The sequence below is a fragment of the Centroberyx affinis genome, unplaced genomic scaffold (genome assembly GCF_046629955.1).
Source record: "Centroberyx affinis isolate AG114_WGS23_722 - 3 ecotype Tasmania unplaced genomic scaffold, CSIRO-AGI_Caff_v1 ptg004390l_1, whole genome shotgun sequence".
In the NCBI taxonomy this organism is placed as follows: domain Eukaryota; kingdom Metazoa; phylum Chordata; class Actinopteri; order Beryciformes; family Berycidae; genus Centroberyx; species Centroberyx affinis.
In genome coordinates, this window is record NW_027282080.1 from 1 (window position 1) to 64,661 (window position 64,661).

General features: G+C 41.8%; 1 pseudogene; it reads left to right on the forward strand.

The window, feature by feature from the left end:
- Nucleotides 1-5,702: 5,702 nt before the first annotated feature.
- On the forward strand, nucleotides 5,703-45,710 carry LOC139664887 (Krueppel-like factor 5; annotated as a pseudogene).
- Nucleotides 45,711-64,661: the final 18,951 nt, after the last annotated feature.

Below are 64,661 nucleotides of genomic sequence, written 5' to 3' on the forward strand. Positions count from 1 at the left end.
CACATTAATGCATCAATAATTATAATTCAATAATATAATATATACTGTATTATTCTGAAATGGGTCCATTCTGCATAATGAGTACTTTTACTTTAGTTGTACATTTTGATGCTAATACTGTTGTACTTTTGTTTAAGTAACATTCTGAATGCAGGACTTTTACTTGTAACAGAGTATTTTTATACTGTGGTATTTCTACTTTTTATTTTTTTACTTAATTAAAAGATCTGAGTATTTCTTCAACCACTGTCCACAGCACAGAGAGACCATAATACGTATATCATATCAGCAGGGGGTTGATAGGGCTGTTGATCAATACCGATGACTCATTGATTACTCTGCCAGGTGTTTTCAGAGGTTTCTGTCTGGATCTGTAGGAAGTTCATGCAGAAACACAGCAGTGAGCGCTGAGCAACAAAGATGCTGCAATAAAGAACAAAGATCTCGCAGAACACCAGCTGATATGCAATGGTGGAAAGAGTACCAGAGTGTCCTACTCAAGTATAAGGACTCTTACTTTGCTGAATAATTTACTGAAGCAGAAGTAAAAGTACTGGTGTGAAAATCTACTGCAGTAAAAGAGTAAAAGTTCCTGAGTTCCTCTTTAGAACAGAGAACGTTGTCAGCTGTGATCTTTTCCATGTGATTCTAACAGGAGAGAAGACAGAGTTCAGACTGGATTCTTTTTCACTGGAAACATTAGAAACGACAATAGAAAGTGCAGAAACAAAGTAGAGTCAGATTCCTCTTCTCACTGTGAATGGATCCACAGTTTGTCAGTTTACAGTTGATCCAGTTTCTGCTGCTGATGGAGAGACACACACTCTGTTCTGTGATGGATGGGATTTAAAATGGACTGAAGGACAATATTTCACACAAAAGCTACTCAATTACAGTAACAAGAGTAAATGTAGTTACTTCCACCCTTGGCAATATGAAGATCGTTGTTCTACATTCCTGTGATCTGGGTTAATGTGAGGATACGGCGCTGTAACTGCTTTTAATGCCTAAAATGATCGGGTGGTGATTTATGAGTTAAGAACCCAGGTGATATGACGGCTGTGGAAGCTGCCTGGAGAACAAACAGGTGTCGTCATGACAGCTTTATGGATTATTTGTCCTAGTTGCCGCATTCATGACAACTGTCATCATCACTAGTAAAAACATTTACAGCTTGGGGTAACCTGTGTGTGTGTGTGTGCGTATATACTGTATGTGTGTGTGTGTGAGAGAGATTTCAGTCATGTAGTTCTTCTCCTAGCAGCAGCCTGTAATGTTTCAGTCACAGTTACACTCCTCTATCCTGCATACTGCCACTGCCTGATATCAGATGTCATTTGTCAACTCGTTCCACTCCATTTCCATCTTCAGTCTGACATTGCCTCCACTCTAACCGATTTCCGTGGGGGAGGGGGATTCGATTTTCCCTAACCAATCGCTAGAGACCGACAGAATCTAGCCTGAATCTATGACGTCATTTTAAGTCGACACTGATGCGTAGCCATGACAACACCAGAGACGGTTCAGAAAGTATAGAGCATCTTTGACAACACGGAGCCAAGTAAAAACAAAGTACGACGACTTTTAATCGATTTAGAACAACCTGGATAGCAGCGTCTATCTCGTGGTCGCCATTGTTGTTCTTACTCCTCCTTGGTTCCAGCGCACAGCTTGACAACAGCTTGACAACGGCGTTAGTCCCGCCCGTGGCGCTGATTGGCTAATCGTTAGTCCCCCCCCCGGCGCTCATTGGACCGATCATTTTTCAACCGAGAAACCGCTGTTTCATGTCACAATGCCAGACCAGAATCAGTCAACTCAGTGGAGTGGGCGGAGTCAAAGGTCTGGACCCAGGTAAGTATACTGTGCCTCACAGCTGAAACCAAACATTACAACCCGTCTCGCCCTGCAGCGGCTGTTCTCTCTCACAAAGGTTATGAGGTCAAGTTTTATTTAAATAAGTGCTGCATTTACTGCCAAATTTACCAGTGGCTCCTAAGGATTCGGAAAAGATCTTAAGTCGTGTTCTTGGAGGCATGAAATTAAATGAATGGACTTGATCGATGATTGATGCTAACCGGCTAACGGTAATTTCTGGGCTGTTAGCATGTTGTGACCCTCGATCAAATCACTTTTTTTATAGTCTTGCAGTCGTGTGACAACAGAAACAGAAAGATATATCAGCGACAACACCCTCTACGAACCAGTAATCCCTTAAAATAACCTTACATTTTCATAAACTCACCCCTTAATTCATGCAAATCCTCATCAAACCCACCTTAAACAGTCCCTTAATTTTTGACTTCTTACCTTCTACTTTCTAATTTAATGTAAAATCCAGGGAGACAGGAATTTTCCATTGATAACTCATTAATAACCCTGCAAACCTGCACAAAAGGCATGAAAAAAACCTTAATTACGAGTGTCGTCACTAGTCAACCCATGAATAAATCCCTTAAAAACCAATGATACTAACTTTACTTTTTTAAAGCTATGTTTTTTTAATGGATAATTCATGTTTATGTAATGAGAAATTACGGCCATTTCAGGGATAAAATTAAGGGGTTTGGTTTCTTAGTGTAGAATCGATCCAAGCCCTGCAGAAATACATAATTTCATGTTTGTAAAAAAAAAAAAATGTCTGTTAGGCTCAAGATGTCGCCAGAAGGCTCAGCAGGAAAGAATAAAGTTCTGGCATCCCATAACCTCCACACCCGCTCTGAACACTGATCAGACCCAGAGACAGTCGGCTAATGGGAAGCCTGACTCCGCCCCCCTGAAAAGGCCCGATCAGCGGCTCAGAAACCAAACTGGACCAACCATCACTGGCAAAGTGAAAGCTGATCCTGTTGGCTCATGCTTTATTTTTAATATCTGCCCTCCTTTGTACCGTGTACAAAATGTTCGGTGCATGGTGCCAGCTCTTTTATCACAGCTCGCTACGTTGTGGTATAATTATGCTCTGCAAATATGCCGGAAAACCAGTGTGACAAACTAGACCAGGACAGAAAAGTGCCTGTCATTATATTCAATATAAACAAAATCCACATCAGTATTTTCCCACGGGCAGAATCACACTGCAGCTGCACATTCATGTGTTGCTAGGTGAAAAGTCAGGTGTAATAAGGTGTAATAATGTCTGACCACTCCTCTAATGTAGCCTCTGTGCAGCATAAAGGCCTCAGTTCATTATGTAGACTACACTGTATGTTTCTGTATGTAACTGCATTCTGTCTAGTGCAGTGGTTCTCACTGTGGGGTCCTGGGACCACCAGGGGTCCTTGAGGGGGTTCCAGGGGGTCCCCAGCAAAATGATGAATTTACAAGAAGTTAACACAGTTAGAGAATGTAGAAGAATGACTGTTTTGGTCATAGTTTCTCTGTTATCTCTCTACCTACAATACAGATAGACAAAATCATATCTGACAATAAAAATATTCTCAGATTTGGGTCCAAGAGACAAAATCTCATCAAATGGGGGTCCGTGGCCCTAATGTGGACTAACTTAGGGGTCCTTGATATGAGAATCACTGGTCTAGTGAACAGTGTCCTGACTGTTCTTTGGTTTGTTTATAGAGGGATTTCAGCTGATGTAACTCACCTGTGGCGGCCATGTTGGAGGTCCTCAGCTTTGTGAACAGCTGATTCCTTTTCCAAAAGTACAACTTCGGTTGAGTACTCCGTCTCAACAGAATTAAACAGACATTCATTTCTGTGCTGTTTTTGACTAGGAACTTATCTTATTTAGATATTTGGGTTAGGGTTAGCTAGTTAGCTAGCTAGCAAAGCCAATAAACAAATGTTGTTTTTTCAGGTTAACTGAGCTCACTCTTCTCAAGCTACAACTTGTAGTGCTTTGTTAGAACCTAGGGACAAAGACAATCAATCTAAATTTAGAAACAAAGATCTACCTTTTCACTTTTACTCACAACAACATTACTGAATGGATCTGCAGCCACACCACGACTATCTTTTTTAGGTATCTCTCTTTTTTATTACCGTATATTTAGCCATTATTTGTGTACAGATAATTCTCCACTGGACTTCCATGATGGCACCAGGCGTGGCTTTGTAGGAGATTTGAAATGCAACTGCATCAAATATTTCTAGCATTTTAAGAGATGAGTTTTAGATGGGATGAGCGACTGCTGTGCACAAACTCCCAATGTTTAAACAAACAGCAATAAAATGTCTATTAAATAAATTAAATCAATGACAGTCTCCCTGCTTTGACTCATGCTATAATCCCTTGGAAAACCCCTTGTCTTTTTAGGTGTCCCTCCATTGCTCTCTCCTCTTCAGTCCACCGACTCATGGATTACGGATGGACACCGACTCGTTCAAACGTTCATTCATCTCCTCACAGCCTTTTTCTGCCCTCAACAGGTGTTTGTTGTTTGTTGGGCTGTTGATGCGACCTGTGCAATAAACAACGAGTATGAGTTTCCAAGCATGACTCTTTCTGTATCTCAAGTGTCTGTTATAGGATCATTGTCTTTAAATATGTCTGTATATGCTTCTGTAACACTTTTATACCGTTTCTATACCTGTGCACCAAAGTTAGTTATAACCATTAACATTTGCAACAGATGCCAATAAGGTTTTTCTTTTCTATTCTATTCTATTCTATTCCATTCCATTCTATTCTATTCTATTCTATTCTATTCTATTCTATTCTATTCTATTCTTTTGCTGTTACTCATCATGACTAAAGCTTCGTTTGCTGACTCTGCTGTAACATGCAAAAAAGCGCAATCATGGGTTTTTCCTGTGTGTGTGTGTGTGTGTGTGTGTGTGTGTGCACATGTTAGTGTACTTTGAGGAATATAAGTCCATGTAAATTCCCATTTTATCCACTTGGGAATGTATATTTTGCTTATATTTTGTTATAAATCGGGTGTGATTTCACTACAAAACTAGAGACGTCCAAGGACTGAACACCTGATCCTGGTTGACTGTTTTTTAAATCAATAAAGAAAAAAGAAGTGGACAGCCACCTGTCACAGTGTCTGCTGCTGATCCCAAAATTCACCTTCCAATTCCTCTGTTTCACCAGCCAACTAGATTTTTTTTTTTTATACAATATGGCTTAATATTTGGGTAAGTGTCAAAGTGGCTGATACACACAACCAAATGATACCAGCATTTATCATTTCTCTTTGGGAGAAAGCATCTTTGTTGCTCACTTATTAATAAGAAACTTTTTGCCAGCAAAAAAGTCTTTATTTGTTTGTTAGTTAATGACAGAAAAAATAAAAACCAATATGTTTTAGTTTGCTGGCCAGAGTGTGAGGAAGATCAGTTGCTGTGACTTAGCTGTGTTTTTTTTTTTTTTTTTTTAAATCAGATGATGAAATCAGTGTTATCTTGAAAGTGAGGCTTGGGTTTATTCATGTGTGTGTGTGTGTGTGTGTGTGTGTGTGTGTGTGTGTGTGTGTGTGTGTGTGTGCGCGTGTGTGTGTGCGCGCGCGTGCTGTGTCTCGACCCACATTTGAAGAGACAATGCTTTGCCCGATGCCCTCCAGTTGTTTTCCTCCTCCAGTCCCTGGTGTCGCTTCAGGTGAGTCCCGCCCCCCACACAGGTAATTGGACCATCCTCTGTTTTGATTGGCTGTGGTGTGTGTCAGTCATCGCCTCCAGGTAGCAGGTCCGTACTTGAGTTCAGGTAAAATCTACCTGGGAGCCAGAAGAGAGGGGAGGGCTTTGGACGTACACTGTACCGCGCACCTGGCTCCAAAAAGGCGCAGTTATTATAATCTCTATGTGCTTTACATAACCAAGACTTGCAAGAAGACATATTTGTTTAAATCAACACTTTTTTAATGGCAGCGAGTATAGGACTGGCCATGAATCCGCCGCACATTACAGAAGAGAGGGCGGTTTTCACGCAGCTGAAGCCGGTGAGGATGTCGGGAGCGGACGGCGCCGAGGACGCGTCCGTGTTCGAGGAAGTCAAACCCGGGGTGAGAGTCTCTGCCGACCCGCTGCGGACGGCCGGGCTCCGGGGAACCGGGGGTCCGGCCTCCCGGGGTTTATTACAACACTTTAATGTATTTGGATTCTCACTTTCAGTCTTAGCAGAAAGCGTGGCTCTACCTGCTGCTTAGGTCTGAATACAACGTCTGAGGATAAACAACGCTGCTATTAACCGTTTAATTACCGTGTAATTGCGTGCTGTGCTGTTGTTTTTATGGAGCGCTGTGGGGTCCGGCAGCGGCTCGGCTGCAGGCGGGCGGGTTAAAGTCCTGTAAAGACACCTGGCGTGTTAACTCACAGGTTAACTGCACCTCCAGGCTGGAGGCTGGAGGCCTGCTGGGGCTCTACTTCTAATTCTTCTAATTATTTGCACTGCGCATTTCACACACAAGGTGTGCTTTTAGTAGTAGGCCTAGTATGAAGTCTGTAAAAAAAAAAAACAGGCTATGTAGTTATAACATGTTATTAATATGATTGTTGTCTTTTGCACTTGTTCTGTCTGCGGTTGCTCGCAGTCATGGCATTCACAGACACAAACCTGTTTTGCACTTGCATTAACTGTAATTCATTTTAAATAAGCCGTGGGATTACTTGCTGTAAAGTTATTGATTTGGGTGCAGAAAGGCTGTGCAGTCAGTAACTGTAGACTTCTTTATGTGAAAGCAAAAAGTTACTTGTTGTAGTACAGGTAGGATATGTTGTTGTTGTTTCTTTGCACACAAATGAGCTTTGTAGGTACTGTGTTACTGATATGAACACACTCTGTAGCCTACTTAAATACAGCTGATGGCCTGGTTTTGATCATTACTCAGCCTTGCTTCAGACTCTTACAGCTTGATTTGAGAAGAGGCGAGAGCAGCTTCCTTCTTTCCTCAAATTATGACATCCGTCCTCGACTTAAGAAACCGTGAAGTCATATGATCAAATAATGGAATAGGAGCTTTAATAGACAAAATAAGAGCTTTAATAAACAAATCTGCAAAATGTTTTTCTCCCACATCATCTCCCCCGATTCGTAGATCCGTGTCTGTCAGAGAAAAGCAGTCCATGCTTGTGAACGTCGCTCTGGTGCCAGAAAAGTGCCTGGACTTTTCAGGAAGTGACTCATCCTGTGTGTTTAACAACCAGAGCTGACAGTCCTACACATTATAACACACATTGAGCCAAATTAACTGCAGAAAGTAGGTAAAACAAGGTGGGAAAAACAACATTATTTCTTCTCACCTCCCCACCGCTGCCCTTTGTTAAACATGAACAACTGGTCACAGCCAAGACATGACAGCCACATTAAAGTTAAATGGCTGTGAATTGTACGATGGCGCTGCGTGACCACAACAGAAACCGGACTCCCTCAGATCGCGCTGCGAGTCTGGCTCTCTGCCAGGTGTTTGGTAAACAGGGACGGGGGGGGGGGAAACCAGTAAACACAACCGGTAAACCCGGCCTGCAGACCCTGAGACCCCGGGCTAAAACTGCTTGGCTCACGTGAGGACACACAGCAGGAAAAAGTAAAGAGAAAAAAACGGGCCATGACTCAGTTTGATGTCCTGATTTTATGTAAACTCTGATCACAAGCGACCACAAATGAAAACAAGTCAGTCACACTTTCAGAAAGGCATTACTGTATTGTGTTTTTTTCTTGAAAGGCTCTATCCTCATATACCTCAGTTTGATGCTATTTACTAAGAAGTATACTTTAAATTTCGGTCCTACATTTTCAGGCTAAATCAGGTGTGGGAACAGCATGTAGGTGGGTTTACCCTCTGCCTCGTCCATGCTGGTGACCCATCGTTTAGGAAAGAGGAATAATTGAAGCAGGATTGTGCGTCTTTCCTTAACTATCGGTCACTCTAGATGGGACACTATTTGCTCAGCGCTCACCGCTTGGCACAATGCAACTCTTGACTCGATGCCTAGGGTAGCGCCAAAAATAGGGTTTTGAGTTTTGGAGAAGCAGAGAGAACAGCCATAACTCGTTACCTCGCTACACGTAGAATATGCAACTGAAAATATCACATCCAATGGTCACAGATGGCTAATCTCCACTGCAGGTCCACCCACTTTGCTTAGAAATCTGCTTCCAGGCTTTTCTTTCTTTCTAACTTCAGATACTGCTTTAGAATTTACTTCATTTTCTTTCTCTCCCCGGCCCGGGTACTTGTCGTTTTGTCCTTTGTCGTTTCTGTCCGGGTTTCGTCGTTTGGTTAAACTTGGGTTAGCAGACTCACCCAGCTGGCCGGAGAACAGCGAGAAGGAATTCTACGAAAATGTTTTAAAGGTTTAAATCATTTGTTAGACTTTCTTTTACAAGTTTACTGAAGCAATCTGAATGATCAAAGACCAAAAAGTCTTAACCTTGCTGATAAATCCCACAGTTACCCATGATGCACTGGTTCCTGCGTCATCTCTTGTGGTAACGAGGGAGCTAGTTGGCAATCTGTCTTGTTTTAATCTTTTAAACTATTTATGTACGCATACTGCCTTGAGGAAAGCTTTCTGGACGGTGGTAAAGCGTTGGTAACCGTTGCACAGAAGCAGGTCGCGACTTGTAGCTAGCTGCATCGTCATCGTACTCATGACCGCCGTAAAGACCGCCGTCACTGCTGTTTTATTGCTGTCTTGTAGGTATAGCAACCGATTTTAAATCATTTCTGATCGTGAACTCATTATGAACAAAGTTGGAGGTTGTTTTACAGCAGTGGGAGACGGCGTGTCCGCGCTCTGCCCGGCTCACTGCTGTAAAACTGAGAACTCAGTGATCGTCATAAACTGTAACCCTGGAGAAGAAGTATTTTACAGCCTAAATGACTCAAGGACTAGATTGTGTGCCCGTGGGACAGCGTGAATCATATCAGCCACGGTGAAACCTCGCTGGACGCCTTGCACAAGCACAGCGGCCGTACGAATTTAAGCCTTGAATCATTCTTTCCAGGATTTAACCCCTTAAACACAGGGTTTCCCCTTAAATCTGCTCTTAAGTGGCTTCAAAGTTAGATTGATTTTTTTTCCATACTGAAAGACAGTGATTCTCAACCTTTTTCATATCAAGGACTCCTCATTTAGTCCACATTAGAGCCACGGACCCCCATTTGATGAGATTTTGTGTCTCAGACCAAAATCTGAGAATATTTTTATTGTTAAATATGATTTTGTCCAGAATTCCATGATTATCTGTATTGTAGGCAGAGAGATAACAGTGAAACTATGATCAAAACAGTCATTTCTACATCTCTTTTCTTGTGAATTTCCCCCTGGAACCCCCTCAAGGACCCCTGGTGGTCCCCGGACCCCACGTTGAGAACCACTGCTGTACGACAACGGGCACAAACATATTCTGTATCTGCTCGCTCCAACGCTTCACTGAAGCTGTATCACACTTACACTTACGGCTGCTCCGTTACATCAAATGGAAAAAAAACCTAGATGTGTTGTGCTTCTTTTCTACACATTTCCCTGTAATTCAGCAGGGCATGTGTGGTATCTTTGGAAACCTTGGGATCTTGACTAGAATTTAAAATAAAGCTCAGTGGATTTGATTGGCTTGACCGGCGGGTAAAAGTGGTTCCAAACCCCTCGGCGTTGGTGTCAGGATCCTCCTGAATGTGAACATTTCTGTTTCCCATGAAGCACCTGAACAATTCATCACACAGTGCCGGGACGTCCTGGTGGTTTAGTGGTTTAAAGCGTGTACGATATAACCGGTTCAAATCCGGCCCAGGACCTTTGTCACATGTCGTCCTCACCTCTCTCCCTGTCTCTCTCAACTTTGAACAGTCTAATAAAGTCTAAAATGCAAAAAAAAAAAAAAAGAATTAATTATGCTTGCAAGCATGTTTTACCATACAAATGATGTGATACTAACCCTTTGCTGTTCCCTCTGGGGTTTTGATTGAGAGATTAGTTTTTTTTTTTTTTTTTGTTGTAACATGCAGCACTTGGTGTTATGCAAACGATGACTTTGGAAAGAACAAAGCAGTCATGTTAAGTGGAATGGCTGAACGCCATCGGCAGGTTAATGAGGAGCAGCATGAGAAGGTTACAGAGCGATGTGGATCCAACATGAAGCTGCATGCAGACGCTGCATCAAACACATTCCACACCGATCAGACAGCTCGCTCTCTATCTATCTATCTATCTATCTATCTATCTACCTATCCATCTATCTATCTACCTATCCATCTATCTATCTGTCTGTCTATCTGTCTATCTATCTATCTATCTATATATCCGTCTATCTATCTACCTATCCATCTATCTATCTATCTATCTATCTACCTACCTATCCATCTATCTATCTGTCTATCTGTCTATCTATCTATCTATCTATCTATCTATCCATCTATCTATCTACCTATCCATCTATCTATCTATCTATCTATCTATCTATCTATCTATCTATCTATCTATCTATCTACCTACCTATCTATCTGTCTATCTGTCTATCTGTCTATCTATCTATCTATCTATCCAACTATATCTATCTATCTATCCAAATATCCATCTATATATCTATCTATCTATCTTAAAACCAGGCTCAAAACTTTTTTTGTTCTGCACTGCCCTTTATTCTCTTTTTATGCATTTTAATTCTTTATTTATTCTCCCTTCTTATGCACTAAATTATCTCTTTTTATTTGTTTTTTTTTTTATTTATCTTACCCTGTGTTTCTTATCTAATGTCTTATATACCTTGTGTAAAGCACTTTGAATTGCCTTTGTGTAGGAAATGTGCTGTATAGATAAACTTGCCTTGCCTTTATCTATCTATCTATCGATCTATCTATCTGTCTATGTCCACTACTGGCTTTCTTTCTTTCTTTTTTTCTTTGTTTCTCTCTGTCTTTCCCTGCCACTATATTCCTGTCTCCTTCTTCCTCTTTCTTCTTCTCTCTCCGTTCTCTCTCTCATAACCTAAACAGTTTTTTGCCGATTCGGACGAAGCAGAACAGAAGTGTCCGGGTCTTTTTCCCCCGTCTCCCCCACTGAGCTCCGTGTCTCTGTGCCGTGGTCGTCGTTGGTGATGTGGTGTTTTTCAAAGCCGGCTGCAGCGAGGCCGTGTCGTGACAGCAGTATGTGGCCCGACCTGTCTGAGCAGGGCCGCGGCGCTTATCCCTGATCTCCACAGGCCGCCCCGGGGCGGGAGGGGGGGGAGGATATCGCCCCGCCGCGAGAAAGTCACCGCCGCCCCGAGGGCAGCAGGCGGTGAAAGGCCAGAAAGTTCAACCCCCCAGTCACATGGGCTACGGTTAGGTTAGGGTTAGTTTTAGGGTTAGGGTTATGTTAGGCTTAGGTTTAGAGCTGCAACGATTAATCGATTAATCGATTAGTTGTCAACTCTTAAATTAATCGCCAACTATTTTGATAATCGATTAATCGGTTTGAGTCATTTTTTAAGAAAAATAAGTCAAAATTCTCTGATTCCAGCTTCTTAAATGTGAATATTTTCTGGTTTCTTTACTCCTCTATGACAGTAAACTGAATATCTTTGGGTTGTGGACAAAACAAGACATTTGAGGACGTCATCTTGGGCTTTGGGAAACACTGATCCACATTTTTCACCATTTTCTGACATTTTATGGACCAAACAACTAATCGATTAATCAAGAAAATAATCGACAGATTAATCGACAATGAAAATAATCGTTAGTTGCAGCCCTACTTAGGTTTAAAGTTAGTCAAACTTCATTCATAAAGCACATTTCATGCACAAGCAGTTCATTGTGCTTCACAGAAAAGTCATTTTCAATTTTTCAGTAACATTTTAGAAGAACAAGAGAAAGTAATAAAATAGCATTAGAAGAAATAAACGAGTTAAATGCAACTAAAAATGACAAAAAAAAAATATCAATAAGATCAGTAAAATATGACATATGAATAAAAACAATGATAAAATAACAGATGGATGTAACATTTGTAACAATAATACAAGTGTGCGATATACAGGCTCTGATCAAAGGCTCTGGAGAACAGGAAGGTTTTTAGGTGATTTTCAAAAGAAGATGAAGCTTGTCGCACCTCAGATCAGATCATCGTTCTTGTATTGCTGTTGTCGGTGTGTGTGTGTGTGTGTGTGTGTGTGTGTGTGTGTGTGTCGAAGCGTTTGTCCCTCTGCCGGTACATATTTGTGGAGAAGCTGTCGGTAAAAGATTGACTGAAAGCTGATGTTTTCAAAGAGTTGGATTTTCCCGACACCGACAGTATATGGATTTTATTTTCTTTACTGCAGGTTTTGACTGAGTTTCAGATGCCTCAGAGGGAAATCTATGGCTATGAGAATGGACTGGGTGAATCTTCAGTTTGATGAAATGAAAATCACCAAAATTGAGGTTTTCCACAAGAGAGAAGTGATATTTTTTTAAGCAGGAGTCATGATAACCACACAGTGTGTTACAACTTAAAGGATTTTGTGAACGAGCCCGGCAGGTCAGTTTTAAGTTCCTTTTGTCACTTTCAAACTCCAGCTATCAGGATAATTTTGTACTAGCCGTGTTAGAAAGTTACTGGCCACAGGCTATTGATCTAGAAAAATATCTATCGCCAGTGGTACTATAATGGGTTTCTAGGATTCTTAGATTATTGTCTAGCAAAGAAAAGCCAGTGAGTATTTAAAGTGGTAATCATTGAGGTCCTTGTTTTGTTTTATTCAGTCTCCATCTTTGTCCCTCAGCCTCACTGTGGTGTTTCTGCACTGCACTGCACAGATCATCTGTCAATCAAACAGTGTGGGCGGAGCTTGGATTTTCTGTTGCTGCAGTTTGAGTTTCTCTTTTCTCTGTCCGTTCAGTCATGGTGGCTATCGCTGCTGATGCTAACTACCCAGTTCTTCTTCTTCTGTTTATTACAAACAAACCGGAAATGTGAAACACATCACTTTCTGTGTTTTCCCCAGGAAAGAGCTACCAGACACCTGGCTGTTTAGAACAGACAATGGAAACGCTTTCATCAACTGGATATAGGCTGATTTACTACTGTGATAGATCAATTAGCGATAGAAGCAAAACTGACAGTTATTTATATGAAAATGTTGCAGATCAATACTTTAAGGAATACTTCAGATTCTGGCCCCCATGGTTTCAATGAGGAATGCCATGTAACATGTTATGACATTTTTATGTTTGAGGAAACGAAAGGAAAAATGTGATGAGTGTCTGGTAGAAAAATAATCAAGATGTAAAAGATTAATCCTGTAAGTTATAACTAACACTGAGCCTTTCTCTAGAATCTTCCATTGGATTCCACTTGACTGTGGGTCATAGTTTTCCACCGCACAACAATACAGCAGTGAGTTGTTCTTAGCAGGCAATTTTGAGACTTTAATTGAGTTAAACTAGATGGCAACAACTAGATGCTGCAAAATAGCTGTAGATGGGAAGCGAAGACAAAGGACAGGATTTACCGACATGGGACAGTTGAAGAGTTTATCTGAAGTTCATCATTCAAAAATTCAAAAATATGAAGGATCCAGTCTGCACAAGTTTTTACAATTTGTTTTTAGCGTTATCTTCAAAATGTAGCAGAGGCTGAATTTGTTTTAGTTTTGTTCTTTCAATCATTTGGAAGAGTAGACGTCACTTTTTTTTTCTTTTTTTTTTCAAACAGTGGATATTGTATTTTGTCCATGTTCCTGCACAGTAATGACAGAATAAGTAACTGATATGAAACCTATTTGCAGATTCTTGTGTCATTATATCATGGGTGGGCTTCCTGTAAGACTGAGCAGAGACGACAGAGAAAGTTACAGAGTAACTTCATGGCATGAAGACCAGGAGCGAGCCGCCGGTCACGCCTAATGAGTCCTGAAGATCGATACTCAGATATGGTTTAAAGTTGTTTTACATCCTGAGGTTGTCCCTGGAGGCTCAAGTGTGTCTCATACTAGTGATGTCATGGTTTTGATCCAGGTTTTAGACTGACTCATGTTCAGATCGTCTTCTGAACAGATCTTGTCACGTTTCTCTACTCAGCAGCAACATGATCGGCATCACAGAAAATCCTGAAAGTGCCAGTCTTCCATTAGTAATGAGCTGAACTGAACTGGACTGTCCCTCCTCCTCTGTCGGTCTTCGTTGCAGAGGGACGTTGTTCCTGCAGCCCTAGGCCTGAAATGGTTTTAGTTTAGTTTGACTAATGATTTGACTTCCATGACAACACTCAGCTGATTTGCATCTTCTCAAGTATTGACTCACAGCCAGCGCTCAGCTGGAAGGAAGCCCACAGTGATTGGGAACGGGAAGTGAGTTTCTTTGAATGTCTCTCCTTCATTCCTAGATACAGTCAAATATCTTGACACAGTGAGCTAAATTAGACTCTCTTTTTATGATTTTACTGTTTACTCATCGTGAGATTAGTATGGATTTGATCTGAAAAGAAGAGTCTGAACCAAAAGCAGAGTGTCACCATTTCATTCGGTGTCTTTATTGGCCTCCATGGTTAAGTATGTTAAAAAAAATGATACCAGCAAGAACCTCCAACCCTGACTCACTGTCCTGATACTTTGATACTTTGGCCCTTTTGATTTCTGTGATAAATGTATTCTAGGGCTGCAACTAATGATTATTTTCATTGTCGATTAATCTGTCGATTATTTTCTCGATTAATCGATTAGTTGATGTTGCTATAAAATGTCAGAAAATGGTGAAAAATGTTGATCAGAGTTTCCCAAAGCCCAAGATGACGTCCTCAAATGTCTTGTTTTGTCCACAACCCAAAGATATTCAGTTTACTGTCATAGAGGAGGAAAGAAACCAGAAAGTATTCACATTTAAGAAGCTGGAATTAGAGAATTTTGACTTAAAAAATTACTCAAGCCGATTAATCGATGATCAAAATAGTTGGCGATTAATTTAATAGTTGACAACTAATCGATTAATCGATTAATCGTTGCAGCTCTAATGTATTCTGTGTGTGTTGTTGTCAAGTCAATGCTGGGTTTGTCTTTGTGTCGACTCCCAGACTGGCTGTTCCTTTTGTATTGCGTGTATTTTGATAATGGATACATTACTGATACATTACTGCCTTTAAATGAAGAATTAAACCATTATTGAAAAAATGTAACGAATGCATAAAATATGCACATAAAATAAAATCTAACTACAGATTTTACAGGCAGGTTTTATTCAGCTGAGGTCAGGGAGGAAACTCCACATGACCGGTTGATGTCTGATATTTAATAAAAGCCCAGTATCGGCCTGATATATCAGTCTAAAACGAGTGGAGACTGCCGGTGTCGTGAGCAGAGCGAGACTTAAGATTCATCCTTTGACTCACGCTGCTGTTCTCTGCTCAGGCTGTTTGGTCTTTGTCTGCTGAGCTCACACATCGTGCCGACACATGCCACCCACCGCCAGTCACATCAGACTGACTCTGCTAATGTCTGTGGTCTGCAGCCTCGACTGCTGAAGCCTGTTTTAATCTTTTTAATGATTATCACTGTTTACCCTTCGTTCAGCCGCAGTGCTGCAGAGACGATAACGATTCATCATCCTGGGCTTTCTCACCTGAAGCAAACAAGTACAAGTTCATTTTGCAGAAAAAAAAACCCAACATTACCTTAAGTATCTCTAAAAATATATCTCTAAACATATCCACGATGTGAAAGTGTTATCACTTTGTTATTCTTTACAAAAAAAGTGCCATAATTTGTTGTCATTTTGCACTCTCTTGGAAGTGTCACCTTTTTCAGACGGTGGATGATTGTTTTCTCAGAGGTAGTTAAGTCATTTGTTCACAAGATGACAGCAGCTGTACACACCGGTTCCTCTACACTTTAAAGATATTGAATGATGAACTTCCATTTGATGTTTTTTTTCCCCCCCAAATGAACCTTGTTTTGTAGTGTTTTGGAAATAGATATCACAGTATCCAAACATGAGCCATATGAAACCACAACAGCTACTGATCCAGGGAAACAGTCTGGGAGCAAACTCCGCTTCATGAGTCTTTCAGTATTTTTTTCCAGCAGGATTCCTGTAAAAAGGAATCAGGTCCTGACAGGCAGCCGGGAAAACCTAGTGGTTAGTGTCAAGCTCCTACCGACCCCTGACCTCTGACCTCTTTGGATTCCCCCCTGCAGGGATCAATACAGTCTCACATTCATTCTTTATCAAAATGACTTCACAGTTTCTAATGGAAACACTGATTGTTTTCCTTTTTCTGCTGTCAGGCAGCACACAGAGGGAGAGGAGAGGAGAGGTGGGATGCTCAACACCGCTCATAAGCCAGGCTTCAACCTGCAGCATTGCAAGCTCATGGTGTAAACTAGTGGTTCTCAACCTGGGGGTCGGGACCCCACAGAGGGTCACAAGATAATTTTCTGGGGTCGTGAGGTGATTTATGGGAAAGTAAAAAAAAACATTTCTACTATATAAATGTATTATCACGTCTATTTTTTTCTCAAATATTACTTTTTGTGAAATACATAATAGCCCACCACACTGGCTGCTTACTTTTTGCGACGATAACATTTGAATGCCTCAGTTATATAGTCTTTGGCCTGTTTTCAAACTTTGTCCCTGCTGGCCACCGTACACTCTGTCTGACCGCGGGCCAATCAAATCAAAAGCAAAACTCCGTGCCAAACAGGCTCCTGATTGGCTGCTTGTTACTTTGCTCTACACGAGGTGGTAGCATCTAAACTTTTGTTTCTCTGCTGCCTGGAAGTAGCCTAAGATTTACTGAACTTTGACATTTTGAGTCACTTCATGATGAACTACAAACTTGATCCAAATAAGTGAGCAAGTTTTAAATTAAAACTCGAAATCTGGTCTGATTCTGTAGGAGAAACGGCATTGAAACGCTGGGTCCACTAAAAAATCATATGCACTGATGTGACTGTAAGGTGTTTTGGATAAAAACGTCCACCACTGACCCCCCACACACCCCTCCCCCACCTGACCCCCCCACCTCACACCCCCCCATCCTCCTTGTCTTCTCCACTAGTCACTGTCCTAGGAAGCCAAAACAAGCATTCCTATCTCTCCATCAGTGGCCATAAAACATCATCATGGTCTCAAAGGTTTTGTTTTGCTCCACCAGCGCTGACCCTGTGAGGACTTGTGCTCCGTTGATGCACATCGGGCAGACGGGGGTGGTTGGGGGGGTGAGGGGTAAGGGGGGGGGGGGGGGGGGTCTATCACTATCAGTCATTTTTTTTTATGGAGATCTGAGGGCGAATGGCCACCGTCTCTGCATTCCTGAGAGCCATAAAGGGGAATTAGTCCGCAGAAGCAGCCATTTGTTTTGCAATTAGCAGGAGAAGAGGCCAGAGGAGATGACTGACCTTTTTAGCTTGGAGGCTTTTGGGATGAAGGGAGGAAGGCTGAGGAAGAGGAGGGAGATGAGATGAGGAAGAGGGGGGGGGGCGCAGGGCCAGACGGCTGCTCTGACTTACTTTGTGGAGACAGCAGGAAGGTAGAGGAGACAGAGGAGAGAGGATTGCAGCAGGATTTGATCTGAGGCCAGTGGTGGTGGATGTGTTTTACCACCAGTCCATGGTCCAGAGTCTCATCAGTGTTTCTGAAGCCTGGTGCCGCTACAGAAGTGCAATAATGTTTTTTTTATAGCTGAGATCTTAACTGAAAACAGGATTTTGCTTCATCCCCTGTCAGTGAAAGTGTCTTAATATACAGTAGGTGAAATTTTGAGCCATAATCACAATTATTGAGCAGGAATACAGGATGTCATATTGGATATGTTTTGTTATCTGTGGCATTTGGAAGGTTCAATGCCTTTTTGTGAGGAAATTATATTGCAGCATATTGAAGGGACCTTGGTTTGACAGACTAGCATGCCATTTTACCACTCATTGAAGTAAAAAAAGAAGAAAAATAATCACCTGAGCACACTGGTATCCTTTCTACTTCACTTTTAAGAGTAGAAAATTTCAGTCAACAGACCTTCAGGAGGGTATCATCAGTTAATAATCATAATAAACTATGATTTGAGAATGTAAAAAGGCCGGAAGTGTGGAAACCCCCGCTCTCCCCCATAACCCAGAGCCACAGCTGATAAGAGACGGCTTCTTATCAGCAGTAAGGATTCATAGCAGAGCAGTTGTACACGTTCTCCAATTATTAACTGGCTCAGTCTCGGCCCGGGGTTGTTCTCCTCGCTCTGCTCTCCGATAATCTGAGATCTGTGGGCCGACTCTACCTCTTAAAGAGACACCTTGATGTTTTGAGTGGTAGTTTCCGGCTCGCTGTGCCTCTTGCTTAAAATGATGAAGAAAGTAAACAGCGCTAACAAGACGCTTTTAGAGAAACTGCCCAAAATCACAAGGTATCCCTTTAGGTATTTAAATTACAACTGAACTTAAGTTTCCCATTAAGGTTAAAAGGTTGTAATATACAGTAGGGCTGGACGATATGGTTGAACTTAATACCACGATAATCATAAGGAATTTTTTCGATATCGATATATAAGACGATATGGCTCAAATATGCGAAATCACGTTAAATAATCAAATTAATGTTCATCATATTGAACCGAATGGTAATGTTTGGTGTGATGTCAAACTAAACTGAAATTTTCACATAATATTCCTACCATACTTCATTTTGTCTCAGTTTCTAAATAGAATCTGCTTGTTCTCATCAGTTCAGACAGCAGAACTGTGCGTCTCGATATCCCAAAATCAATCATCATATCATCACAATATAATCCCACTGAAAGACGATAAACGATAGTATTGAATTATCGTCCAGCCCTAATACACAGTAATATAAGTCATATACTGTTCACAAAGGCTGTTTGACCTGACCAGTGATTGTGATTTCTCTGATGGAAAGGGAATTTTAAACAATTGAAATTTACATTTTTTAAACCTTTTTTCACCCTGGTAAGGATCATGCATGCAGCTTCTCAGCCCAGTTCAACCACCAAGTCTTTTACTGCCAGCCAGTAGCAGCTTCACAGCAGTTGGGGGTTCGCTGCCTTGCTCAAGGGCGCCTCGATAGGAACTGCTGAGTGAGGGAAGAGCGTTACTTAAACAATTTTTCAGATGGTGTCAGGACTGCCGACTTTCTGGTCCCAAAGCTTCCTCCATGAAAATGACCAAGAAAAAAATTACAAAATAACACAATCTCATTACTTCAACTTCCTGGAGAATAGAAAATATTTAGTGGTGACATCATCGTGCACCAGGAAGCAACATAAAAACTCCAACCAATAAAACATCACAGAAACATCCTGTTTCAACATGACATACATCACAATAAGGAAGCAAGATGCTCTCATTTGTTTCATTGTGACTTTAATAAGATCAGAATACAAAACTGTGCACAGCTGCCTGTTGCAGCTTCACACACTCAGCGCTACACAGGGAACTTTTTTCTGTGCGAGGCAGAGAGAGAGAGAAAGACAGAAATGCCGGTAGAGAGAAAGACAGAAGAAGACAGACAGGAAGCAGAGGTTCAGGACGTCCCGGCCAGCGGGGGGACGAGGCCAAGGGCACCCAAGGGTTACAGCTGCCAGCACCCCGGCAACACAGGGCCTGTTTGTCCCGTCCTGAAAGGCGGCGGTCCTGGCAGACAGGAGCGCTCAATGGGAACCAAAGAGAAAAGCTGTTTTTGTTTTTTTTTTCCTCAGTAAATACCCGAGTCTTCCATTTCACCCGCCGCTCAGATTGCACTGATGGCAAGGCAGCGATGAACGCTACATTTATCAGCCTGCGTGCACGTGTGAACACACACACACACACACACACACACACACACACACACACACATAAATCTTTATTTATTAGTAAGTAAGTAAGTAAGTAAGCATAGACACACACAGACATGCACAGACATGTACAGATGTACATAAACACACACATGCAAATGTACACAAATGCACATAAGCTTGCATATGCAAATGTGCACAAATACTCACTCTCTCTCTGTCTCTCTCACTCGCTCTCTCACACACTCACACATACACACACGCTCACACACACACATAAACAAATACAACCATATACAAGGAACCAAAGTTATTACCATAAACCAAAACTAGGACAAAAACTAGGTGTTAAAAACATGACTGTAAACTGAAATAAAAATAAATGCGAAACTTTGTGAAAAAAACTAAAACTGAACTAAGACTGTCTTGTCTACTTGTAAAACTAAGGTGAAAAAAATGTTTTTCATTTTCATTTGAATTTTTCTGGCAGATAATTTTTGGCTATTTTTACTGAACACCAAGTGAAAAAAAATCATGTAAATGGATTTTAAAAGAATTTATGCTTTATTGTTTGTATTACACAATACCTGTATCAAGCATAAACAAAATACCTGTTCTGAACTTCTATCATGATCATCACCTTTAAAAACCACTGCTACCAAAAATACTAAACTCTGACGAAAACTTAACATTTGAAAAAAAATATGACAAAAAAAAACTAAACTAAAACCATAATTATCCTGCAAAGAACAGAAATGCACACATACGCCTAAATACACACACATACGTAAATGCACACACACACACACTGACTCACACCCACTCACACACTCATTCTCTCTTTCTCTTGCACGCACACACACACACACACACACACACACACACACAAAGAACTGACCTCACAGGTTTAAGTGGCGATAAAGCGATAGCCCTCCAAGGCCTGAGTATGAAAACATATCAGCGGGTTGCTAAAGGGGGTGCTGTGTGTGTGTGTGTGTGTGTGTGTGTGTGTGAGTGTGTGTGTGTGGTGGGGGGGTGGGGGGGTGGGGGGGGGTGGTTGAGAGATTTGGAAGCGTTACAGTCCCTCCACTGTGTTGACACTGCTGGAACTTGACGCGGCGCTGCAGCGGAGCGGTGCTGAAACGGCCCGTCGGCGCTCCTTTGTCCCGCCCGTCCAGCCGGACATTCTGAGCCGCGGGACGGACCTCGAACGCATCAGCACCTCGTTGGATCATTTGTCCAGAATCAGTCGACCCGGGGAACACTCAGGGTTTTGATTGTTGTTTCTTTTTTGGCACATAGAGCTCCCACTGATCTGTAACGGAGATGACTCGTGTTTTTCTGGTGCGGCGGTGCAGAGGTTATTCCTCCGATTTCATAGCAGTTTCTCCACACAGCTTCCCGGGTCCCCTCTGTTGCAGTGGTCTTTAAAATCACAATTCCTTAAAAGTCCTTAAAACGAAGCAATGCCCCTGCCGCCCCATCACAGGCTGCTTAAGCAAAGAAACACCTCAACCACAGAATGATTGGTTGACAGGTTGTTTCATTTGATCATCTGAGAGGCTGAAAACGTAGAGAAATAGTAGAAATATATGTTTTTTTCCTATCCCATAAATCATCTTGTGACCCCCCTGAACTGTCTTGCGACCCCATGGGGGGTCCTGACCCCCAGGTTGAGAACCGCTGCTCTGTTGAACCAGGGACAGGCAGCCGTGAGCCATGGAGCCGACAGTCTGCAGGTTTTCATTGCATTCAGCCTTATAAACAGCACATATACTGTATATCAGTCTCACCTTCTCTTCTCAAGTGGTTTTCAGCAGCTTGTTGGTCGTTAGTCCACCAGTCGGTCACGGTCTCGGTCTCGGTCTCGGTCTCAGTCTCGGTCTCAGTGTGGGTGGAGACTTTCCAAAGGCTTCATGCTTTCCAGACATTTATTTGTTTACATTTCAGACATTTGGCTGAGGATCTTTTCCAGAGAGACTTATGGTGGCGTGTTCTTTCTTTGTGGCAGCCAGCTGGGTTTAAACGTAGGGATGCACTGATATATATCAGCTTCAAAAAGCTGATATTGATATTGTTTTTACTGCTGATATTTGGCCGATTGTGTAATTTTTGTGACCTTTTCTTCTAGGAGTATGTTACTTAACACGGCGGTTCTCAACATGGGGTCCAGGGACCATCAGGGGTCCTTGAGGGGGGGGTTCCAGAGGGTCCACAGCAAATTGATGAATTGTTAAACTTCACCTTCATTTAAGTTAACACAATTAGAGAATGTAGAAGAATGACTGTTCTGATCATAGTTTCTCTGTTATCTCTCTACCTACAATACAGACAGTCATGGAATTCTGGACAAAATCATATCTGACAATAAAAATATTCTCAGATCCTCATCAAAATTAGGGGTCCTTGATATAAAAAAAAGGTTGAGAATGACTGACTTAATACAACTGTCAAATTAGCAACAGAATAAAACTAAAATGGTCTTTTATAAAAAAAAAAACACACAAGAAGAATCACTTTGGACTCTGTGCTTTGGACTCTGGTAACTTGTGATGGGCATTTGTCATTATTTTACACATTCTGTAGACTAAGTCAAACCTCCTACAGTAGTCAGTCATGTGACCTGTAAGCTGTCATTGTGTCTTCATATTGAACATTGCGTTTGTGTGAATTCTGGCTCGGCGGATTTATTACAGTTATTATTTTACAGTTCAGGTTTCTCAGAAAGCTCCAGAGAGTTTCTGTGCAGCTTCCTGCTCAGCAGTCAGTTGGAGTCGGTTATGAAAACGTCAGCGGCAGGTCAGCAGCCTCATTTCCACATCGCTATCAGTTTCATAATGAGCCTCTCGCTTTCTCTCTCTCCCTCTCTTTCTGTTTTTTCTTCTTCCCCATTTTTGTCTCTCTCTGCTACTGTATTTCTCTGTCATTTCTTTCTCTTCTTCTCTCCTTCCATTCATCAGGTTTCGGCCTCAAAAAAAACACATCAGGGCATCCCTAGTTAGACCGATCTATTGGTTTGACCATATATCGAGCCGATATTGTCTCTTTCTTTCTCTATTTTCTTCCTCATTTCTTTCTCTCTCCCTCCCTTCTCCGTCTCTTTCTTTTGTTTCTTTCTCTCTTATTTCTCTGCAATTTCTCCCCCTCCTCCCCCCCTCCCTCCCTCTATCCATTCATCAGTGATGTGATCTGTGGTAGCTGTTGGCTTTGTGCGGATCAGATTTGTCTCTCAGGTCTATTTTTACCTGACAGTGTTTAGGTTTCGCTCCGTCTTTCTCATGGCTTCCCCTTTGTTTTGGTTCAGCTGTGTTTTTTTCTTTTTTTTCTTCTTCTTCTCCATGCATCACCTCTTCCACATCCATCTGCCACACCCATGGAGGGAACTCTCTTCACCTGCAGCATGTTTGTGTATGTTTGTGTGTGTGTGTGTGTGTGTGTGAGTGTGTGCATACCTGAGTGTGTGTTTGTGTGTGTGCATACATTTGCTTGTTTGCACGTATTCATTTCTGTGGTGCATGCGTACATGCATTGATTTTTTTGTTTGCTTGTGCATTTGTTTGTACGTATATATCTGTGTGTGTGTGTGTGTGTGTGTGTGTGTAAGGCTTCTGCAAGACAGATCCTGCACTTAACGCCATGTGCACCTCTAAAGGAGGGACTGTCTGCTAGACTTTGAATGATAACACACACACACACACCCACACACATACACATACACACACATACACAGAAGGCATAGCTGTCACACACACCAGTTAATCAGGATTAAAAACACATAATCCTCCTCGACAGAGAGGAAAAACCTGCAATTTATTTTCTTCCAGTGGCTCCCAGTCCATTCTTGCAAACTGATATTTTTCTTTTTTAAAGTTTCCTACAAAGCCGTACCTGCTCTATCCTTTTATTACTTTGACACCTGTAACACACATTTTATCTTGATTAAAAAAACAGGATCCCTCCACATCAGACAGACTGGAATACCTGCTGATGTTTTTATGTCTCGGTTTCTTCTTCCTCCGCTCTCTTTCTCCTTTATATCATTCTATCGACTGTCACTCTCACCATCTTATCATGGTAAGAAAACACGATCCATCTTGGTCAGACAGACAGCAGCACCTGCAGTTTGTTTTCTTTTAACATATTCCAGTCAATCGAGATGAAGCGATAACTACTGATTTTTTTTCCATCATCTCTCTGTTGTTTTTTTATGAAAGCGCTGCTGTTTCCTCTCCTGCGATGTTGTGGCTTAATTCAGTAAGACATTTGTGATCGGAGGCCGGTTCATAACCCCAATAATTTATGTAAAGTTTTAATCCTCAATATCCGTGTTTAGTTTTGTTTTGTAGTTTAGTTTAGTGTGTCCAGCACTGTGACGTCTTTCTCCTTGGATTATCTATTGATGCAGTTTGAGCTTCTCTCTTCTTTGTCTGCTCATCCATAGTGGCTATCACTGCTCATGCTAACTACCCATTTATCATTTATTATTTATCACTTTATTGACCATCATGATGAGTTGCATTGAAGCAGGTGTAACCACAGCCTGAGATCAGCTGACCCGAGAGTCTGCAGGTTTTTCATTCCGACTAAACACAACAGCAGCTGCTTTCACTGACTGGCAAACCTTCAACCAGAGCAGAGGAACTAACCAGCGGATTTAAATTTGAGGGAAACTCCGGTTCCGTCGTTCCTAATCCTTTTCCCTCGTCTTGGCTCCGCAGCCGGGGCAGCGAGCTCCACTGGAAAACAGGAATGTGAGGAATGAAGGAGGGGAGGATGATGGAGGGACGGAGGAGGGAGTCCTGGTACCACCAGCGCTCCAACCGTCTTTCTTTCTTTCTTTCTTTCTTTCTTTCTTTCTTTCTCCCCTGCCTCCCTCCCTCTGTCACTTTGTCTCTATTAACTGTCCGCTGGGTGGACCTGAGCCACGTCTCAACCACCTTATCATCGCCTCCTGCCCATTAATCTCACAAAATAATTACAGCGGTTAAACAAATGCCCTATCAGTGTCTGTGTTAAACAAATATGTTCGCTGCTACTATGATGTTGCTGCAACGTTTTCTGCGGCGCTCTCTCTCAAATCTGTTCCAGTTATGAACTTGGCGTTTGGATAAAAACATCCAGCAAACAGCATACTGTACTGTACTGTATGTTATGTGAACCAAAGTGCCGCACAGTACCGTCAGGGCATATGCAGCCTATCAGCACCATGCACTTCCCATTCAGCTATTGAGTAGCTTCAACATTTGCTGCTTCACCACAACAAGAGTATCCGAGGGTGGTAACCAAATTCAAAAAGTGGATTTTCTTCAACATTCAAAAATAGAAAATCCTTTGCCATCCTTCTTACATCCATTCTATCTATCTAGGAGATGATTGAGACTGGCTTGGTTGGTATTATGTGAATTGCAGTTTGTAATTTTGTGAAGAGACATTGAGGTGAGTCTGTTCCTCACTTCTCTCTTCTGTCTTCCTTCAGACTCGTTTGGAGATGGAGAAGTACCTCCCTCAGATCGGCAGCGCCCCCCTCGGCCCGGCTATCGTGACCGGGGACAAGAAGTACCGGCGGGAGAGCGCCTCCGTGGTCGACGAGTATTTCTCCGAGGACAAGCCGACCGCTCCGTACAGCCTGAACATCAACGTCATCCTGCCCAGCACCACTCACCTCCGCACGGGCCTGTACCGGCCCAACACCAAGACGCTGTCCGCCCACCAGATCAAGACGGAGCCGGGGCTGGAGGTGCCCTGCTCAGTCCCCGCCGCCACCCAGGCCTTACCGGACTTCACCTCCGTCTTCAGCATGCCGCCCGCGGTCAACAGCCTCTTCATCAAACCGGACATGAGCTCCGGCGGCGTGGTCAGCGTGGCTGCCGGTCCCCAGCAGCAGCAGCAGCAGCAGCCGAATTTGGACACGGAGCTTCACATCGGCCCCCCGGCCCCCCAGCCCCAAGTCTACCACATGCCCGTCACCGGCGGCGACCTCACCATGACGCTTTCCCACAGCGGCCAGTCGGCGCCCGGCGGCAGGACCATGCTGAACCTCGGCAGCGTCGCCCTGACGACGGCCAACGGCGACTACGTGATGGCCGAGCACCAGCACCCGCACCACCACCCGTACTACCAGCCGTCCCCGGCCAACCCCCCCCAGCACCAGCCCCACAGCCTGCCGCCCTCGCCCCCCAACTCCCAGCCGGGAAGCCCCGACACGCAGGCCGAGCTGCTGAGCGCGGCGGCCCAGTCTCCGCAGCTCCCGCCGCCCTACCAGCAGCGTCTGGCGGGGCTGAAGGTGCAGGGACTGTCCCATCACGCCATGCTGATGACGCACGGCCAGGGCGTCCTGACGGGGCCCAGGTACAACAGGCGGAACAATCCAGAGCTGGAGAAGAGGAGGATCCACTTCTGTGACTTCCCAGGTCGGTGCTCGGTTTGTAAAAATGCCCATCTGAACAGGCCAATCGTGTATTCTGTCTGTAAATCTTATTTTTCTTAGAACAAAAGAATAATCTTCCACTGGGGGCAAATATTTCCACTGGTTTTCAGTAAACGAGTGTCACATGTTTAAAATAACATTAGACCAAGTTGCATTGAAGTGAAATGATCTGACTCCATTAGCGTAATATTCTTACCTCATGTTCCTTCATTGGTGTGTCATCATTCTCGTTGAGTCATGGGTGAAAAACGACTCAGATAACAGAACATTGTCTTACAGGGTCATGACTTCGTAGTCGAGGTAAAGTTTGTGTCCCAGAGCAATGTGAGGTGAGCACGTTTACGCTGACTCACGCTTTTTCTCTGTGATTTCTTCACAGGATGCACCAAAGTTTACACAAAGAGCTCTCACTCATCTGAAGGCCCACCAGAGGACGCACACAGGTAAGAAAAGGGGTTTTCCGTGGGTTTTTGGCTAATATTTTTACTTGAAATAAATGTTGATACGACGGCCTGCACCGGTGTTCAAAACCTGTGTAGAAAAATGAATGAAATGACGTCTGGAATCGTCCAGAGATGCTACCTGCATCGTTTTGTGGAAGCGGGACCTAAATATCTTTATGACATCATATATCTAAAGCTGATTTAACCTTTTTTTTACTATGCCATAACATCATATTGTGAGATTTTGTGCCCGTTTGGGTGGATGTTGAACTCGGTCAGCTCCTGCACGGTGCGGTGCAGGAAAACAGAACAAAGCGTGAACAATATCTGTCATCTTATCTACATTAGCTTTCCCGTCAAGCCTTTAAGGGATTTACTTTTCTTAATGCAGGCCAGGTTTGCTGAACACACACGCGTTCTTCTTCAGCAACACGCTGCTTCACAAACACACAGTGACACAAATTCACACTGAACAACCGCCGCAGTCTTCTGCTGCTGGACACTGAGCAGCTTCCCTGCAGCATGTGAGGGTTACTGGCCTGGCTCAAGGATGCAGTGCTAGTTACTGAGGAAGGGGAGACTATTGACCTTATTCACACGGCGGCCATTTTGAAACTCTACCTGGAAGAGTGAGTCTACAGCCCAGCTTTGTCCTGTTGTTCTGAAAATCATACAAATGGATTTCAAGAATCCAGAAGGTTCATATGTTAATAGACTATATTTGGCACATTATCGCTAGCTGCCTAGTTAGCTAGCTAGCAGCTCGCTAGCTAACTATCTTCCTTGCTAAATTCAAGCAGTTGTTGTGGTTGTTGCTGCTGAGTTTGCTGCTAATTTGATGACTGTTGTGTCTATCCGAAGTCCTCACTTGTGTTGAAGTCACAAACCAGTAATCCCTTAAAATAACCTTACATTTATATTAATTCACCCCTTAATTCATGCAAAATTCCCTAAAAATGAGTTAAGGGAGTTATTAATGGAGGAGACCCCATCAAAACCACTTAAAGACCCCTTAATGTTTGACTGCTTACTTTCTAATTCAATGTAAAATTCAGGTAGACAGGAACTTTCCATTAAAAACTCATTAACAACCCTGTAAACCTGCACAAAAGGCATGAAAAATACCTTAATTTCTAGTGTCTCCACGAACCAACCCATGAATAAATAAATAAATAAAGTTATGCCGCCTCTCTAACCGCCAAGCCGTGACTTCAGTCAGCTTCACTTTGTGTACTGTACATTTTGTAACCGCTTTCGATACGCCTAGCAACAACAATAGAGATGAAGAACGTAACATTGACGAGGAAAAAAGACAAAGAAGCCACATTAAGAGTTTCCTTAAGAGTTTTTCTTTTTTTTTTCTCCACCGTGTTCCTGCATGCCCGAGCCTGTCCGGCCCCGCTTCCCCAGAGAGAGAGAACAAAGGAGGGAGGGAGGGAGGAGGGAGGATGGAGGGAGGAGGGGAAAAAAAAGAGGGAAGACACACAATTATGGTGAAGGCCAAACGTGTGACTTCCTCTTTTCAGTCCCTTTTCAGAGGAGGGAGGAGGGAGGGAGGGAAGAGGAGGGAGAGAGAGGGTGGGGGGGGGGGGTGGGGGGGGGGTGGGGGGGTAGAGTGGAGCAAGGGCAGTTTCGATGCGTTCACTTCTGTAAGATGAGACCTGTAGATTTCCCAGCAGCCTCAGACCTGCAGCATGGAGATTTACTCATCTGAAACATGTTCAGAGAGACAGAGAGAGAATGAATGAATGAATGAATGAATGAATGAATGAATGACAAAGGAGAAAAAATTGATCTCTCCATTGTACAGATGCTACTAGCAGCCATGATTTCTTACTTAAATATGGATTACTAAATGAGAAATATGTGAATAAACATAACGTAATACAAATATTAATATCATTAATATCATGTATCTTTTCATATAAAAAAACTGGGTGGTAGGGAGGTTGAATTGTTGTTTTATCTCACTTTGTTTCCTTAATTGGGTGATTAAGCCCCCTCCCCTCCTCTCCTCTCCTCTCCTCTCTCCTCTCCTTGTCTCCTCTCCTCTCTTCTCTCCTCCTCTCCTCTCCTTGTCTCCTCTCCTCTCCTTTCCTCCTCTCCTCCTCTCCTCTCCTTGTTTCCTCTCCTCTCTCCTCTCCTCTCCTTGTCTCCTCCTCTCCTCTCCTTCTGTCCTTTCCTCTCCTGCTCTCCTCTCCTGCTCTCCTCTCCTTGTCTCCTCCTCTCCTCTCCTCCTATCACTGTATGTATTCTATATTATAAACAAATGAAAGCCTTATGAAACAGGTGTCGTCACTTTCTGTAATGAACGGAAGATATTTTTAACTAGTTGATCCTCCAGCATCACTCAAATTTTTCAAAGTGTGTGGTAGAGCCACTTATCTTATACAATTACTGCTAAAAAAAAAACTTGTTTTAATTGTATATTACTCAGTAGTTACCAGTCATTCTAATACTATAACTACTTATTACATCTATTTTACTTGGATATTACTTAATTATTCCCGGTCATTACTGTGTAATTCCTGGCCTGTAATTTAAAGTCTTACCAAGAAGTCTTCTAGTTTCATGGTTATTTTCCCAGCATGAACAAAGATCTTTTTTCTTTTTTTTTCTCACCACAGCTCTGACTGGACAGGTGGGAGCATGAGCCAGTCTGCTCTCTTTCTTTGTCAATATTTTCTTTTCAAATCCTGTGTATTGTGTGTTGGGTGGATGAATGGCCGTCTCCCATCAGGCCGTTCTCTCTCTGTCACTCTGGACTTTTGTTCCTGGTTCTTCACGCAGCCTTTAGCCTCTGAACCCGACCGGACAAACCTGTCCGGTCGGACAGGTTTGTCCCCCCCCCCCCCCCATGCCTTTGCAAGACTTCTTTCTGTTTTTTTACCGCTGTATGTATTTGATGGATTGATAGACTTACTGCATATTACAAATGCATTGAAGTTGGACAAATATGAGTTTTTAAAAGGGCAATTCTGAATATTTTGTATAAAAGCTGCTGATAACAGCTATTTGGTGCCAATTTTCCATATCTTTATTTTTTCCGTTTTCAGGCCAAAAGATACAAGTAATCCATGTTTCCCCCTAATGATTTGATTCTCCATTTAATCAAAGATTTAATCCAAGAGACTCAAAAACTCTTGAAAACGTACACTGAAAATGATTCGCGATGAAGGAAACTCCGCCAGTGAACGACGCTGACCGGCCGATATCTGATAATCAATAAAAGGCCGATCATCGAACTCTAGTCCCAAAACCACAAGTCACAGTGTGTTTCTACTGTGGAGCGTCTGACCTCAGCCGCGGGGTTTCTCTCCGCCAGCTGAGCTGCAGGACTGGACTGGATGTTGTGTGTTTATACAGAAGAGACCTGAAGAAGCCGCAGTCAGCGAAACGCGGCGTGTGTGTGTGTGTGTGTGTGTGTGTGCGTGTGTGTGTCTGTGTCTGTGTCTGTGTCTGTGACTGTGACTGTGGCTGTGACTGTGTCTGTGTCTGTGTCTGTGTCTGTGACTGTGACTGTGTGTGTGTGTGTGACTGTGACTGTGTCTGTCTGTGTACACAAACGGGAAGAAAAGACTCCTCAAGGCTGTTTCTTCAGCTGGAGGAGTTCCTTCTTTCCTTTTTTTTGCTGTGTCTTTGTATATTTGGGACACGTACGTTTCCAATAGGGCCAGGCGATAATTCAATATTATCGTTTATCGTCTTTCAGTGGAATCATATCGTGATGATATGAAGATATTTTAATATCGTGACACACATTTCTGCTGTCTAAATTGATGATGACAAGCAGATTTTACTTAAAAACTCTCATAAAATGAGGTATGGTAGGAATATTATTTGAAAATTTCAGTTTTGTTTGACATCACACCTAACATTACCATTCGGTTCAATGAGATGAACATTAATTTGATTATTTATGGTGATTTTGCATACATGAACCATATTGTGATATATATTTATATCGAGAAAAATCCTTATGATTATCATGATATTGATTATCGCCCAGCCCTAGTTTCCAAGTACAAAATACATATTGATATTTTTGCACTACTGGTGGCTCACTTCCCTACTTTTTACCTCCTAAACACCTTGCCTATTGTTTCCACACTATTGCTGTGTACACACACACACACACACGTACACACAGTTATATTTTTTACATTTGCATGGATTTTATACTCTTTTTTTTACCATGCTTTATGTGGTTTATATAAATCTGTTGTGGTGGGAAAACCTCGTACTGCATCTCCAAAGTGTCGACTTTTCAGGAATTAAGAAAGACAGCTTTATATTTTAAATTGGAGTTAAGGCCTTTTCACTCAACAGCGACAGTGTGTGTGTGTGTGTGTGTGTGTGTGTGTGCGTGTGCGCTTGTGCTTTTCTGTCCATGCGTGCAGTTTTCTGTCGAGCAGGACGAATGAGCGGTTTCACCGTACGCATCATCATCATTCCTCTGAACAGTAGTAACCTCCATGATTTGCGTCAGTCGTCTTCAGCGTGTCGACGAGGCAACTTTGAAGTGGTGACAAATCGTTTATGTTCGTTTCACTCCAGTGAGTTCTGCTATATGACTTTTCCCCAGGGCGATAGTGACAGGAAGGAGTGTGTGTGTGTGTGTGTGTGTGTGTGTTTCCTGAGAAGCAAACCTCAAGCGATATCTCTTTTGCACGTTCACTTTCCTGCCTCGTCACCGCTGGCAAACAGACAAAACTCTACTTGTTGAAAAGAGTAGCATCTAGGGCACAGAACGAAATGACGTCAATGAGGATTTAAAATTTACAAAACGCTAAATATCCATTTTGTGGGGGGAAAATCGTTGGAAAAAGAAGTCGGTCATTCAGTATTGCTAAAATATTGAGGATCCAGTCTGTAAAATCATCTCTGGTCGAGGTTTCCCTGATAAGATGCTGACTCTAACTACGGGTCCCCAGAGGGTCCAATGTTGTGTGTCGGGGATTTGTGAGCTTCTAGTGTTAATAGAGATATCTGTAAAGGGTAACACTTTACAATGAGGGTCACTAAGTTAAGGGTTAGTTAATGCTTAATAAGCATTAACAGTTAACTAATGTGTCTGGTAATCATTTACTAATGGTGTTCATGTTAACTAAGGTATTAATTTCTACATTATTTAACAGTCATCTTTATAAACTATTAAATAATGTATAAATTAATACCTTAGTTAACATGAACACCATCAGTAAATTACACATTAGTTAACTGTTAATTAAGGGTTAGTTAATGTTTATTAAGCATTTACTAACCCTTAACTTAGTGACCCTTATTGTAAAGTGTTACCCTGTAAAGGAAAATGTAAATATGCTACCAAAGTGAAATCTTTAACTTTTAAAGCCACAATATGCAACTTTTTGCCTTGAGTTGACTAGGTGTATTATTAGCCCCGACCCTTCTTCCCATCAGTTGGTCAGGTTTCAGCCCCGACACCTGTCACTCAAACGTCCCAAACATCATTGAAAAGCCGTCATTGTTTATTATTTTAATGTGAAAAACATTTGCATATGGCAGCTTTAAGGATTTTGAACACTTTGCATTGCACAAACCACTATCATTAGTCCCAGTGTTCTTTCAAACGGCCTGGTGGGGAAAGTTCTGGATCAGCCTGGTCTGAAGCTCTTTTTATCTGCAGGCCAACGGACTCCGATAAATTTCCATCCCCCGTCACATAGCAACATCCAGCAAGCTAGATGACATTTTCCCTGTAAATACACTCCTGCTTCACTCTTATAACTCTGTAGGAACGGCAGCAGACTGGAGGTTAGAGAGGCAGGTTGTCGGTTTGAATCCTTGTTGCAACTCTCTCTGTGACTGACTGGCTGTATACTGGATGACTTCCAGCTGTGAGAGTATTAACCAGGAGAGGAAAGAGTACTACAATGTCCTGCTCAAGTAGAAGTACTGTTACTTTTCTGATATTTTACTGAAGTAGAAGTAAAAGTACTGCAGTAAAAAATCTACTTCAGTAAAAGTAAAAAGTGTCTCATTTAAAATGTCCTCAGAGCGAGCGGCCAAAACCACGGGTGAATTTTGAAGTCAATAAGGAAGTGTCTGAAAGCTGCAGTTCCTCTAACGTCCACTAGGGTCCGGCTCCAAAAAGACTCTAAATCCCACCCGACTCCACTCAAGTCAATGGGACCACAGCCCAACTTCTCACTCAAAATATAAAGTTTTTGACAAGAGATTATGGCCTCAGCAGCTAATTTCACTTCTTCTAATATGTGTCCTTATGGCGATTTTCAAAATGATTATGTTTAAAAAAACAAGGGTAAGGACAAATATTAAAAAAATAGATGTATATCTGTCAAAGGGGTGGATGTGACACCGAATTAAAAATGTGTAGTTCAATTTGAAAATTAAAAAAAATGTTTAAAAATAAGGTGGTAAATAAATATAAAACTGACATATGATCATTATTGTGTATGAAACGTTTAGAACTTTTTGTTTTTGTTTATGTTTTTGCTTCTGTTTTGTTTTGTTTTGTCTTAGAATGTCATGTAAAAAGGGAAGGCATAATAAGCTAAAGCTTCAGCCTACACCTTTTCAGTCATTTTTTTTTTGTTTTCCATTTCATTTAATGCCTTATTGTTATTTATTTATTTCTAGGTACACACATTTTGGAAAATTGTTAAAAAGGACCAAAATAAATTACTACTACTACTACTATTAACGGGACATAACGGTTATAAAACGGGGTAGTTTTCCGAGTGATTGACAGGTCGCCTGTCCAGTGATCGCACAGGAAACCCTCGGCTTCGCTCTGGCTGCTCCGGCTCCAAAAAATGTCAACATGGCGGCGCTCGTGAACCCCGACTTTTGGCTTCAAAACGGCCCTTCAGAAACCTGCGGGTGACATCACACTCACTACGGCCATCTGTTTTTTACAGTCTATGCCTCAGAATAAAAGTTCCTGAGTTCCTCTTTAGAACAGAGAACGTTGTCAGCTGTGATCTTTTCCATGTGATTCTAACAGGAGAGAGGACAGAGTTCAGACTGGATTCTTTTCACTGGAAACATTAGAAACGACAAAATAAAGTGCAGAAACAAAGTAAAGTCAGATTCCTCTTCTCACTGTGAATGGATCCACAGTTTGTCAGTTTACAGTTGATCCAGTTTCTGCTGCTGATGGAGAGAGACAAAGTCATAACATAACAAAAACATTAAAAAAAAAAAGCTACTCAATCACATTGACATGAGTAAATGTAATCAGTTGAAATAGAGCAAGCAAGAGAGGGGGGACAAAAAGAAAAGAAAGAAGGCAAAGGTGCCAAAAACAAACAGTTTCGAAAGTCCAGATTGAACTTGATGCCTGCGAGCAGTTCAAGTGCATCACTATCTCCGGTAATTCACAGCTCCGCTATCATAACAATCTGAAGGTACGGGGGGCCAACCTTGACCGTGGCAACAACAGCCATTTGATCTCTGCACGTTGACAGATGTATTTGTGTTAGAGTGTGTGTTTGCGTGTGTGTGTGTGTGTGTGTGTGTGTGTGTGTGTGTGTGTGTGTGCAGTGCTATCAGCCTGATTAGGGAACCCTCCAGCCCTCTTCACAAACACTAACCGAACTGATAAAGCTAAGAGGTCCACAAAGAGTTTATGGGCGTCCTGGAGAGCCTGAAAGTGTTTGCTCTCTGACTCAGTAAAACCCTGCAGAGACGGTTATAAAATGTCATTATTGTATTCTGTCATATTGTCTCCCATATATTGTCATTTATGACGTGGCGTGAATTAGAAGAAATATTGCGCGTGTTGTTTGGAAATCTGCCGTTTCTCCTCAGCTCTTTATTTCCTTAACAAATGATGATTCATGATCGTTCAAGGATCATGGGAATATTTTGTTGTATCTGTATATGTTGTGCTCCTTACTATTTGTTGCCTCCAGTATTGTTGATGTAGGAAGTGAAGCTTATTCTACTGTTGCACCCACTATAAGTCACCGATATAAGTGTAAATTAATGTTAGAAAAAATGCACCGCACTCCATTAAAGACAATGGTTATTTACAGACAAACAAATGGCTGTTCAGTTAGAAAAATAAACATCATGGACACTTTCCTCTACGTTTTTAAACTTTGAAGTAAAGCACTGTTGTTTTTTCAGGTTTTTAATCAAACGTATCCAAGGAAGTCAGAGTTAATACCTTAAAAATAAGTCACTCAAGTAGAATTTTAACACACAGAATTTCATCATGTCACTCTGAAAATCAAAGCGTCTCGTTTAAATCTAAAACTAGATGTTCACTGTGTAATAAAAAGTGACACCGACAGTCACAAAACGATTGAGAGCCTGAGATTAAAACAAATCACCACACTTTCTAAGCAAGAGGAGGCAACTGAAGTCTTTTCTATTCCTTCCACACACTCATCTCACTGAGTAAATGTCCTTTATGTTCTTTTGAAACGACACAACGGCCCAGAACAAGTGATTGATGTGGTTGTTGCGCTGGTCTTAGTGTGTGTGTGTGTGTGTGTGTGTGTGTGTGTGTGTGTGTGTGTGTGTGTGTGTGTGTGTGTGTGTGTGTGTGTGTGTGTTTGTGTGTGTTTGAGAGAGAGATAATGGTTTGGCCGTTTCTAATCAGCCACCTGACCAAATACCTGCTGTCTGTTGTGTACAAATGCCTGTAATGACGATCCAGCCTGATGCCTTCAGTTTAAAGGAGAGATGGAGGAGGAGATGAAGGAGATCGGCCCGTTGATCAGCTGACCAGCTGAGAACACACACACACACACCAAAATCATCCATGTGTCCCTGGAAGATCTTTCATTCCAGCACTCCATTCTAACACTTTAGCATCCACTGTGTTGAGTGATAGTAGGCGACTAGCATTATCTCAAAAGTGAGAAAATGAGAACTTGTAGCAGCTAAAGCTAAATGGTGAATCATCTTAAATGATATGCGGCCACTTTATGTTTTCCTTTAAACTAACGGCATGGATGGGAGCAGGAATGTAAAGATAGACGGGGGAAGGGTGGGGAGGGGGGTTTCCCTCTTAAAGACAACAAGCACTTGCACCTGACCTTTTTGGCAGCTTGTTTAGGGATAAACCCGGGAAGTGTGTTTGTTGTGTGTGTGTGTGTGTGTGTGTGTGTGTGTGTGTGTGTGTGTGTGTGTGTGTGTGTGTGTGTGTGTGTGTGTGTGTGTGTGTGTGTGTGTGTGTGTGTCCTGTTTCACCAGCCTGTTTGCCAGCACTCGGGGATAATAGTCTGAGGGAGGCGGCTGTGCTTTTGACCCCGAGAGCAAAACCAAACACACCTGCAGGCCGACAGACATTTGTAATATACCTCTACACACACACGCACACACACACATACACACACACACATGAAGGAGGAGACTGGGATGCTCCTCCTGTGTGTGCTGTTCTCTGGTAATCATGAGGAAAAGGAGAGGATATTCACCATTTGTAGGGGAAAAGGACACCTACTCTTTACTCTTTACCCTAAAACATTTGTGAATTATCATTTAAGTCATTTGCCATCTTGAGGCATTTATTTGAAAAATAGTCACATTATTGTGGATGAGATATTTTTTTGTAATATTACCCATGAAATTGGAAGTGTGTTTGTTGTTTTTCTTAAAATGGAGCCATTGGTCAGCGTTGTAAACATCTTGGGATAAAACCCTTCACATTTACACTCACATACATGCATGCAGACATTAACTGCAAACACACACACACACACACACACTGTATGACCATATAAAAGTGTTTCCCTGTCACCTTTTGTCCCCCTGTGCTCTTTGTACCCCCTGCCTCACTAATGGTTGTCAGTAAGTGATTGATGATCAATAGCAGCAGCTATCTAATCAGCACTAATGGGGCCCATGCTGGTAACGAGCGCTTGATGACTGACCCTAACCCTAACCCTGTAGAAATGACTTCTTCAAGGATTTTCAGCCAAAGACCCAACTGAGAAATCTAGTTCTGTGGGACTGAAGTGTATTAAATATATTCAGTGCAGTTAGCTGGTCCTCACAGGCAATTGAAGTGTTTCACTCCACTTTTTTTATTGGAAAAAAGTGACTCTGTACTCTTACAAAAAGGGTGATGGCTTAACATTAAAATGATTTTAGGTAGTGTTTTTTTAAAGGATAGTAACTTTTTTTAAAGGATATTTAGTCCTTGGTTGACAAAATAGTAACACATTTACAGACTGGATCCTTTATATCTTAGAAATATTGAATGATGAACTCTAGATAATGCCTTTTTCCCCCCAAAAAATGCATTGATAACGTTTTTTTTTAAATTATTATGTTATGGAAGTAAACTCTTCTATTTTTGGTCCTACCCCTCAATCTATGAAACTACAGTTTTATCAGTCTGGCTTCAGGAAAGTTTCCTATTCAGTTCAGTTTTGTTTGTTCTCATGTCACTGATTCTGAGACATTAATTTCCACATTGGCTATGATTTTTTTCTATTCAGCAGACCCTTCTCCCTGTGTTGATGATTAGCGGACTGTTTGGCAGCAGCACATTGTGGCACAGCAGAGAAATGTCAGTGTGTGGGTGTGGTGGGATAAGTGTCAGGACAGATTGACAAATTGACTCTTTGAATCTACAGTTTACATTTTAGCCATTTAGTTGACACTCTAATCCAGAGCCAATACAATTAATACAGCAGTGGAACCAGCTTTAGTTCCTAGATCAACAGTATGCAACCACTAGTGAGGAGGGCAAGAGTCAGTGGTAGAGACATTTTATTTATCAAATGAAGAATTTCATTCCAAAACAAGAGATCCACCATTTCACAAAGCTGACACATACTCTGATTGGTGGTGTGAAAGTAAAGCACTTTATAGGTTCATTTATAAGTTGTAAGACCACTTAAGATCTTTTCTTACAAAATACAATCATCTTTGTTTTTTTGAAGATTATGATTGTGACTACCAAAGATAATTTTCTTTGAAATCTGAGATTAGCCAACTGCATGTATGCCTACAGCAAATGTCTTTTGCTGTCTTTGTATTTTAGCCAAATGTCCTCCATTAGTTAACTAACCCAACTGAGTCTCTTCAATATGAATGCAGTCCAAACCGGATAATTGTGTTCTCTTCACTTTATTCAGGGTTAGGGTTACATTTCTTTAATATATTTCTCTTTCCCGCTACTTTCAGCCCAATATGGCAGCTAGCTAGTTGGCTAACAGACTACTTGGCTAAGGTGCTAAAGCAGCTAAGCTAACTGAGTCCAGATGTGAATCTCAAATCCAAAAATGCCAAGTCAGTGTTTGAGTTCTGTTGGAGAACGTTCCTCCCCAGTTTTCCTGCAGAGAACAAACTTGTCAAGGTTATTTAAGACCCACAGCTGTTCATTTTCCCATCTGTTTTAAAGACTAGACTGTCGCTGTTTGGACATGATTCGTCGTTCTCGCTGTGAATCTCGGGGCTTCGTTCTCGTCGGTCGAGTCGCCATCTGATGCTTCCTCAGCTGTAAACTCAGGGATCTTTATCCTTCCTCTGTCCTTGCTCTCTTTTGTTTTGGACTTGTACTTCAGCTGTTAGCTCTTACGACAAACGTGTCATGGAGGACACAAGAACGCACAAGGAACACATTTTAAGACACTTGCACTTGGAAAACGCAAATGTTCTCAGTGATGAAGTCAGAAACTACAGAAACGCTGTGATTGGCTGGAGGGGCTGCTGGCTCCAGCACGTCAAAACATGTTGAGTGCAGTGGTGACGCTGCATTATCTAATATAGCATAGTCATAGTCAGTAGAATTTCAGTGCCAATGTTGACCAGTCCCACCCAAAGAGAATACAACCACAGGTGAACCAGTGTTGACCACGCACACACACACACACACAGAGAGAGACACACACACACACACTCAACTGAACTTGTTAACTTTTAAATCAAAACCTTTAATCTCCAAAAAGTCTCTTCTGTCAAATAAAAAATCAAATAAAAGCCGTTTTATAATCTCTCCTTTCTCTCTCTCTCTCTCTCTCTCATTCTCCCTCATCCTCTCTCTCTCTCTCTCGGCCCGCCCGCCCACACACACACTTATACATACTTGCTCTGATAGTGACAAATGCAACTGTGTAAATAAAGGTGTGTCTGTTTCCCCTCCACTTAATTTGGCAGAGTGAGGATAATATGACACGCACACACACACACAAAACACACACACACACACACACACATCACCGCTGTCAGATCCTATAAAATCGGCCCAGAAGTCAACTTTTCAGGAATTTAGAAAAGTCTTTTGAGGCGGGCGGCCGGGCATTTTTTAAATTCTGCGATGGTTTCTGAACGGCTCTCATGGGCCAGGACCGCACGCTCTGCTGATTCAAGTAAAGACACGAAATCACTGGAATTACAGTTATGAGGGTTTTCCATGACAGCAGCGATATGCTCTCTCTCTCTCTCACTCTCTCTCTCACACTCTCTCTCTCTGTCTCTCACTCTCTCTCTCACTCTCACTGTGTCTCTCTCTCTGTCTCTCACTCTCACTCTCACTGTCTCTCTCTCCCTGTCTCTCTTTCTCACTCTCACTGTCTCTCTCACTGTCTCTCTCTCTGTCTCTCTCACTCTCTCTCTCTCACTGTCACTGTCTCTCTCACTGTCACTGTCTCCCTCTCTCTCTCTCTCTGTGTCTCTCTCTCTCTCTGTCCCTCTCTCTCACTGTCTCACTCTCACTGTCTCTCTCTGTGTGTCTCTCTCTCTTACTCTCTCTCACTGTCTCTCACTCTCACTGTCTCTCTCTCTCTGTCTCCCTCTCCCTCTCTCTCTCTCTCTGTCTCTCTCTCTCTCACACTCTCTCCCTCTCTCTCTCTCTCTCACTGTCTCTCACTCTCACTGTCTCTCTCTCTCTGTGTCTCTCTCTCACTCTCTCTCTCTGTCTCTATCTCTCTCTCTCTCTCTGTCTCTCTCTCTCCCTCTCTCTCTCTCTCTCTCTGTCTCTCTCTCTCTCTCTCTCTCTCTCTCTCTCTCTCTCTCTCTCCCCTCTCTCTCCCTCTCTCTCTTTCTCTCTCTCACACAAATACACATACTTGGTTTAATAGCGAGAAATATCTCTGGGTAAATAAAGGTGTGTGTGTGAGTTACTCTGCCGCTCCATTGACGAGGTGCAGGAAAACAACTCCGGCATCTCGTTATGCATTCGTTGAACTGTGTGTGTGTGTGTGTGTGTGTGTGTGTGTGTGGCCAGTGACACAATGGTTTGGTCCATTGTCTCAAACCTAGCACAGTCCGATCTTATCGCGCTGTTCAGCTTCATGGAAATGAGTGGAGTGTTTACAGTAGGGAGCTGTGCAAACCGCAAGCACATACTCGCTCGCCTACACTCATAACTGCCATTTAAAAATGCCCTGATAGCGATTCGTTCCCCTTAGAAACACACAGCTACATGCAGGTCCATCCTTGTTCACTTGGGCAGGTCCACACACACACACACACACACACACAATGCAGAGACACACACACATTTTCTCACTCAGTCCTTCAGGTTGCTCTGTTAAATGTTAGCACCATGGTGTGTGTTGGAATTTGCGCAGGTTTGACGGGGTTGAAACGCTTCCTCTTGATTTGGATTGAAGGAAACATTTTGCATTTCTTTCCTGTGAGATATTTCTCTCAGCGTCAGACTCGAGGAATTATATGAGGTGTTCGTTTGCAAGCTGCTGTACATCCATTTAATGAAAAATAAAGGAACAGCACACAGGTCGTCCCCGGCGGGTGATGCAGACCGCCTCGGGGCCGACCTGGAACAAACACGTCTCCTTGTCCTGACCTGTAGTCAGTGTAAGATTTTGAAAATGCCACAGCAAAGTGGTGAAATGCATAATTTCCCCAAGTTTCATCAAACTCTGATCAGACTTTACCTGAAGTTTCACAGTTAGTACATCTCCAAAAGAAGTGTTATTGATGAAGAAAAATGACTATTTAGCATTTTTAGCTCATTAAATCATACCATACACCTATTTGACCTGTTTTTATATCAAAATCACATTACTTTTACTTCTTGGAAAACAGAAAATCTTCCCTGATGACTTCACTCCTCCCATCAAATCAAACTGCCTTTCTCTCACTAACTGATCTCCCATTGGTTTAGACTTTTGATTGATCCTTCCCTGCGTTATGTCCCGCCCCAACATCCTGTTTCAACAGGAAATACATCACATTAAGGACGCAAGATGCTCGCAAAATTCTTTCATTGTGACTTCAAGTTACCTACTAAGAGATGGTGTCACTTTTTTAATTTGGGAACAAAACTCCTCATCTGCTCTCCTCAAAGTTGGTGGGTTGTTTTGTTCCTGATGTGACTGTAGCATCGTGTCACCTTTTGGCTCATGGTCTTATCTCATTATAAATATATAAATGTTAGATGTCAGAGGTTAGAGCTTGGGCTTATGACTGGAAGATCGCCAGGTCAAATTTCCGGACCGGCTGGAAAAAAGTGGGTGGGGAAAATGAATAAATAACGCTCTCCCTTCACATATTTCTTTGGGGCATTTTTGTCTTTATTTGAGAGGTGAAAAGTGGAGAGAGACAGGAAACATTGGGAAGGAGAGAGGGGCAAGACAAAGCGACAAAGATCTTAGGCCAGATTCAAACCCGGGACGGCCCTGTCGAGGTGCTGCTGAGCAAGGCACTGAACCCCCTACTGCTCCATGGAACTGTATGAAAGTGAATCAGGGCCAATCGACTTTCTCTGGATAAATACAGGTTAAAAGAAAGATGAAAAGTGATGTATATATTAAGTTTGGTTTCTCCCCCTCTGTCCCGCAGGTGAGAAGCCGTACCGCTGCACCTGGGACGGCTGCGACTGGCGCTTCGCCCGGTCGGACGAGCTGACCCGGCACTACCGGAAACACACCGGGGCCAAACCCTTCAAGTGCATCGCCTGCAGCCGCTGCTTCTCCCGCTCCGACCACCTGGCCCTGCACATGAAGCGCCACCAGAATTAACTTACACACACACACACACACACACACACACACATGCAGTATACATACATACATGACAACTACCTGACCGTAACAGCATTGAAGGAATACACCAAGTTTTTGTGAGATTGTCCCAGCAATGGGACTATGTTGTGATAGAAGCATTATCCAAAGTAAGAAGACTGACCGTTTAGTGATAAAAGTTGTCAATGTTTTTTTATTCATAAGATTCATAAAAAATGAACCAACACGTATTCATCCGCTGCTCGGTGACTTCACTTCCCAAATTATCTTCCTGTGGAAACAGGGAAAGTAGTCCCTGCTAGTAGAGCTGAACAATTAATCAAAATTTTACCAATCAGCTGCACAAAACTGCCAGAATTAGCCACATATCAGTTAAGATGACTTACCGTTTAGTTTTACAAAACTGCAGCTACAAGTTGAGTGAATGATCAACCGGGGACACACGGATGATTTTGGTGTCTATGTTCTCATCACTTAACAGGTAAACTGAGAAGCTTGGTATATTCCTTTAAAACATGCACCGGTCACACACACTATACAAATACTCACACAGTACATACAGTATGTAAACATACATAACCATACACTAAAGCATACTGTGCAGTCATGCAACACAGATGTTAACATGCTACATACACACACACACACACACACACACACACACACACACACACACACACTTCACATACATTACAACTATTGCAGTGATCAGAACTGTGGCATCAAGCTCCCACGATGCATTTGGGGACTCCTAATCTGCAGATTTCATCCTGAAAAGATTTTTTTTCTCCAAACAACAACATGTTCCAAAAATTCGCTGCCAACTTCGTCACAACTACCACCACCATCATCATCATCATCATCATCATCATCATCATCAGTCATTTTGAGGTACGAACTTTCAAGCGGAGTTGGAGAGAGAAGGCGGGGAGTGTGTCCTCACCTCTTCTGTAAATATTTGTTTATAGCTGTGTGTATATGTGTGTCTGAAAAATACAACGAATGTATTGAGATTTATACTTGACTTCATTTTTTTTTTTTTTTTTTACACCTGATGTTAATATTATTAATATTCCATGTCGATGATGGTTGAGAATTCCTTGCGACATAATCTTCCTGCGGGGAAAATGAGTAAATAAATAATCAACAGAAACTATTGCAGAACTTTCTATGGAAAAGTTAATGATCGCCTAGTAATGCCTGTTTCCTGCACAGGTAATACCTGTTGAGCCCAGACAGCAGAGCGATTTGCCAATGTTTGTATCCATGACATTGCCGGTTGTCACGGCGACCAGGCTCCTTTGATGACAGGTTGCGGATTGGCTTGCAGTTTCTATTCAGTTCTTTTTTTTCTCTCCCTTCTCCCTCTGCTGTATTTGTTCAGAGAGAGAGAGAGATTGAGAGAGAGAGAGAGAGAGAGAGAGAGAGAGAGAGAGAGAGAGAGAGAGATGGGTGGGTAGACTTGTTATGTAATCAGTTTGTTTTCCTGGTACACTAAATTAGCCTTGCACTGGAGTCTCTACCTTTTTATGTGTTTTTAATTGCGGAGTCAGTCCTGGAAACTGGAGGAACGACGGGTTGAATCTGTCGGTTCTGAACCCGCCCTCCTGGTTCCAGGTTGGGACGTCCTGTGTAGATTGCTCTCTTTGCCAGCAACAGGAATTAGGAGGAGGGCAAAAATGTGAACAACGTGCTGGACTGCACAGAACAAATGAGGAGTTTTAATTCCATGAAAGAAAACATCCACTGTCTGGAAAAAGTGTCATCTGCTCGTACAAGATGATTGATATAAAAAAAAGAAAACAAATTATAGTCATTTGCAAAAGATGGTGCGTAATCTGCATTATTGGTTGGCAAAAATAGCACTTTCACAGACTGAATTATCTATATTTTAGAGAAAATTGGTGCCTACCTGAAATTTTTCAGTCACCTTTTATAAGCAAAGGGCTGAAAATGATGCATAGCGTGCTTCTCTTTCAACCCAGCAACCACTAAGTGAGAGCAGGTGTCTTTTTTTTATATTTATCCCATTTTGGAATGAAACTCTTCACATGCTGTTTGTCAGTAAATATCATCACTGTAGAAACAGGCTTGGTGTCGGTGTGAAGAAAGGCTGACCTTTGAAACTGGAGCTTCACTCCTATCAGCCCAGACTAATCCTTTAATTATCTTATTCTTTTATACTCTGTTTGTCCCGCTGAGGTTTCCATAAGAAGAGTTTTATTCCAAAAAGCTGTATGTCCATTCAGGAAAATAAAAACATCACCTATCTATCTATTGAATATCTCTAAAGCACAGAAGATCCAGTCTAAAAAAAAATATCATTTTGTCAACCACAGACTTTGGTTTCCTACTATGCTTTAAAAAAAAAAAATACTAGAATTTGTTTTAATTTATCAGTCATTTTGTAAGAGCTTTTTTTTTTTTTAGCTTTTTTCAAACCTCATTTTGGATTGAAACTCCTCCTGTATCGTCTGTTTATCATTCCAGTTCATCTGTTTTCTGCAAGTCGATCTACCTGAAAGAGTCTCAGCTGTTATTGCTCTGTCAAAGTCCAAATTGCTCTCTAACAGACAACACTGTAGTTTTTATTTTGTTTTCTACCATGCAACATGCACACCGGTTTGTCTGTGCTGACATTTATCCTCATGCAGAGCGTTTGAACACATGGTTTGGTTTGTAAATCTAAACCAAGCCTGGAAAGAGACAAGATTACTGACATACAAGCCCTTCCACACTTTTCTATTACTTATTCTTACTGTCGCTGTTACAGCTGATGGAGGGAAGTGGAGCTGCAGCAGATGAAACTGCAAACAAACGGCAACAGAAAACAAAACCACCAATTGATGGAGCTGATTCAGTGATCAATAAGACAGACTATAAACATCCTGAAGCTTTCTTTAGAAAATGAGAATAATGATGTAGAAATTATCATTCCCTCTAATATCGCAAATCATATCGCAATTGCAATATCAGTCAAAATAATCGCAATTAGATATTTTTTCAAAATCGTTCAGCCCTAGTCTCTGCTTTGGCACTTTGGAGTCAAGAGCCCGTTGTCTGCTCCTCCACCAATCAGAAGTCATGAAACACTTGGTCCAATATGGCAACGTGTGCAGTGCATCATGGTCTACCACCCCCATGTTGAACCATCACATCAGTTAGTTGAGACTAATGAAGCATAAAGCTCCCGATTGGGTCGAATCTGTACATTATTTTATGGCCAAATTTGCTAAATTAACAACACAAGATATTAACTAACTCATTTGCTGATTTTTTGCTGATCTCACCGTTTTAGATTTGACTCCAGACTGTTCTCGCTCCTCAGACAGACTCCTCGCTCTGTTTCTAGCACTTCGCTCCTCATAAGAATTTGTTCAAATATCACAGGATGTGTTGCCCCAATCTCAACATGTAGGAACGTATTGAGAAATCACACTGCATGTACTAGTCGTGTTGTGTGTAATGTGTTTTTTTTTAGGCATATTTAAAGGAAAAACTCCACCTTAAAACATTGTGAGACTGTTAAAAAAAAGCAGTTATTGGTGATGTACTTTGCATTTCTGGTCCTGTTTTGTTGCTAGGTGACAAAACACTGCTGGAATGAATTGAACGTCACAGATTGATGATTTGTAACAGTGTCAGAGTATTGGAAGGTGTTTTTTTCCTTTAACACCACACCAGGGTCAAACAGTGTGTGCAAATAATTCTTAGCATTTTTTTTAACCTGCCTGTGGGAACAGATGGGAGACGTTCGCCACACGGAAGAATACAAGTTTAGACAATCACAAGTCAATTTCGGGATATTTTTCTGTGGTTTACACTGTTTGGATTGTGCTGATGCTGCAAACCCCACCCACCTGGGACTCCAAGGGGGTTAAAACAAGCATGAAGAGTTCTATGTGTTTATTCAGGGGAGACACATCCTGGTATTTCAACACTATGATTTGATATTTTTTAAGTTTTTCCTTCCCAAGGAAACAAGTTCTCTGGTCTCTCTGAAGCAGGGAGCGCTGACTGTGTACATAACTGTAGTTTTATGAACAGAAGACTTTGTAAATATTTGTTTGGTTTTCCTATTATAATATTAATATTTCTTTTTTTTTTTTTTTTTTTGAACAAAAGGGAATTTAGATCGGTAGTACGCGAATGACTGTTTAATTTTGTTTGGTTTTGATACTTCATGTGTGTATGAGAATGAATCAATTTATGTACAAATTAAAAAAGAACAACTCCGGTTTATTTTTTGTGTTTTCTGTTTGAGTAAAATGCTGCGATTAAATAATAAAAGCATTCATAAATAAATATTGGATGGTTTTCTTGTTTTTTGGGCCTTGGAGTTTATCCTGTCACTTCAGCTTCAGTCAACAGTGGATCAATCTTCCTGTTTAGTGTTGAAAATGAAACCAAGAGACAAAGACCATGTATGAGGTGTTTTTGTGTCTGGTTATGGAGTCTTTAGCGTTTTTGACTTGTATAATATAAAAAAAATGTTTTACTTTTTAGGCCTCTTCTGAAAATAAAAATCAGGTTCAAGGTTCGATAAAAACAAGCTTAAAGGATAATTCTCACCACGCAACTTTTCACGACTTATTTCCTTCCCTCTTGCAACTCCAAACGATATCAAAACCAAATGTCTGAAATGGAAAGTGTAGTAACTGTAAAACTGTAAAAGTTTTCCTCCCCTGAAAGAGCATTTAAAAGACAATATCTAATCTAATCTAATCTAATCTAATCATAACCAAAAGCTTATTTCTCATCCGCTGCAAGTTTAAAAATGTAGAAAAATAAAATGCAGGACATTATGAAACCCCTCTAGCTACAGGTTCCCCCCGCAAAACCTCCAGGAGTTTACTGTCCAATAAACAGGCTACCTGTGAGTCATGTGACTTTTGTTTACAAGCCCTGCCCTGCGTTCAGCCCCGACAAAACATACCAAAACGTTTATTTAAACGGAAACGGTGGTGCGTTGAACACCCTGTTGTGTTACGCAAGCGTTGCAACTACGGCAGCTGAGAAGGCCATTCTTTACGTTCTTTTCGAAGAATTTTCGGAGCCTGATGAAATTTAATACTACAAAATACGCTCGATGTTACAGTCACTGCCCTTGCCGTCCAGAATAGCAGAGAACATCCCAATGGAGTGAAGGGGTTTGTGGAAACTGTGGTTCCTAATTATAGTGATCCAACATTTGCCTCATTTGCATTTCAGGATGACAAGGCAAACATTTCAGGTGAAGGATAATCCACTTCTTACCTTCGAGACTGTTTTACGAGCTATATGAGCTAATATTATGAGGCCTATCATTATTGCTGATCACTGTTGTTGTGATATAATATTGTAATATTTACCATTATATATTCAGAGGAGTAGAGTGGAGTAGAAAGTGTCACTCCACAATGGTACAAACAATGCCAAAAGATACAAACATCTTCTAATTAGTTCAGTTGTTGCAGACACCAAGCTGCAGCGGACTCATTAGTAAAGGACTTTTGTTGGATCCATTGTGTGCACTGCCTTTTAAATACGGCGGGGTTTATATACACGTCGCTGCTGATTGGCTAACACCTCTGACACACCCACCAAACGAGAGACAACGTACCTCAAAGCCCGTTTCACACCGTTTCACACCGTTTCGAGGAAATATGATGTTCAACCCGGAAACCGTAGCAAAACGGTGCACACCGTTTTCAGATTGAACCCCTGGTTCACTTGTCATTGGACAGTGTGAACCTAAACAAACCAAATACAAAAATGCAACAGACTCAACTCTTCCACTGTGGTTTGGACCAAAGAAAACAAAGTGTAGGTGTTTCACACTACATGTTGTGAATTGCCTTTCTGCATCAGTGAGGTCAATTATAAACTGCATGATCTGAATCTCATCTCTTGACTTTCACAAATATTTGACCTTCTTGTGGATGTGGGATCTTTGCAGCACACTGACTGACAGCATCCTATCTGGGAGAAGACAATATAATGGGTAAATTATTAAGGAGACATTATTGACAGCTTCTGACAAAACGGAGCAGAAGCAGAGTTAATAATTGCCCCGGCATCGACTCCTCTGCAGGTGAGAGACGGTGGATTGTGTGTGCGTGTCGCGGCAGGTGAAAGGAAACCCTGCCAGGGTCAGGTTTGTGACACAAAAGGACCTTCTGGTTTGAGAAAAAAAAAAAGCCTCAGCCACAAAGCGAGCAGAATAAAACGGGGCATAAAGGCATAAAGGCATAAAGGCAGAGAGGGTGGAGTCCGCCGCTGTGTTTGGCTGGCAGGTAAAGTAATCATTATGTTTGTGCCAAGATGTTTTCAGTGGGGAGCCGCAGCAGAGATTTGCCTGATCATCAGGGACAACGCCCTTTTTGTTACAGCCAGAGGAGTGTGTGTGTGTGTGTGTGTGTGTGTGTGTGTGTGTGTGAGAGAGAGAGGGTATGTGTCTTTCTGTGTGCATGTGTCTATGTCTATAAACATCTTGTATCATTAACAAACGTGCAGTTGTCTCTATCTGTATACATCTTGTATCATTAATAAATGTATTTGAATGCTAAGTGCATGTATGCATATGTAGCTGCATGATAATGAAAAACGATACAACAGAATAAATTATTTATACAGTGGAAAAGGCAGCACTTTACTGTACTTACCACAACATGTTTCATGGTTGCCAGGTTTATTTTGTGTCATCCCCCCTCTGAAGACCGTCCCATGTATGGCCACACAATTATGGCTAACTGATAGTCTTGATTATTTTGCCAGATACTGCAATCACCTTTTCATGATTATTAGTCTTGATGATTTGAGGAAGTTATTTTCCCGCACTACCAGCATCTCATTTCAGCAAATTGACTATGTTTCAATATTGCCGATATGCCAATATTCTGTTAATATTAATTATGAAAACTAAAGTTGTGATTGACGCTTTTACACGATTAATTGCATAGTGCGAATCTTCAGGTGTTCCTCTACAGCTCCTGACCTCTGACAACCTTAAACAGGGTTAACCTAAACCTAACAGGGTTAGGTATGCATAGCTGCATGATAATGGTATGCATATGTAGGTAAAATAGAAAGTAGATTCAATCAGGGTTTTTTCTACCTATTGTAAAAGGCAAGAAATACAATTCGTATTATACATATACATTTATAGTATGATTTCTTCAAGGAATAGTTCCCCCAGGAAATGAAAATGATCATTATCTACTCACTCTGTCAGTTGAAACTCTGAAGAACTCTTAACATTGCAGTTTGTAGGACCAACAAACACAGAGTGAGTTTGCCCCTGTAGTTTCATCTCAGCTCCCGAACTGTTGAAAAAATGTCTTAAAATGTCCATCACATTTCTCCATCACACATACCAGAATAATGGTATGCATATAGTTGCATGATAATGAACACCCTAAACCTAAACCTAAACCTGTTAGGTTTAGGTTTAGGTTTAGGGTTAGGGTTAGGGGACCATGTAGAATCTGTGACCCCTGGTGTAGTTGTGCACTGGCCTTCTCAGGAGCCACTAAAACGTGAAGCTACTGTTCATTCAACCCACCTGGATATCTGTTTAGGGTTAGGGTTAGGCTTAGGGTTAGTTAGGGTTAGGTTTAGGGTTCATCTTAGGCTCAGGTCGGGGTTAGTTGAGTATCAACATTGGGCTATCCAAATAAAGACTTGCTATTATTGCTATAATAAAACATATTTTTGCTCTTGTAAGTTTGAGACCAACCAACAATAGGCCCATCATGACCCAATTTTGTCTCCTGATCATTAGTCTGAAGATATCATTCACCCCAAAATGAATCTTCAGTCATGATTTTCAGTCATGATGTCAGTTGAAACTCAGCTGAAGGTTTGACATCAAAACAGTTCGCCCCCGCAGGTCCACTTCAGCCTTATAACAAACTATAGAGCCAACTTTTTACAGAAAAAAAAACATTAAATGTCCATCAAGTTTCTCCAAACAGCTCATGCAGCATAATCCAAGTGTTCTGCAGCCAAAACGATCGCACTGTGCATCCAAAAGTTCAATATTTACCTCATTATCTCCTTTATTTTTCCCACAATGCTGCTTGCTAGTGTTGGGTGCCTGGAACCAGAGCATTGTCAGTGGGGAAAATAAAGAAAATAATGAGGTAAATATTGTACTTTTGTATTTTGTACGTTTTGCTACAAAAGACTTTATGATGGATTATGTTGCACAGGCAGAAAATGTGTAATGGAGAAATGTGATGGACATTTTTAAGACATTTTTTCAACAGTTTGGGAGAAGGCTGAGATGAAACTACAGGAACTCACTCTGTGTTTGTTGGTCCTACAAACTTCAGTGGAGTTTCAACTGACAGAGTGAGCAGATAATGATAATTTTCATTTCCTGGGGGGAACTATTCCTTGAAGAAATCGTACTATAAACGTATATGTACGCACTAAAGCTGCTATAGCCGTACCCAGATGACTCACATGTATCTACAATCTCGTTTTTTCCATTTGCTGTTGAAGTAAATTTCCTTTTGGCGGCCGTCCCCGGTACTTTCACCTGGAGGCCCGGAGGATCGCTGCCCGGCTCCCAGCTCATTCCACCGCCGCAGCAGCGATGAGGAGCCAGAGGAACTCCTGTTAAAACTTGTCTGACTGCTGCTTGTGATCCCACAATGCAGCGCTGCCTGCAATTGACCCTGAGGACTCAAAACTCTCTACAAGGAACAGATACCGCCGTATGGAAGCTGGCAGCAGCTTCAGTGTTGATTGTGTAATTCTCAGGAAACTTTTTGACGCTGATAGATGTTGATATGACCTGCATGAACACTGAAAACCTGTGTAAATATAACGCCAAAATGAAAGATGAGACATTTTGTGCATCATTCTGTGAAATCAGGACTTTCCGATATCAGATCAAAGCTCTTTTCATACGAATTTTTACTGTGCCATGCCGTCTCCATGGTGCAGCTAAACAAAGAAGCTTTAGCAGTGAAACTAACTCGAACTAAACGTCCAGCCGGTGCAACAGGCTGCAGGTATGCAAGTTGCTACACCAGATTATTTATATTATTTATATTCCATAGTTTTTACGATACAGTTGCACTGCATATTATATTTAGCCTATATTTTATAATTTCCACAATATTGGTACACCGCTCATAGTGTTGACTGCTAAAAAATATTTACACTGTGAGACGTTTTTTATTTTGTTTAAATGTTTAAATGTCTATTTTATTCTGTCAATCATGGCAAATTTTTCACCATGTTTACATGTGGGTGTGCACACCGCACTTAAATGCCAGCAGTCACACCATGACACAGACCCGCCTTCGCAGTTCTGTTGTTGTTGGTAATTTTAAATTTTTCCTGTGTAGTATGATGTTCGTGAATATGCTATCTTTTATTTTTTTTAATCTTTTGTGTGTTAGCACCTTGGTCCGTGAGGAACGACATTTCGTTCAGCCGTATACTATGTATGTGGATGAATGACAATAAACTTGAACTTGAACTTGAACTTGAGATGTGGAAACGGACAGGATTAAAAACACCTCAGGAAGATACTGTAGGTAATTTCAGCCAGAACTGTTACTGGAGTTTGCCTCATAACATCCTTGACATGCTCAGGAGGTAGAAACTAGCGGTCACTCCCTTGGTAAAACTAACATCTTCTGGAGAAGCTTTAGAAACTGAATTACTTCATCAGTCAAGTACAACAAACGTACAAGAATCTGTCTCTGTGACCTTTGTGCAGAGACGTACAGTATGAACAGCCACACATGGAACAGGGACAACAGGATCCTGCGTGAGGTTCCTCTGGTTTTTAGGCGTTGATTCACAAAACGCCATGTGAACCGCTTCAATTATCAATTACCGTCAACATGATCTATGGAGACCTGAGGCCGGACGGGTGTCTCTGCACAGAGGCGTGGTGCTAACCGCTTATATCTGCTTCACAATGTTGCAGACAAAAAGCCACCCGCATATCATGCTGTGTCTAAATGTCATGCGAGACGAGGGAAAGGGAAACCAGCCAACGTAGCTGTCAAAACAACACACACAGTGCTGTAAACAGTGTGAGCTGTCACTTAGAAATGCACACAGGGATCAGCTGTATTGTTCCGCTGGCCCTTCAGTTTAGTGCCGAGCTGCTTGAACAAGACCCACCTAAACCTGCAAAGCATATTTCATATTGTAGACGTGAAATAAAGAGTACAACGCCCTGTTAGACAGAGAGGAGAGCACATGCTGAAGATGCAGGCAGTGAAGAAGTCCCACGCCTCCACACTTTATTAAGAAGAGTTGCTCGGAAAATTATATTTTTTTCCCTTTTCTAGGGAAAGAATGATCAAGCAAGTAGTAGTTTTAAATATTAAGTTTTATGTTACAAAAATGCCTATTCAGTTCTAATAAGGAGGAGGAGGAGATCAGGCAGGCTAGCTCTCTTTCTTCTTTGAAATCTCTCTTAAAAACGCACTTTTTCAGAATTGCTTTCTCTTGAATCGGTTACTCTTCTGTTTTATTTTATTTGTTTTATTGTGTTTTTGTAATCCATACCTCGCTTGTCATGATTACTGTATCAGTTCTACTTTTATTTTTTATCTGGTAATTTCTCTTGTTTTTATGTCATTGTAAAGCACTTTGTAACTTGTTTTTGAAAAGTGCTATATAAATAAAGCTTACTTACTTACTTACTAATAACATGAGAAAGAATAGGCCGCAGTGGGAGGTTGCAGTGTGAGTGGAGGATAGACACAGAACAGATGCATGATGGGAGATATTTTTGAAACTGTAGGTCAACGCTGTTAAAGTGGTAATCCTCAGGTTCCTAATTTGTTTTTTATTTTGTCTCCATGTTTGTTGCAAGAGTGGCAAAATGGACATGAAAGTGTTGGTGAACTGACAGTTGAGTATTTGAAAGGAAGGATTAGTTCAGAGTTGCTCTCTTTGTATTGCTGTTTGTATACACAGCCAGCTGTCTGAGCACCGTCTAAAATATACAAACTGACACATGCCAGTCACTGAGGACAGCAACCTGTTCCAAGTTGTTTTTTACCTTAGTTGACCCCAGATTGGATTTTATCATCGCTCATTAAACAAGCTGGTATGGTTTGCTAGCTAACAAGCTAACAAAAATCGTTCAGATGTACCAGTGACAATCAGTTCCCAGTCAAAAATAGCACAAAACTTAACCGTCTATTCAATTCTGGTGAGACAGCCAGGTTGTAAGGTTAGTAATGCAGTCAGCTGTTACTCAGTTACCTCCAATATGGCCACCGAAGGGTGTTATGTCATCTGAAAGCCTTCTACACTACGGCTCTTTCTCAGTATGCGTTCTCGTGCATTCACAGCAGCAACAGCAGCATTCGCGTTTCAGCCTTCCTCAGCGTTTCTATTTCCCTAGTGGGAGTGACCCATATTTCTAAGCAACCAGGGTCCTCAATTATCAATCAAGCAATAACTGTGCTTAGAACATAATAAACATAAGAAAATACAACTAACAGACAACAAATGGACACATTCCTATCAATCAGTTTTATAAGAAGCAGGACACTCCTCACTCAAACCTTTGGGAGACTCAGTCTGTCGCTGTGGATCCAACAAGCTTCTCTTTGCAGAAGTGTCCTGTCTCCTCTCCTCCTCTGAGGCTTCACCACCTCAGTGCCTTGGAAACGCAGCCTGCAGACCTCATGGTCAGCAGCAGTGATGTCTGGCTGTGGGAGACACTCCTCTCTGTTTCTTATGTTACTCTCATGTTCAGACGTTCTCGTCTCTCTTTCTGTATCTTCTCTGAATCCGCCCGCCTGATGCCTTCCAGGCAGAGATGCTGAACTACTACTGGGTGCAAATTCTTGTGAGTTAAAAAAAATGTTTTTGATAATGTTCACATTCTAGTCGTCAGATCTAAAGAACAAAAACAATACAACATCCATTAACAATTGTTGTTGTCATTTATCCACTAAATTCATGAAATAGAACCTCACCAAAGAGCTTCTTCCATTTCGCTGGCAGAGATAAAGTTTCCTATCGCCGTCTACTGACACTGACACCATTTAAATGTGGAGGCATGTACAGAGGCTGGACCGTATTCGCTCTGCAGGAGGTCTTTCATGTCAGGTCCACTTCTGGACCTTGACCCACCTGACACACTGTCTAACAACAGAAACAGAAAGATCTGTCAATGACAACACCTGTATAGGGTTATACACCATGTTGAAACACTAAATTAGTGATCATAGACAGAGATGGAGGCCACAGAAAGTCTTTTTAACATTGCTGGCAAAACCCGATCTACACCCTGCAGAAGTGCACCAGCCATGTTTGTGAAAAAGGTTTATTTAAATCCATTAGTTTTCAATTTTGTGCTGTCGGCATGAAAAAATGAATTTGTGTCCAAGAGCACAATTGAATAGATTCATTTTGGTGACCATCTCACGAAAGAGCGTGATACTGGGTATCTGCTCTACATGCTACACTGTCAGAGCCTGGCGGCCCTGTACGCTCACTACGCAAGTTGCGGGAACAGCAATCAGGTAAACAGTGAGATCTGACTTAAATATCAGATCAAGAGTAGAATCAGGAAGGACAAGGGAAAATAAAATTACAGAAAAACATATGGGTTCACTCAGTGATGGCACTCCTCACTCCTCAGGCACACATAATTTTAAAACAAGACAATGATTATCTAGTCTCTCAGTCAAGGTTTAGTTACAACTCTGGACTAATGCAAGATGGAAAGCAATGGATTGACATTGACTATTGATTAAATACTGAATCTAAAATGTTGAGGGTCCCTTAGCAGAAGTTTGCTTAGGGCCCCAGGGAGGTCAGGACCGGCTCTGTACACTGTGGTCAGCGTGGGAACTCACCACCTGCTACCAGTCACATCCTGCTAAAATTTGGCATCGGCTGGTAAGTTTGTCAACTCAACCAACCGGTTTGGCTTGGCGAGGAGCAAGCCAAACCAAAACCTCAGGTGAAGTTTGCAGCCAATACTGAAGTGGCAGCAGCAGATCCTCTAAAGTCCGCTAGAGTCCGGCTCCAAAAAGACTCCAAACCTCCAGGCTCCATGAAGCCAATGGACCACAATACAACTTCTTCTAATGTGTCTCCTTATGGCAATTTTCTAAATAATTGTGTCATCAACAATCTATAACAGATATACAATGGGGTTGTTTTCCTAGTGATTGACAGTTCACTTGTCCAGTGATCGACAGCTTTCCGATTATGAGCCAATCGCAGGCGGAGCTGCGGGTCTGCAGATGACCCAAACTCCGCCCCCCTCCACCTTGGCTCCACCCTTTGCCTGTCTGGCTCCTCCGGCTCTACTGTAAATACAATCTCCAGGCTTCAAAACACTCACTGCTCCATCTGTTGTTACAGTCTGTGGTGAGGAGCCAACCGCGATTTCAAAGTCCAATTATGTTCTACAAATTGAATTGGCCGGCTACAGGGTGAAGGTAGTTGATGAATTTCAGGACCTACCATTCATTGTGGCCAATTTCCCCAAAACCTACAGATGGTAAACCAGTAGAAACTGGCTGGTGAGGTTTTCGGTCCTCGGCTCTGCAGCTCTGCAGCGCAGCGAGCTGTATCGGCCTCCGCGTCAAATAAAACAGCAAGGTTTTATTCTTTATTGCGTTTATACGATGTGTGTCTCCCCTCTCCATCTGTGTCTGTATAAAATCCAACAACCGTCGGTGTGTGTGTTAATGATTGGCCTGGCGGTGAGAGCCGAGCACCATAAAGACCAGAGCAGAGCGCAGGTTTGGTCCTGAGCCAATAAAACTGGAGAGTAGAGAGAGAGAGAGAAAGAGAGAGAGAGAGAGACAGAGAGAGCATATCGCTGCTGTCACAGAAAACCCTCGTAACTCTCGTAAATCTCTTCCTCTGCTGTATTTGTTCAGAGAGAGAGAGAGTAGTACGGTCTATTTCATTCAGACATGATACACATACACTAACACACACACACACACACACACACACACATGCACACCATCAACTTCAATTTCAACCATAAGCCTCAATTCTCTTTTAAGATTAAACTCATTTTGAAGAATGATTTCACCATTAAAGGAAAAATCCCTCAGTCTGTGATGTTAAACTCATTCCAGGAGTTATTTAGTTTATGAAATGTTGTCATTTACTTTTCTGGTGAACCCACTTTCCCTCAACCGGCCTCGTCTACTTCTACTGCAGTTAGTCATTTCCTACGTTTCCCAGAATGCCTTTCAACAACCCCCAGAGAAGGGTCATGAACTTGTTGTTTTCCAGCTGTGGGTTATATGTGTAGGTGAAGAAAGAGAGAGATAACACAGTAAGAGCAAGAGAGATAATTTTTCCAGTTGAGAAAAAGTGAGAGTCACACTCAAACCCCAACCTGTCTCTCTGCTGCATTGCATTCTGGTCTCTCTCCTGCTCCTGTGGGTGGAGAAATTGGTCTCTCTCCTCTTCTATGATGGATTTCTCCCTGTATGATTGTTGAACGTCTCTTGGTTGCAAAATGGCGGCTCTAGAAAGAAGCCCTCGCTCTTTGATTCTGAGGGACTGACTGCAGATCGCTGAAACATTTTCTGATATCAAACTCAAAAGTCTACGATTGGCCGGTTATCCACGAAGAAGAAAAATACACCAAACTACAAAATGGACCCAGAAACGTAAAGAACATCACCAGCAGCAGTTAAAGTGTTTCCGGTTGGATTTAATATTTTTAGGCCGCTTCATATGAATGAAAACTCACCATGGGAGTTGAAGCCTGCAATATTTCTGTATAACCAGGAAGTAATGTAAAGTAATTATTACTTTGTTGTGATTTCCTGCATTCGCCACCAGATAAGAACAAATATGAACATAGGACTTTTCTATAAATGAAAAAGATGTTGTTTACATAACTCATAGTGATTATTATTTGTGGGATCTCTTATTTATTGTTTTTGTTGTTTTTTTTATTTATTCTTATTTATATATAGTTTTTAAGGGCTGACATAGAGCCAGGGCAGATGCATTTCATTGCATTTGAATGTACATTGTACTTTTTAAATGTATGTGACAATAAACTTGAACTTGAACTTGAACTTGTTGGGACCTGAGTCCAGCAATACTAGACACACACACACACACACACACACACACACACACACACGCAGTGCCATTCCGCTGTTGAGGAATTCTCACAGTACTAACCATGTATTCCTGAGTAATGGCAGTCCAGACAGAATACTCAGCTGGTATTTCCTCTTGAGTCACTGTTTCCTCCTACTTGGCTACACTTTATTGAGTAAGTTACATTTTAAATGAGCTATTGTTACTTTAGTAGGTTTTTACACCGGTAATTTTAACTCTACTTCAGTCAAATTTCAGCAAACTAACAGTCGGCCTACCTCTACCTCAGCAGGATATTCTGGGACTCCATCCATCCTGATAGGATCCAGCAGCTTCTGGCTGCTGTACTCTCTCTGTTGCAGTGCGCCCCCATGTGGCCGACAGCCACACTTACACATGTACTGGGGGGTAATCTGAGCAGAGGTGATGACGTCATCATTTAGATTAGTGTTTCGCAACCTTTTTGACTCAAGAAGCGATGCAAATATACCAATTAATGAAAGTAATTTCAGAATAACCTTTATAACCTAAATTAAAATATATAGAAAAAATCGAGAAGGTTCAGAGAAGAGCTACTAAACTAATTCCAGGTCTGAAAGAGATTCAATTACAATTACCAACTCTAGTATACAGGAGACATATAGGAGACATGACTCAGGTCTATAAGCTTGTTCACAGAATATAAAAGAGATCTTAAAAGAGAAAAAACCTCTTCACACTTCGCGCTGTAAGAGCATGGAACGAGCTTCCAGAGGATGTAGTGCAGGATCCTTCAGTTAATTCTTTTAAAAATAGACTGGATAAATTCTGGTCAACAAAGGGTATTTTGTATAATTATAAAGCTGATTTGTGATTATTTGTGATTATTTGTTAAATTATTGTGATTTAAAAAAGAAAAACTATATTGTGGTATTTTTTTGTTGTATGGTTGTTTGTTTTTGAGTTGTAGAGTCTGGTGTGGAGGATTTATATCCTGTACCAGAACATCTTTAATAAATTTCAATAAACAAATAACAAACCACTTAAGGACTTCTAAATGACAAAGTCAGGGATTTACCTGCCTACTGAAGCAAAGTGTCCCTTTGTTATCGTCTCATTTAGGTTTCGTTACAAGTAAACAAATCAGTGATTACTAAAATTAGCCTCTTCTTTCTCTGCGCAGCACTTCGCCCCTGAATCATGCCTCATCTCCCACATTCTGTTATTTTATTCTGTTATTATTTTGACCTTTGACCTCCTCAGACTTGACTGCTTGTAACTTTGATGATCTTGCAGCTGAAGCTTATCCCACTCTGGCTGAGAGCGTCAGCTAAAATGCCAAAAAAATATGAATGTGAGTGCAGAATATATTGACACCAGGCATTGATTTGCACCAAAAACATTTTTTATTCTATAAAAGAAGTGGGGGCGGGGGAGGGGGGGGGGGGGGGGGGAATAATCACAACTGTACAGGGAGAAACTGACTTTTAAACACCATGGGTCACAGTATCAAAAAGCTCACGTTTTCCTCACTGATCTTTACACATTTGTTCTGTACAAATACAAAAAAGAAAACAAAAAATAATAATATTAATAATTGTTTTATTATAATGATAACTGCATTGCACTGAGTAAATATAGTACTGGCCCATAAGTTACTGCATTCAATATAAAATACCTAAAACTTCTGAATGGTAGCGGATGTGACTCCTTGGTAAGTCGAGGCACTCTCACACAGACGGACACAGTCGACTTCACCTCTAAAACATGAACCTCTATCCCGCTGCGGGTCTCAGTGGGGATAAACTCTTTAAAAACGTCTCATAGTCCGCTCATGGATGAACATTCCTGTATACACGAACAGAAGATTCAGAATAATACCAAGGGAAACCAAGCTCGCACAAACCGGGAGAAACCAACAGTAAGCGGGTGTTCACATGCATCAGTGTCCCGGGACAACGCACACACACACCTCACCGGGGGGGAAAGACCTCATCTGCTGTATTGTAAACGGGATACAATGTTCACATGAGCCAGCGCTGAAATGGAATACTTGACTATCCTGAATGTGATATTGGATATATTTGTGTGTGTGTGTGTGTGTGTGTAAACATACTAATTATGCGGCGCCATTTTGCTGTTGTGATGGTCAATGTGCTTGTAAAGCAGTGGGCCGCTATCGTCTTCAGTCATATACTGACACATACATGTGGGACGGGGGGGGGAGGTACATTATACATGGAAATAAAGAGGTGCGGCATCCATCTTGTTAGGCCAAATTGTTAAATCCAACCACTTGTTAACAACAGATTTTAAGCTAATTACAGGTGGGAAATGGGAACTGACCTGCCCCGCAATTTCTCTTTAAGTGTAAAAATCGACTCAGGAGAACACCAAGTTTTTAGGAGATTTTCCCGTTGGTCAACTTATCCAGTAAATAAACAGAAGATATTAGACACCGAAATCACCCATGTGTCCCCGGTAGATCGTCCGCTCTGCTGCTCCATGCTAACACTTTAGCATCCACTGTGTTGAGTGATAGTAGGCGACTAGCATTATCTCAAAAGTGGGAAAATGAGAACCTGTAGCAGCTCTAAAACTAAATGGTGAGTAATTTTATATGATATACAGCTATGTCTGGGAAATTGACACAAAATATTGTAAAAAAAAAAATAACATGGTATTTTGATCTATCAGGAACTAATTTCCCTGTTTCCATATGAAGTGAACCTCAATAAATACAATGTTTGTTCATCTGATGTTCCAAAAATAAAGCTGGTTACATCAGCTATATTGAGTTAATAATATTTTGAAATGTTGAAATTTATCAATCTACAGGCCATATGATACTTTGGATCAAGCTAGTCGCCTCCTGTCACTCAACACAGTGTATGCTAAAGTGTTAGCATGTAGCAGCAGAGTGATTGAATGATCCACTGGGGACACATGGATGATTTTGGTGTCTATGTTCTCATCACTTAACAGGTCAGTTGACCAATGGGGACAATCTCCCAAAAATGTGTTGTATTCCCTTCACCTTTGAATCTGAAATGGAGGAAAAAAATATCCAAGCATATCCAAAGTCTTGATATTTCATTTTTGCAACATCTCAACCAGCGAGGTCTTCATCAGGTGACCTCAGCTGCCTGATGGAGACTTAACTGGTCAAAGATGTGCTGGATTGCTGTATGCAACTCTACTTTTGTTCCCCCCTTTTCTTCTAATTGAAGAACATGGTGTAAAACAGGTTGGATATGCACATGTCTGCTCATCATGTAACATCTGAATCTGATCTATCCATCATGAACCTGGCAAGTGTGAAACAAGCGGTCTGTTCCTCGTCAACGTTCCCAATTTAGTTGAGAAGAAATTCTGTTCAAACTCAATCCAAACTTGAGGTGAAAAAGTTTTTTTGTGACCCCAATCGACTAAATCCCAAATTTCACGTATTGTGGGATTTTTCAGTGATATTTTTGTTCCCGACACAAAAAAATTCGATCGGGTCCAGCTGGTCGGGTATAAATATCAAGCTCTGTTATAATTAATGAAATGTTGACAGGTTCATTGTGGTTTCTCAGTGTTTTGTTTTTTTTGTTTGTTTGTTTTTTTTTGCAGGTCATTTCTGTGCGGGGCGCCCCACTGTCTCACACACACACTGACATGCTCACCAACTTCACTAGAAAAACAAGAAGGCTACTCTCCATGCAACACAAGTGCGCACAACACAAGTGGGACCAATTTTTTTTTTTAAGAAACTAACAAATGTATTATTAGATTAAAAAAAAAAAAAAAAACACATGATGAAACACATTTCATCAAACCAACAGAGGAAGAAGAAAAAAAAGAATATTTTTTCACATTATCTAGTCAGTGTTAAAAATAGAAATTCACCCGTTACATTTACTCTGCACTTTTTGATTATATACATTTATGTACATCGATTTCTCTTAATTATTTGTCATTGTCCTTTATGTCTTTATCAACAGTTTACAAAAGAAAGAAAATTGCAATCAAATGCATATACTCTTCTAGAAAGATGTGCTTAGTAACATTTTTTTTTTTTTGAGTTGAAGCAGAGGGGGTGATAGAGAAATGGGAACATTGCATTGGTCTGCAAAACAAAAAGTCCCTCCTAACAAGTGACTGAATTTTGTATGGCGTCTTAAAAATCATAATTTTCTTAAAACAAGTGGGAAAAGTCAACGGAGTGAAATAATTCCCTTGTTTTAAAGTGAGTTTCCAGAATTTTTCCTGAAATAAGTGACAGTATCTTCAAATAAGGCAGACGCTTCTGGATAGATTCCTTTCACTTGTTTTAAGAAAAGTCGTTTTTTTTTCAGACTCCACACTTAGACGAAGTGACTTGTTAAGCCGGGTCTTTCCGCGGTGTGCAGCCCAAAACAACAAGCCCGTCCCGTTCGTGTCTCGCTCTCGGTGATCGCTCTGTGAAAAGTCAGATCTTTAACATTCGCTCTCCCTTACTAGCTTTTTTTTTTTTTTTTTTTCGAAATGACGACAAACTGCTCTAAACGGCTAACGAGAACGCCGTCGCCCCAAAAGAAAAAAAACAAAAAACTAAAATGTGTTTTGCTGTTTTAAAGGGACACATCAGGATTTTAAGAAGAGCGTTCCCATCGATCTCTTGCCAACGCCTCACTGATGACATCACAATAACAGTTCACGTCTGCGGTTTTGCTTTTGCTTTTTTGTCACCGGTGACTGGGACAATTTCTCTCAAAATCATATTCATCCCGTCCCATTTACTTCCATAAACTGTAGTAAACGGTGACAGAACTTTTTGAAGGGACAAAGAAATGTTTTCAGACCCCAAATACTAACTATTCCAACTATTATAACTTTTGAGACTCTTGAGCAAAAACAGCAGATTGAAAAGTTCTTCGGTGTCCCCGGTTAGCGATCGATAGCACAGGTCTCCTCCAGATCCTGACCCTCCCCTTTAAGGTACTTGTATCAGCAGTGACTACCAGCTAGGACTCTACTGCTGATCTCAGAACAGAACAGCGCCTGGAGCGAGGTCTGCGTTATGTTGCATAATCAAGTTCAGCCCAGATCAGGAGCTGGAAAACAGCCCGCTTAAGACATGGACACCGTGGGTCGGAGAGTAGGGCGAGGGGGTGGGGGGGTGGGGGGGGGGTTTCAGCTCCCGTTTCAACTCCGGGAATCTGTTCAAAAAATCTGCAATTCAGATTTGGAAGTCTCCGCTCTCAGCGGAGTCGTTATGTCCGGGGATTTTACTCACCCAAACGTCGAAAAGGCAAACATACAAGATTCTCCATTAGAATTCAGTGGGAGTTAGGCGTTTAGAAAGATGATCTTGGAAATGCGGATTACAGACAATTTCACATCTGTCATATAGAAGATGTTATATAGAAGTTTTACAGTGGAAATTCTCTGTCTGAACAGACCCCGGTTGAAAGGGAAGAGACCCTCCCTCCACCCCGGTAGAAATGCTAGCGAGGAGCGCCTGGTCCCGCAGGGTTCGACCCCCCCGACAGCCCGACTCGGCGCCTAGTTTCACCCAGAACCACCGACACGCAGTTTGGCCGTTTTGTGGGTTTCTGCGGCAGCCATGTTGGCTCCACGGTCGCGCTCCGCGGTCGGTGCTAGTTGCCGTGGCTCTGCTCCGGATGGCTTTTACACTGTCGGGTATCGGAGCGTAGCGATGTTATTTACAGCCGGTCCACAGGGAAACTCTCTTTCAGCTCGGTAAAGTTTCCTGTGGGAAGCGCTCGCTGTTGCAAATTCTATATATTCAAAACTTTTTTTAAAACTTTTTAAAGCGCGGCACTGTTTGGTTAAGAGTTGAAATATCTTTAAAGGAGCCATGTGTAGCATTTTTAAACATCAAAAATTGTCATTGTCAAATTAATTGTGATACTTCAGTATAATTAGTGTAAACAAATGAGACCATGGTGGAGACGACTGGTAGCCTCTATCTATCTGCAGGTGCTTCTCAAAATTAAGACCGCATTTCCCATAAACCCTTTTGCTTGCCATCACAAAGAGGATGTTGCTTCTTCCCTCCCCCTTCCCTCTCCCTGGCGTCACTCTGGGTGCGTTTGTTTTTTGTCCTTCATTTCAAAGAAGAGAATAAATATAAAGCGATTTCTCCATCTTCCTTTCCCTCCTTCCACCATCTGCTGCCAGAAACTCTTTCAGCTTTAGCTCCGTTTGCTCCGGAAGAACAGAAGCTCTTCCTGTTTTGTGCCGTAAAGCGATCCAGCAGATTTCCCTCCAGATCCACCAGGTGGAGAAAACAACGGAGGATGCAGAGCAGAGGCTGATGGAGGCTGACAATCTTCCTGCCCATGGTCTCGTTTGTTTACGGTAAATATACCGATGTCTCAAACTGACTGTGGTAAAGATTTATTGATGTTAAGTTTCTACACACAGCACCTTTAACTCCTCGGCTCTGAGCGCTGAAACATGCGAAGCTCTCGGTGCTGTGAGGAACATGCAGCTGTGCGGAGCGGAGCGGTTCCTCGTGGACAGGTGGCGCCCGGCGGAAACTCGCTCTTCGACCCGGACAGACCTCCTCGACCTCCTCCTCCTCCTCCTCCTCCTCCTCCTCCTCCTCCTCCTCCTCCTCTGTCGGCGGTTCTGGGTTCGCCCTTACAGATCGACTTCAGTTATTAAGGCTCAACGGGCAAGAGGTAAAAGAACGACAGGTGCCCGGAACGCACACTCGTAAAAATCTTAAATTCTGATTATGTGTTTGTCTCAAAACATGCACACTCACTCACACATATACACACACACACACACACACACACACACACACAAACAACACACGCAAAACACACACTCAGAAAAGCTCCCCTATTCCCTGCGCGAGTTTTACTTGTAATCTCAAACTTGTTTTTTTTTCCCTCTGTCTTTCACAGCCTCAGAACTCAATCTAAAGATCTGAAATCAACAACAACAAAAAAAAAAGATGTCGTTCTGCTAAGAGCGCCAAACCTGGCGGAGAAAAAAAAAAAAAAAAAAAGACAAAACTGAAGGCCTTATATATTTTCATAAAACAACAACAACCACGACAAATAAAAGCAAATACTGTTATTGAACAACAAGTCAGAAAGGTGTGAGGGATCGGCACGCAAACGACAACGCTGATTGATACGATAAAGAAAAAAAAACTGAATCTTTATAAAGTTCACAGTCTTGTAGCTCCCTGTACCAGGGCTGGGAGATGGGAGGGGGGGGGGGTAGTTTGGGGTAGTTTGGGGTAGGATGGGGGCAGTTAGGGCGGGAGATGCAGGCGGTAAGACAAAATAAACCACTTTCAGATCTCAACCTCAGACAGACGGTTTGCCAAGGAGGAAATATGTGTTTGTCTGTTTGTTGGGGACGAGACATCGCTTCAGCTGCCTTTAAAAAGCTCACACACACACACACACACACACACACACACACACACACACGGGCATGACGCATGCACACACACTGATATGCACAAGGTTGGGAAGCTGTTACTTTCAAACTGTAATCCGATTACTGATTGCTTTGCCAAAAATCATAAATCTGATCGAGTTTCAGTTACTTTCAGTTATTTTTAGGTTTCCTCTGTCTCCAAAAATCCATACAATATGACATTTTGCTAGTATGAAATCATAATCCATCACTCCCCAACTCTGGATATGTACATAAACAAAAAGTAACTAATATTGAGTTTGCAGCTGAAGAGACGTCCGGCTTAAGATTCCCCCTGTTTGAAATTGACAGACATTTAAGTTTTAAAAACATTACACACGTCATTTCTCCTTTGACCCCTCCTCTTCCTCTTCCTCTTCCTCCTCTCCATTGGATGGATGGATGCGGATGATGGATGGATGGATGAACGTCTCTGCTGTTCAGTCTCTCAGTCCGTCCATCCTCTCTTTCTCTCTCTCTCTCTCTCTTTCTGAGGGGGAAGCGTCTTCTTTGATGGTTGGGGGGGGGAAGAAGGGGAGGGGGTTGGGAGGAGTTGGGTGGACGGTGATGATGATGATGATGATGATGATGATGTTGATGTTGATGATGATGATGATGATGTGTTGAAGCATAACAAAAACCCTCATCCTACACACACACACACACACACACCTACACACACACATTCCTGATGTTCCTGCAATTTCAAGATGGAGAGGAGGAGGAGAAAAGAGGCGCAGTCTC